This window comes from Neovison vison, chromosome 6, assembly GCF_020171115.1.
Source record: "Neovison vison isolate M4711 chromosome 6, ASM_NN_V1, whole genome shotgun sequence".
In the NCBI taxonomy this organism is placed as follows: Eukaryota; Metazoa; Chordata; class Mammalia; order Carnivora; family Mustelidae; genus Neogale; species Neogale vison.
The window spans coordinates 26,133,382-26,205,470 of record NC_058096.1 but is presented as its reverse complement, the minus strand read 5'-3'; the positions used below and the strand labels follow the sequence as shown (position 1 = coordinate 26,205,470).

Sequence of the window (72,089 nt, the reverse complement as noted above, 5' to 3'; positions counted from 1 at the left end):
TTATTTCTTCAAATAAATTTTTAGCCTCCTTTTCTCTTTCTTCTTCTTCTAGGACTCCTATAATAAAAATGTTATAACTTTTGATGGAGTCACTGAGTTCCCTTAATCTATTCTCATTTTGGATAATTCTATTTTCTCTCCTTGTTCAGTTTCATTGCTTGCCATTTCTTCATATTCTAGGTCATTAAATTCATTCTGCTTCTTCCAGTATGTTGTTCATTATATCAAGTGTGTTTCTAATCTCATTTATTGTACTCTTCATCTCTAATTCTTTTTTAGATCTTTTATCTCTGTGATAAGGATCTCACTGATGTCCTCTATTCTTTTCTCAAACCCAGTGACTATTCTTATGATCACTGCTTTAAATTCTCCAGCAGCCATGTTACTTATATCTGTTTCACTTAAATCTCTGGCTGTGCCCTTGTCTTATTCTTTCATTTGGCATAAATTCCTCTGCCTTGGCTTTTTGTCTAAGTCTGTGCCTTCTTCTGTGTGTTAGAAAAGCTAGTTATAGGTTGGGGGAACCAGGTGGTGGGTATTAGGGAGGGCACGGATTGCATGGAGCACTGGGCATGGTGCAAAAACAATGAATACTGTTACGCTGAAAAGAAATAAAAAATTAAAAAAAAAAAGAAGAAGAAGAAGAAGAAGAAAAGCTAGTTATGTCTCCCACTCCTGAAAGTAGTGACCTTATGAAGAAGAGGTCATGAAGTGCCCAGGGCCCGATGCTTCAGGGAGTATCTCCTGTGCATGCCATGTGTGCTATGCTATTGTGTTCTGGCTGCTTGTCCTTCAGGCCAGTCATCTGCAGAGGCTCTCCTTGACTGCTGGGGGCAGTGTTTGATCCATGGCCCAAATGTGGAGTGTTTTAACTAGGTGTGTTTTGGTCTGCTTGTGAAATGAGACCAGTCACCACCTGTCTTACTTTAGCATGGTAAGAGTAACAAACATAAACTGAGTGTGGGAGAAAAAAGGAAGCTGGGATTGAAAATTGAAAGAGCTGTTTGTGAGATCAGGAGAGATTCCCACAGACTTCCAAAATAACCATGTGAGGTACAATGGGTAAGGAAGAAAATCAAATTTAAGGGCATCTATTAAATTATCTGCCCAGCATTGTTATCTGGGAGTTTTCCACCAACATCCCAGCTTCCCTAAACACACACACACACACACATCCCAACTTGAGTGTGGCTACAGTAAGTTCTAGAGTTTGGCTTCATTACTCTTAAACATAGTTGGCTGGTTCAAGGTGGATATCTGAGCCAAGATGATTTCATCAGAATCTTCAAGAACTTTTTTATTTTATCTTATTTTTCCCAGGGACTATTTAAACAAACTTTTTATTTAAGAAAATTTTCTATTCGCAGAAAAGTTGTGAAGATAGTGTACCTCACATGCACACCCTGTTTCCCCTATTGTTACCACCTTACATTAGTATGGTATATTTTTTATAAACAATGAACCAATATGGATATGTTACAATAAGACCTATTTTATTTTTTAGCCTTTTGATTTTTTTATTACTCAAAAAAGCTTCATTTTTTTTATTTAGCTTTCTGACTCTATGCTTGTGCCTTCAACATTTTCGCAACGATTTTCTGCTCCTCGATAAGGAAAGTATGCTTGATCCTGTCATGAACACACTTAGCACACATAGAACCACTAGAAACCCTGCTGACATGTTTTTTCATTTTAGACAACCTCATAAGCACTTTAGGTCTCACAGCACGAACTCCTCAAAGTCAGCCTGGGCACATGCCACATGCAGATTTTGGTGCTTTCTCAACCTTCTTGGTATAAAGGTAAATAATTCTATTACCTGGGGTCCAGGACAGCCTCGTTTTGTTAGAGGCTGCTGTATTGTAGGACAGACTATGACAGTAGGTCAAACACTGGACCATTCTGAATGCCTACGGACACCGTCCCCCAAGACTTATTTTATTTTTGATGACCTTAACAGTTTTAAGGAGTTGTTAAACTGTTAAACTGTTTTTCTCCTGATAAGATTTAGGTTATAGGTTTTGAGGAAAAAGACCATAGGGATAAACTGTCATTCCTATCACATCATGTCAAGAGTGCTTACTATCAACATGACTCATCAGCACCACTGATGTTAATTGTGATCACTGAAAACTGATTTGTCTGTTTTCTCCACTGCTAAGTTACTCTTTCCCTATTCGCATTCTGTAGAATTTAAAACGAAGTTGCTATGCAAAATTCACACTTCAGGAATAAAGAGTTATGTTTTACCTACATAAGTATCTACATAAATTATTTGAAATTTTTCTACAGGAGATCTTTCTTTCATCATTTATTTATATTAGTGTCCTTACCCTCTAAATTGAATTTGGATACCTTGGAGTCTGAATAAGCCCGTGACAGGAGCTTCCCAAGTGACGCTGAAAACCAGCACTACCCAAAGGACTTAAATCATGAGTCCCTCTCCTCTAGCTCTCTCAGGAAATTTGATGCTAGTCTGGTGAACTTGAGATTCCCTTTTTATTTTGATCTTAGTCCCCTGACCCTCCAGCACGTCTTCTGCTGCTCTGGTCAGTTTTCTAATTCTGTGAGAAACATACCTACTACCTCTACCATGCTTCCCTGACTCCACCCAACTTTTTTTTTTTTCTCTATTTTTGGTATCATTTTCTCCAGTCCCCGGTAGTAAGTCCCAAAATATCACATTGGTACTCATATATATGTTTGCATATAATACTATGTATTATGATGACAGTTTAAGAGTTAAAGAGAAATTTCATTGTATTTCAAGAACAAACTTTTGGGGTGCCTGGGTGGCTCAGTGGGTTAAAGCCTCTGCCTTCGGCTCAGGTCATGATCTCAGGCTCCTGGGATCGAGTCCCGCATCGGGCTCTCTGTTCCAAGGGGAGCCTGCTTTCTCCTCTCTCTCTGTCTGCTTGTGATCTCTGTCTGTCAAATAAATAAATAAAATCTTTAAACAAACAAACAAACAAACAGACTTTTAAGATAGATACTATTCCCATATCACAAATTAGAAAACTGTCATTCAGAGAGATTCACTGACTTGTCTGTCACAATATAGGGTGAAGGTGGGATTCAACCAATGACTTCTGATTGCAAGAGCCATGCTCCTGGGGTACCATACAGCAAACATTAAAATTATTGAGTTGGGCGCCTGGGTGGCTCAGTGGGTTAAGCCGCTGGTTTGGCTCAGGTCATGATCTCAGGGTCCTGGGATCGAGTCCCGCATCGGGCTCTCTGCTCAGCAGGGAGCCTGCTTCCTCCTCCTCTCTCTCTCTCTGCCTGCCTCTCTGCCTACTTGTGTTCTTTCTCTGTCAAATAAATAAATAAAATCTTTAAAAAAAAATTATTGAGTTAAGCTGAATCCCTATTCTCTGGTTGAAGGGAACATATAGTGATCTTATGTGTCAGCCTTCTTGATATGGCCAAGAAAACTATCAGATATGCATATATAACCAACATAGTGCCCATCTATATCATCATTTTACAGAAATTCTTACAGAGTGGATTTTCCCTTTCACAAATATATTGTAGAAGGTATGAGAAATTTAGAGAATAAAACTGATTTGTAATTATTAGTAATTTGTTATAATAACTAAAAACAGGATTTCAGCATTATCTTATTTAGTTAATATATAATTCAAAACAATGACAGACATTTTAGGAGTTGGATTATATTTTGTTTTAATTGGAAGCTAAAAGTCAGCTCCACTAAAAGGTATATAGAGGACTTTAGTACAAACTTGTTTAGACTGGGAAATTTACTGACGGCCATTTGTTTGATAGTTGTGCATATTTCCAATAAAGTTTTTGTCTTAGTTTTCTATTGTTGCTCTAACAAATTACAATATATTTACTGGCTTAAAAGAGCACAAATGTACTCTCTTACCGTTCTATAGGTGAGAAGTCTGGCAAGGTTCTCACTGGCCTAAATTCAAATGCTATGTTCCTTTCTGGATCTTGAGGGCAGGATTCATGTCTTTGCTCATTCAGGTTGTTAGCAGAATTCAGTTCCCTGTAGTTGTAGGAATGAAGTCTCCATGTCCGCTGAGGGCTATTTTCAGCTTCTAGAGACCACTGTATTTCTTGGCCCTTGGTCCCCTTCCTCCGTCTTCAAACCCAGCAATGGTGGTTGGGGCAGGGGGAGCTCAAATCTCTCCTCTTTCTTCTTTGTCTTCTCTTTGACCCAGCCTGGAAAATCTCTCTACTTTTATGGACTCTTCTCTTTAGATTAAGTCCACACAATCCAGGATAATCTCCCCATTTGAAGGTCTGTTCCTTTAGTCACAACCACAAAGCCCCTTTTGCCAAGTAAGGTAATATATTCACAGGTTCCCCACATTAGTGCATGGGCATATTTGGGGGGAGCTATTATTCCACCTACTGCAGCTGCCATATCATTGTAACTTTTAACCTCATAGACCTTTACAGTAATTTAAACTCACATTCATTTGCTTCACTAGAATAAACAAAAGCATTTCAATCATTTATCTTCATTTTGTTTTATTTTTGTTTTTAAAGATTTTCTTTATTTATTTGACAGAGAGAAAGAGAGATCACAAGTAGGCAGAGAGGCAGACAGAGATGGGGGGAAGCAGGCTCCCCGCTGAGCAGAGAGCCTGATGAAGGGCTCAATCCCAGGACCCTGAGATCATGACCTGAGCTGAAAGCAGAGGCTTAACCCACTGAGCCACCCAGGCGCCCCCTTCATTTTGTTTTTTTCTTAATTTTTCTTCCACCAATAACCTTGTCCTCTGCCCACAAAATTTATAAAATGAATTTAGGTTTTTGTGGGGGTTTTTTAGATTTTATTTATTTATTTGGAGAAAGAGAGAGCACACAAGTGCGGGAAGGGGCAGAGGGAGAGGAAAAGAAAGAATCTCAAGCAGACTCCACGCAGAGCATGGAGCCCAAAACTCTATTACATGATCCTGAGATTATCACCTCAGCTGAAAAAGAATTGGAGGCACCTGGGTGGCTCAGTGGGTTAAAGCCTCTGCTCAGGTCATGATCCCAGGGTCCTGGGATCGAGCCCCGTATCAGGCTCTCTGCTTAGCAGGAAGCCTGTTTCCTCCCCTCTCTCTGCCTGCCTCTCTGCCTACTTGTGATCTCTGTCTGTCAAATAAATAAATAAAAATCTTTAAAAAAAAAAAAAAAGAATTGGATGGTTAACCAACAGAGCTATCCAGGTGCCCCTCAAATGAATTTATACAAAAATTTCATTTATATTAATTTTTCTAAATGATTTTCATGAACAACACATTTGACAAGTTCTGTTTGCCTTTTCATTTCATCGTACAACCCATTCACTGACTTAATCTAATCTGAAAGGGATTTAGACTGCTTTGTCTCTTCTTGAATGTTGAAATGGTGCTTTCACAGCAGACAGGTTTCCTGAGGAATAGGAATCACTCGTGCTTTTTTCTATAAGGAAATTAAAATTTTCAGTTTTACCAGAGTTAATTCCATCTATGAACAATGACTGGTTAGCTTTTAAATAATTCAATCTAACTCCTACTCACCCTTAATAAAACATTCATAATACTGCTTAATTAACATAAACTGACTTTTTTCCAATGACCAATTGCCCAGCAAATACATTATACAAATCTCTAGTTCTCATTTTCTCTGTCAATACTTAGCAACTTAGCTTCTGTATTAGAAAGGTAAGAAGAAATAAGAAGTACAATTGAAAATCAATTGCAATTATTGTAATTCTTTTTTAGTAGCTCTGGTAAAGGACAGATACTCAGTTATAATTATAATGAAATGAAACTTACCTACTTTTCTTAGCTTTTTCTTCAACTCCCTGAAAAGGTATACTAAGTCTAATTCTCTGTGCCTCTTTTCCTTTCCATCCTTCTTCCTCATGATCTTATAGACAACCAGCTCCAAATACCACATCTATGCAGATTAATCTCAAGTCCAATGGCCCATTTTCTCATTCCTAACAAAGCTGTATTTGAATACCACTTATTTTTTTTCTAAAGATTTATTTATTTGAGAGAGAGAGAGAGAAAGTATGGGAGAGAAGGGCAAAGGAAGAGGGAGAGAGAGCATCCCAAGCAGACTCCGTACTCAGCACAGAGCCCAGCATGGGGCTAGATCTCACAACCCTGAGATCACGACCTGAGCAGAAACCAAGAGTTTAATGCTTGATGGACTGTACTACCTAGATGCCCCAAACAGTCCTTATTAATGCAAAATATCAAAAACATTAGTCATTAGTTTTACTATCATTACAATTACTGTACTTAAAGAGTTGAAGATGGAGAACACAAAGAAGGCAGGACAAGAAAATGCTGGTGGAATGTCTTGGAAATCAAAAGAGATGAGGAATTTGATCATGTGATATTGGAGAGTAAACCAACTCATTTACCAATACTGAATTCTACACACAACTCAAGGTGAAAGAGAACTGAGACAAGGTCGTTGGTCAATTGGCTAATGGCTCTTCTAAATGTAATGACAATTTAAGCTGCCAAAACAGTATATGAGGGAATCTGTTTTCTGGACTATTTGGCAAAAGATATCAAGAAATGGTATGTGAGGAACAGAAAATGTATCTATCAATGGATTTTTCAAGGCATAAATATGATGATACCTCAGCACTCCACCTCCTGAGATAGGGCTTAGTTCACAAGGGAGTCTGCTGCCATTGAGTCTTCCATGTCCTGGGCAAATAAATGCTCAATACCCTTAGCTTTACAAAAACATGAAACAACGCCTTTGTTTTGTTTTGTTTTGTTTTGTTTTGTTTTTAGAGAGAGAGTGTACAAGCAAATGGGAGGGGCAAGGGGAGAGAGGGAATCTTAAGCAGACTCCACATTCAGCATGAAGCCTGACATGGGGCTCCATCTCATGATCCTGAGATCATGACCTGAGCTGAAGAGTCAGACACTTAACTGACTGAGCCATCCAGGTACCCCCAACACCTTTGCTCTTGATAGTGTTTGATGAGTTCCTTGTATACCATTAGCTCTATAGGCCTCCAGGCATGTAGTAGTGCCTGAGGGCCCAGCATATTCAATGTCAGAGTAGACTGCCTTGCTAGAGTACAGCATGCACAGCTACTCTGCCTGTGAGTTCCCTAGGGAAGCATATACATACATCCAACCTCATGGATTCTGCTTCCCTGTTGCTGGCATTGAATCTAGGCAGCAGAAAGGAGATATACATAAGTAGTAAATCAGGAACCACATGAACTTGGGAATTCAGCTACTCTATCAGTCTTTTGAACAATGGCTCCTTAATTATCCCAGAATTTCTCATTTCATTATATCTGCTTATATTTGTTATCTATTCCTGTAAAACAGATTACCTGAAAATTTAATTTCTTAAACCAACAAGCATTCAAAATCTCAGTGTCTGTGGGTCAGGAATTTGGAAGCAGCTTAATCGATGATTTTGGAATAGGATCATTCATATGATTGATAATCAAGATGTTGGCCAGACCTGCGGTCATTTGAAGGCTTGACTGGGGCTGGTGTAATCACATCCAAGCTCATTCATCACTCATATCTGTTAGCCAAAAGCCTCAATTCTATGCCATGTGGTTCTTTCTATACAATAACATGGCAGTTGGCCCAGTGTAAGTGATCTGAGAAACAGCAACTACCAAAAAAAAGTGTAAAAATATATTATGTGGCTCCCATAATCTCTAGGAGGACCAGATGGTCAGTCTGGAGGGTTCTGCAGGCAAAAGCAGCACCCAAACTTGTAGGACTGTCTCCAGGGGCAGTATCTCAGATGACATTATTGGGAACACACACTGTGGTTCAAACCACTGATACTAAACATTAAAAAACACAATCTGCACCACTGATTCCCCTAAAAGCCATATTTTCCTTGCCAGAAAAGAATGGATTCTGTTTGGCACATGGTCCTCAAGTTGACTCTTCCATATCAAAATCTTAAGCACTTCACTGGTAAAACCAATGTCTGTGCCCTAAATATAAAAGGAAACTGACAAAATTAATTTCTTGATTTCTATCCTGGGGAGGATAACTTCTAAATATGGAAAATTTCCCAAACTAAAGTACGGTATTCCAAAGATGCTGGACAATAACAAAGACTAAAATGGTCTACTCCACAAAAATCACAAAATCGAAAAATACCCCCTTCTGTATGAAAATTTGCGAATAACAGTACTGTAACAAACCATGATCTACAATGTAACATATTTATATTGTAACTTATTATAATATTATATAATAATATAAACCATGATATCCATAATATCTATAAACCATGGATATCTATAATATCCATGACCTATAGATATTACCCTTAGATCTATATCATGAAAGTGTTGCTCTCATGACATTTTATAATCTGTGAACTAAATTGTAAAGTTAAACACTACTAGCACACTCTATATATAAGGACAGAGTATTTTTTAAAATAAATAATTGAGAGAGCAAGGGTGAAAACAGAAATAGATAATACAGGGGGTTCTGGGTGGCTCAGTCAGTTAAGGCGTCTTCCTTTGGCTCAGGTCATGATCTCAGGGTCCTGGGATTGAGCCCCACATCCATCGGGCTCCTTGCTCAGCAGGGAGCCTGCTTCTCCCTCTCCCTCTGCCACTCCTCCTGCTTGTGCTCACTCTTTCTCTTTCTCTCTGACAAATAAATAAAATCTTTTTTTAAAAAATAGATAATACAGTTCTGCAAGTGGCCATAAGACTAGGGTTGACAAGACTTACTTTTTCCACCACACCTTCCATGTTCCTTTGTTCTAAGTCAGCAGCCCAGCTCTTCGGGGCTATTTACCTAGTGAAATTGCTAACGGATAGGAAGGCTTAGTGCCCGAGCATATGGAATTACAGCAGTCTACCATTAATTTTTACCAATGTCAGTGATGATATGAGAAAGGAGAATTTGTTGAAGCTGCACATAATCTCAGTGTTGGTTATAGTCACTATGCTACCTTGTTTATGAACCCATTAAGCAAGTACTACACAAACTAGAAAAAAAAAAAAAACATCTAGAATGACATGTCCTCTTGTCTACTTGATCTTTGAGATCCTCTCTGCAGTGGGTCACCTCTCATGGACGTATACATAAGGCATATATATTCTCATATCCCAAAAGATGCATCTACCTACCACTTCCTCAAGTGTCCCTACCAGTCCTCCCATATTATTTCACACAATTCGGTGAAAATATTCTGTATATTGATCCATTTCCTCAGGCCATCTCTCTTTCCAGGCCAATTAGGTAATGAAATATTCTAGTCCAAGCTTTGCCAACGAAGAGGATTTCTCTTCCCCACATTCCTTCAAGACCACCTCTAAGACTATTTTTTTTTTAAGATTTTTATTTATTTATTTGAAAGAGACAGTGAGAGAGAGAACGCAAGCAGCGGGTTGTGGGAAAGGAAGAAACATTCTTCCCTCTGAAGAGGGAGCCCGATGTGGGGCTTGAATCCGAGGACCCTGGGATCATGACCCAAGCAAAAGGCAGATGCTTAATGACTGAGCCACCCAGGCGCCCTAAAATAAATCTTAAAAAAAAAAAAATGTACCTTACCTGAAACCTAAAACTTTTACCTAGTATTAATCTCTGGAAGAGAGAAATAAGTAAAAATACTGTAATATAAAAAAATGGAACTTACTAATACCTCTTCTGAAAGGTATTTTATCTTACTTATCAATTATTTAAGCATATTAATCTTTAATCTCCTGAACTTTTGAAAATTACAGAAATTAATAAAACACCTACACAAACACGACTCCAACACATAAAGCATTTCATATTTTTCCAGCATCTACCACAGGCACTCTATGTCTCTTCTTATAATCTCAGTAAATGTTTCTTTGAATAACTGATGGGATCATCACTAATGTGGTAGAACAGAAACAGTGTAAACTTTGGTGCCTAAAAACATCTAGATTAAATTCTAATCTCTAATATTTACCAATTCTGTGACCTGGGGGAAATTAGTTAGGCTAAATCGTGGTCCTTCCAAAGATATCCACGTCGTAGTCACTGGGACCAATGAATATGTCACCTTACATGCAAAAGGGACAGATGTGACTAAATTGAGGATCTTGAGATGGACAGATTATCTAGGATTATCCTGGTGGGCCCAATGTAATTACAAAGGTCCTTATAAGAAGAAGGCAGGAAGGTCAGAATCAGAGCTGTGAGGATAGAAGCAGAGACTGGAGGAACCCAGACCTGCTACAACCTGATTTTTGAACTTCTGACCTCCAGAATCGTAACTATACTTTTGTGTTGTTTTTTGTGACTAAAATTGTGGGGATCTATACAATGGAAAACCAATCCAGGCTCTCTGGGCCTTACTTTCCTTGTGGGAAAATTGAACTAATATATTTATACCATGAGGATTAAAAATAATTTTAAAGCACTCAGCACATAGTAAGTACTCAGTGAGCGGCAACTATATGACAGGTTCTATATTTAGAGGTGAAGCTTAATGTATTGATTAAAAGCTTATGCTAAAGTCAGACTGAAGGGTATTTCTTTCCAGGCTCCACTACTGGCCAACTCTAGGTTCATTTGTAAAATGAAATTAAGAATAGGTCATCTCGTAAGACTATTGTGAGGTTACCAGACAGAATGGCTAAAATTAACAAGTCTGGAAATAACAGATGTTGGTGAGGATGTGGAGAAAGGGAAACCCTCCTACACTGTTGGTGGGAATGCAAGATGGTGCAGCCACTCTGGAAAACAGCATGGAGGTTCCTCAATAAGTTGAAACCAGAGCTACCCTACAACCCAGCAATTGCATATTTACCTCAAAGATACAAACATAGTGATCTGAAGGGGCACGTGCACCCCAATGTTTATAGCAGCAATGTCCACAATAGGCAAACTATGGAAAGAGCCTAGATGTCCATCAACGGATGAGTAGATAAAGAAGATGTGGTATATATATGTGTACATACACACATACACACACACACACACACACACACACATATGATGGGATGATATGCAGCCATCAAAAAATGAAATCTTGCCATTTCCAATGATATGGATGGAACCAGAGGGTATTAGGCCAAGTGAAACAAGTCAGTCGGGAGAAAGACAATCATATATGATCTCACTGATATGTGGAATTTGAGAAACAAGGCAGAGGATCATAGCGGAAGAGGGGGAAAAAATGAAACAAGAAACAAGAGAGGGAAAAAATGAAACCCGAGAGGGAGACAGATCTTAAGAGACTCTTAAGAGAAACAAACTGAGAGTTGCTGGAGGGAAGGACTGGGGTGGAAGGGATGGGGTGACGGGGTGATGGGTATGGACTATGGTGAGTGCTGTGAATTGTGTAAGACTGATGAATAACAGACCTGTACCCCTGAAACAAATAATACATTATATGGTAATTTTTAAATTAATTAATTAATTAATTAACAGTAGGTGGGAAAGATTGTTGTGAGGATTAATTGAAATATTTCACATAAAATCTGGTCCCAGTCTGACACAAGGTTAGTGCGTAATAAGTACTGGCTCCAACTACCACTGCTATTCCAACTCCTGCTGTTTGATTTTGCAGTTCACCATCGAAGCATCCCAAAACTATCTCTGTCATTTAAAAAGATGTCCCTTTAATTTCCTGCCACCAGACGACTGCATTTTACCATGGCCACTCACTCTGAACTTCAAAGAATGAGGTTGGCCTGGGGCTGACTCTATCCTGGGCTCACCCAGATTTAACCTTAACTATTAATTCCCCCCAATTCCATTCCAAAGAGAAGGGAAAAAACCTTATTAAAATAACTAAACAAGGCTTCAGTATACTATCATAAATACTAAAACCAATGTTTTTGCTTTACTAAACTAAATTCTTGAGATACAATTACATTCCTAAGCATGTCTTTAACAGCTTATTGTCAGCTGGTCTTTAGACACAGGCTTTCTTCCTGACCACTGCATAATTTAAAGTATAGAGTCTAGTACTCACATTTTAATAAATCACGAGGGGTGTTTTAAACAGTCCCTGTTTCAGTACCTTTCTTACACTTATGAATTGTGTAATAAATTAGAGATAAAATATAACAAGAAATATAAATCAAAATGTTGAACATGCATAGATATGACTTATTACTAGTCAAAAAGCACTTAGAGGGGCACCCGGCTGACTCATTCCATGTAGCATGCAACTCTCAATCTCAGGGTCATGAGTTCAAGCCCCACATTGGGCAAGGAGCCTACTTTAAAAAAAAAAAAAAGGACAAGGGGAGTTAGACAGGAGAAGGGAGTTGAGGGAAATTGGAAGGGGAGGTGAACCATGAGAGACTATGGACTCTGAAAAACAATCTGAGGGGTTTGAAGGGGCGGGTGGGGAGGGGAACAACCAAGTGGTGGGTATTAGAGAAGGCACGGATTGCATGGAGCACTGGGTGTGGAGCAAAAACAATGAATACTGTTACGCTGAAAATAAATTTAAAAAAATTTTTTTAAAAAGGCACTTAGAAAGTGAGAAACTGAGAAAAATAGAGGGAATAATTTCTGATTTTCATGAGGTTTTCTTCTGATAGTATGTTCATGAACATCACCATCGTTGCCACCATGAAAAACCACAAAGAGAAAAAGAACATTGACCTTACACGGAAACAACTCACTTTCTGTTTTAGGTGGGAGGTCATGGCATGCGCATTTGCAATATTTGTATTTGCCCTCATTCACGCCAGATGAGTCAGTCAACCTAACAAGTTTCTGGTCAGTGGACTAAATTTGAATTAGAGTGCATATATAATTTGTCCCCTAAACTAAGACACTTTTAAGAGTAAAAGGGGGGCACACTTAGTAATTATGCCAGAAAATAGGTGCAACCTGGTGCTGTCCTGGACAACCTGGGCACATGGTCAATGTGGTCATCATTGTTTGAACGGGTGTGACATGACCTTGGGGGGAGACAACCAGAGGGGAAAGCAGGAAGGTACTAGCACTACACCACCATTTATTTTTAAGATTTATTTTATCTCTTTTAAAGAGAAAGAGAGAGAGAGAGAGTGCGTGCAGGAGAAGGGGCAGAGGGAGAAAAAGAAAATCTCCCCCAGACTTCCCACTGGGCAAGGAGCCCCACATGGGTTTCAATTCCACAACCCTGAGATGGTGACCTGAGCCAAAATCAAGAGTCAAAGGTTTAACCGACTGAGCGACCCCAGTGCCCTAGTACTACACCATCTTAAAGCTGACTCCACCCCTATGTTCACGGCACCCCTTGGCTTTCAGAGCATCCTTCGTGTCGCTGAAAGAAAACCAGCCTCAATGCTTTATTTGTTGTCTGGGAACTACAGCCCAGGAAACTATTTCAGGTTGCTCTGAAGAACTCCAAAGCTTATCAGCTCCAGGAGATTGTATACACCAAAAGGGGAGGGAGTATAAGTGGTTCTAAGCAATTCTCCAAATTTTTGCCTGTCACAAGGTCTCATTTGTTACAGCTGTTCAAATTAAGGATTACTGATTTCCACAGAGACATGAGAAAGACCCTTAGGTCATCTTAGTACATTATGTATCTATCATTTCTGATTGTTTAAAAATACCGCTTGCATGCCTCTGCTGAACTGGTTTTCCAGTTCTTGTTTTTGATTCCTCCTCGAAGTCACTTGAGACAGTCACTGAAGACTTACATCGTTCACCTAATGTAGATTTAGTGTACATTTACAGGGCTGCTTGGCTCCCTGAGTCTCAAGCTTAGAACAGTGAACCAAAGAAGAAACCAGCAGCTCTGGATATTCACTGTCCCCCAGTCCCATAATTATCTTCTTTCATGCTGTTCTCTGATGTAACTCCATGCCCATTTATTATTCAAAATATGTTAGTATCCTTATGTGCGAGGTACCTTTAGAGATGAATAAGAATTTCTTCCGGAGCAGCAAATCCTATAGAAAGACAGATTAGGGTGCCTGGGTGGCTCAGTGGGTTAAGCCGCTGCCTTCGGCTCAGGTCATGATCTCAGGGTCCTGGGATCGAGTCCCGCATCGGGCTCTCTGCTCAGCCAGGAGCCTGCTTCCTCCTCTCTCTCTCTGCCTGCCTCTCTGCCTACTTGTGATCTCTCTCTGTCAAATAAATAAATAAAATCCTATTAAAAAAAAAAAAAAGAAAGACAGATTAGCACACGAGGGTGCTCTCATCAGCGTTGACCTTGCTGTGCAATGCAAGCAGAGGATTGGAAATGTTCATACAAAGATGTGATAGTGTGAGGGGAGGCGTGCCTAAGAAATCTGAGGGAATAAGAGATGCACTTATAGAAGGTGTGACTCCTAAAACAAGAACCAACACTCTGGACATTCCAGGCAGAGGAAACAAAATAAAAAGGGCCAGAAACTTGAAACCCTGGTGCTGAGGAAAACAAGAGCATTTTGATGTAAAAGTATACTGGGCTACGGATGGAATGGTGAGGCTGGAAACAGACAAAGGGCTTTGATAGCATCATGAAGCATTTTGTTTGCCAACCTAAGGAGTCTGGAATTTAGCTCATCTGCTGGGGTGAGCCCGGAAATCTTTACATATTCTTAGGTAAAGGAAGATTCTGATGCCCTTATGAAGTTGAGAGCCACAGAGACAGGAAAGTCTGTAGACTGGAATTAGGAGAAGGGGGTAGGTGTTTCAGACGAGAGGTAAAAACGACGCGGAGATGGGACGGATGATAAAGAGTCGGTGTTCAGGGAGGCCTGTAGGTTGTAGACATGCTCCCGCTCTGTGACTTGGGCTACTGGATCAGTTTTGATCACATTAAACTGTACCAGACCAGACGATGTTCCAGAAGACTTCACCGAGGGAACAAGATGTTTCTCAAAGAAATAAAATTAAATAAATAAATAAGTACGACTTTCACAACGTTATCTGCTGCATCGGAACTTTATTTGCTGGTGGAACAGGGATTTGGAAGATGCTGGCATTTTCAAGTGTTGATGCTAAACATTCATTACCTTCATAGTCTCTTTTTTTTTTTTTTTAAAGATTTTATTTATTTATTTGAGAGAGAGACAGTGAGAAAGAGCATGGGCGAGGAGAAGGTCAGAGGGAGAAGCAGACTCCCCATGGAGCTGGGAGCCTGATGCGGGACTCGATCCCGGGACTCCAGGATCACGACCTGAGCCGAAGGCAGTCGTCCAACCAACTGAGCCACCCAGGCGTCCCCATAGTCTCTTTTTTTGGGCGGGCAAGAGGGCAGAGATACCCCCTCAGTGATACACAGATAAAGCCATTCCCAAACACCCCTCTGAAGATGCTACAGACTGATAGGTTAAGCCTTTCCTTAACAGAATGTTTTGGTTTTCACTTAGTAATAACTTGCAAGAGGAGGATGCAGGAGGTTAAGTGCTATTATTCCTGTTTCCCAGAGTTGACAACGCAAGACCACAGCTGAACAAAGCAGGTCACTCACACCCGTCTTTTCCGCTTACTCCCAAATGTCCAATCCTGTCTTTGACAAGAACAGTATTCTTTTTTTTTTTTTTTAAGATTTTATTTATTTATTTGACAGAGAGAAATCACAAGTAGTAGGAGAGGCAGGCAGAGAGAGAGAGAGAGGGAAGCAGGCTCCCTGCTGAGCAAAGAGCCCGATGCGGGCCTCGATCCCAGGACCCTGAGATCATGACCTGAGCCGAAGGCAGCGGCTCAACCCACTGAGCCACCCAGGCGCCCGTTTACCCCCACATATCATTACTCTTCCCTCGCGGGAAGGAAGAGGCAAGAACACACGCTCATAAAACATATCTTCTTAGGTTCGGGAGGAGGAACCAGGGAAGAGAGAAAGGCCGAAGGTCTAGGGGAGAATTAGAATTGCCGGGACGGGTTCTGGAGAAGGTGGGACAGGATGGGGCCTCCACGGCCAAGAGGACGACCTTTCACCAGGAGAAAGGACGAGTAAGGACGCAGGGGCGTTTTTTGCAACGGGTTGGAAACGGAGGCGAGCCAGACCTGAGGAAGCAGGAAGAAAACCGGTGCTGGGCGTGAGGAGTCGGGAGTGTCTGGGGAGCTGACCATGGCGAGTTGGCACCGAGAGGCGGCAAGACGGCTTTGGCAGCATCAGACGCAGGACTCGCCCTGCAGCTCGTGGCTACGTGGGGCAGGGCCCCGTCTGAAATGAAAAGCAGTGTTCCTTGTCCAAAAATCGTTAAATACTTCAAGACAACAATAGCACAGCGCTGTAACAAGCCCAGGCACGAGGTTAGGAGACTCAGAGGTCCCACGCCCCGGTCATCGGTTGAGGGAGAAACGAGTCTATAGATCTGTGCCGCCAGCAGCCTGACTGCCCACAAACCGGATTTGGGCTTCACTCCGCTGCTTCTACCCAGAATCTCTCTCCATGGGGAAGAAGAGAATCGGGTGGTGAGTCAGTTCCCTCTGATCACAGGCAGTTTTTGACCTCTTGATTCTGTAGCTGAGTGAGACCATTACTCTCTTTCTGTAATGGAAGGTGTTGATATTTATTTGTGGGCAAGTCTTGCTTAACATCCCCAAGTCTTTGGCCAGATTGCTCCATAGGAAAAGCAGATAAATTTGAGCTTAAGAAGTGACTGCAGGGGCGCCTGGGTGGCTCAGTGGGTTAAGCCGCTGCCTTCGGCTCAGGTCATGATCTCAGGGTCCTGGGATCGAGTCCCGCATCGGGCTCTCTGCTCAGCAGGGAGCCTGCTTCCCTCTCTCTCTGCCTGCCTCTCTGCCTACTTGTAACCCCTGTCAAATAAATAAATGAAATCTTTTTTAAAAAATTTAAAAAAAAAGAAGTGACTGCATTTCTAAAAACAGAAATCACATCTTTAACAACACAAAATTATTTCATTTCAAACGATTGGAGAACATCTTTGTGGGGCTTCGGGGAGGGGGGAATGTGTTTCTGTGAAACAGCTCTGAGACTAGCCAATTCCCTATATCCATGTAGAGGTTAAATGAGTTACAAGTCCTACTCTATAAACATTACAAGGCAGCTTTCAAATTATATTTAATTTCAGAAAATTGACATTTTATCAGGGTGTTTTCTTCCAACATAAATCCCACTTTCTTACAAAAAAAAAGTGTGTTTTTTCCAAATAGAAAATTTTTTCAATTATTAGTTGGAAATATTTGCTTTAGAGCTAATGATATAATCAAATATTGGTTTAAATACTTGAAAACCTGGCTTGTGTATATAACTCCTATAATTATTTTTGTTGCCATGAACTCTCAAAGATACTGAGCATTCCTGGTGGTTATGTTTTCAAAAATATTTATATTATCAGATTAGATGAAACTATTTTAACTATGTTTGTAGAGATTTTGTAGCAGCCAAAATGCACATGAAGAAACATTTTCAAAATAAATAAAATGATAAAGATGAAATGAAGCAGGTAGTATCTTCTAGTCCTCTCTCCTGTCTTAAGGACATTTGTTAGTGTAAATGTGTCATTTTTGAAAATCTGTAGGAATGTAAATGACAACCATTTGATTATATAATTTTTCCCCCTTTTTCCTACCATTACAGACAATTTCATGGAGTCAGGCTCACATCAAACTTTGAACCTGCTAATTATCGTGTCTGTACTTTGAGCAGTCTGTCAAAATCTCTGTTTTGTCATCTGTGTAATGGAAGTTTTCATTACTAAAATGATTATGGAAGCACCTTAGAAAATGCAATGCATATAGAGAGAGGAATTATTCACATCACCCCTGCGTTTCAATCCTGACATTATTGTAGTTGAAGACTTGGACATATATGATGCCTCTGAACCACAGCCCTTCAGCAATAAAGTTTTAACAACCACCACCACAATGATAATAATAAACAGCAGCAGCAAAAGCGGCAAAACTTATAGACTTAGATGAGGACTGAGACTATATGATTAAAAACATCTTTCTCGGGGCGCCTGGGTGGCTCAGTGGGTTAAGCCGCTGCCTTCAGCTCAGGTCATGATCTCGGGGTCCTGGGATCGAGTCCCGCATCGGGCTCCCTGCTTGGCAGGGAGCCTGCTTCCTCCTCTCTCTCTCTGCCTGCCTCTCTGCCTACTTGTGATCTCTGTCTGTCAAATAAATGAATAAAATCTTTAAAAAAAAAATCTTTCTCCATTATAAATAGGTAGATACATAGATAGATGATTGATAGATCGTTAAGAACATACATAGATAATAGAGAAGGAGATCACGCTATAGGAACACGGCTTGTACTTCAGAAATTCTCAACACAATAGAGGACATAAGATAGATTAATAAATACAGCACATGGGAAGATTATAACGGCCCCAAAATTAGAACACGGGAACAATGCTGACTGATATCTCTCCTTCTAGAAGACCAGTTAGTCAGATCAAGATGCCTACACTGGCGAAGAAGATATTAGGAACCGAGCGAAGGCATCCTGATCGGGCTAACTTGGTTTTAGAAAAGGCAGCATTATCAGTCAGCATTTATTAGGTCCAAGCGGGACCAGCCACATAATTTGTGAGGCCCATGACAAAAGAAAAACGCAGGTCTCTTTGGTAAACTTTTCCTGGGAATTTCAGAATAGGGTTGGCTGACCATTAAGCTGAGGGCAGGACAGTTCAAAGCTCAGAATTGCCTGAGTGGCTGCCCTGGCCTCGCCCTCGAACAGGGAAGGCGACCACTGCCTCCTAGAAGGTTACATAAAATAGGCAACTCCCAAAACATAAGAAGGGGTCATGTGCTAGGCAGCTGATAAAGATGACAAAAGCTCATTATAGAAATAAAATATTTTTTCTCAGGCAGATAATCAAAGTTATGGAGTTTGATCTACTTGTTTTACTCCAAAACTCCTAAGTTTATCTCATAAAGAAGACCCTGACGGTAACACGCATGTACAGCATAGGAAGACATACACAGCCCCTCTCTCCTCCCCAGCTTCTTTCCGTCAGAAATCATCTTAGAGGTCCCCAAAATATTTTCAAAGACGTCTCCAACATTTTTTTCAAAGTTAAGATTAATCCTAAACCATTCTCTTCTTCTGACCCAAATCATTTCTTTTCTGTTGCACTGATAACGCGTTGTTTTTCACTGTCCATTCATACACTTCGGAATTACATTCTCTCAGCCCAGTCACGTGACTCTGCCGGTGCTGAGCTGCCCTCCCATATCCCTATTCCTCTTTTTCTTTTCTTTTCTTTTTTTTTCTTTTTTTTTTAAGAGTGAGAAAGAGAGAGAAGAGCGCAGGAGAGAGCAGCAGTGGGGGGGCAAGGCAGGGGAAGTTGGGGAGGGTGATCCTCATAACCTGAGCTGACACCAAGAGGACACTTCACCGACTGAACCAACCAGACACCCAACCCCTATTCCTTTTAATGCTAATAAGGCCCAGGCCCTACCAGGTTTAAAACCCCCTTTTTTCTAGCCACACTCTCAAACATGAATATGCACTCCAAACAACTAGGGATCTTTTAATATGCAGATTATTATTCAGCAGGACAAGGGCCCGAGAGTCTGCATTTCTAAGAAGCTCACAGAGGAAGCCTCTGCTGTGATCTGTGGACAACACTGGGAGTGGTAGGACCTAGATGGTTCCACAGGGTCTAGGGTTGTGCCCACTAACTAAAGCAAGTCACTTAACACATAGAAAGCCCAGAGATGGCCGAGCAGAGATGGAAAGAGAAGGTTAGACCTTTTTGTTTCTTCTTCCAGCGAGTTGTACCTCACCCCAGTTCCTCCTCACTCTAGTAATACAGGCCAATAAATCTACTTCTTGTTTAAAGAAGGCTGAATAGGACTTCTTCACTTGCAACCAAAAGAATACCTAGACTATAAACTTTCTTGAGATCTGACAGCGCCCAGGCTGTCCTGAACACAAGGCTGTTCCTTATTTGCTACCTTTGTAACCCACCTACCTTATAGAATTTTGAATTCTGACTCATGATTAAGAGAAATAACTAGGAACAAATATATCATTGCCAAATTACTTGTTACATGTTTGAAATTCACTTACTTTTCTGTTATATTAAATAAGTAAAGTTAACAATACTTACAAGGCTTCTCTTTGATCCACTGAGTAAAAATAAAGGTAGTCCTTAAAAAAATTTATTTCTAATCTGCTAGCTTCCTGTGTTTCCTGTTAACTTCTCTGTGGGTAACTATAACTTCTGGAACCAGGACAAGGGGTACAATACAGCCCCAGTCTGTTGCAGGAAACAGACATTTGTAGAACTAAACTGGTATTCTAAATAGCATGCTGTTGGGTCCTAAAATTCATGTGTCTACAAACTATACTTACCCATGAAAGTGTAAACTAATTGTTATTCGTTCTTGTTAAAAACAAACTGAGATCACTTTGCATTTTTAAAATTGGGCTCTCTGTTAAAGGCACTGTGGACTCAATTAATCATCCTCTAGCCACATGGCATAAATGATTAATCACCCTTGGAGAACAGATAGGTGGCAGTTCTGAAGATGAGGTTAAGTAAACACTTGAAGGAGTCTTCCTGGTAAAAAAATGACTCATGGTTCTGAGAGATGATAACGTCATTGTTCTCCGAAACAAACAGAACAGATATTCCCATTACAAGTACAAATAGTAGAGGAATTAGCAAATTCACAAAGCATGGTTGTTAGCCTTTTGTTGGACAAATTTATACTGAGTCCAAGCCACGGCTGATCAACACTGTCGTTTTGTAAAGCTAGGATAGATCAAGAGAGCAAAACAACTTGACCAGGTCAGCTCTTGCTCACAGCCTTTCTTTCTTCCTTTGGAGGCCTTGTCTTGTCTATTTCCTTGGACCAGGTGAGGTGCCCTGCGTGGACTCCTGTGGTAAGGGCAGAACCTTATCACCTGCAGAACCACACTGCACCTGTTTGCCTTTCTGAATCTCTCGCCGCCTCTTCCCACAACCCTCTGCATAGTTAAGCATTTAGCACAAAGTTAGTGTTTTAAATATCTGTTTACTACCTGGACAGGAAAGTTGGCGATGTTATATTACAACAAATTCAATTCAAATGGGAAGGGCACCTTTCGCTTGTAAGTTGCTTGCATAATGCTGATGTAACCTGCTTTGAAAAGAAATTCATACAGCATCAAGTTTGAATGTTTTTTACAATGTATTAACATGAAAAGCTTTGGTTTGCTGTTGAGTTTGGCTAAAAAAATAAATAAATAAAATAAAAAATTTTAAAAAACTATGGGTGCTGTCCTTGCCTTTAAAAACATTCAACTCCAAAGTCATCATAATCAAGGGTTAAATACTATCGATGAAATAAAATTTTAAAAAACAGGTAAGTAAAGGTACACTTTCCCAAGGTTAAAGGAACTTGTGTTTTTTCCTGCCATGAATTATATCAACAACTACCACTAGAGGGAGCGTCATCTCTTCTTATTCACAGTAAACAGCCCACTGCACCGAAGGCATGTATTGCTATACCCATAAACTAGTATTTACATGCTTCATTGTATGTCGTTAACTTAACCCTAAATTTTATATAAGCCCAAATACAGATATATTGATATCTATAAAACAATAATTTCATTTATATTTATTGAATAATCATCAATGTGCTCTCAAATGATCACTTTTCTTGAGGAACCTTACCTCTACACGGAATTTTTTCTCCATTTTCACGGCTCTATGGACATGACAAATAAAAACGTGTTCAGAATCAAAAGTAATAAGCCTTTCCATTGCAAAAATAGGTAACAATTATATATATGCCTAAATAAATTAAAGGGAAAAAAGATTTAGCAGCCATATTTAATTTAGTGATGAGTTTCCTCGAACTCTATCAGTGAATAGCACACTTAGTGTCTCAGAAATTTTTTCATGATGTTCCAGGCCAAAGTAAATACCCAAAGTTCTGTTTATTAAGTAGTTAGAGTTATCAACTTAAGACATATTTAGGTTCTAAAAATATACATATTTATTTTTTAACAACTTCACAGCTGTTTGAAAAAAAAATACACAGAAACAGAAAGAAAAAATATTTTATTTCATCATTCCACACTTACATATTATCAACTGTTTAACAAATTACTCCCAAAATTTAATGGCTTAAAAAACAAATAGAATTGACCCTTGAAAAACAAGGCGTTAGGGGTACTACATATTAACTTTTGGTTCCCCCAAAACTTAACTACTAATAGCCTACTGCTGACCAGAAGCCTTATAGATAACATAGTTTATTAACACATATTTTGTATTTTATATGTAATATATACTGTATTTTTACAATAAAGTAAGCTAGAGAAAAGAAAATGTTATTAAGAAATTCATAAGTAGGGGCACCTGCGTGGCTCAGTGGGTTAAGGCTCTGCCTTTGGCTCAGGTCATGATCTCAGGGTCTTGGGGTCAAGCTCCGAATCTGGCTCTCTGCTCAGCAGGGAGCTTAATTCCCTCTCTCTCTCTCTCTCTCTGCCTGCCTCTCTGCCTACCTGTGATCTCTCTGTCAAATAAATAAATAAAATCTTTTTTAAAAAAACAATAGAAATTCATAGTCGGGGCACTTGGGTGGCTCAGTTGGTTAACTGTCTACCTTTGGCTCAGGTCATGATCCCAGGGTCCTCGGATTAAGCCCCATATCAGGCTCCTTGCTCAGCAGGGAGTCTGTTCCTCCTTCTGCCTCTGCCCCTTCCCCTGCTTTCACTCTCTTTCTCTCTCTCACTCTAAGAAATGAATAAAATCTTAAAAAAAAGAAAGAAAGAAAGAAAGTCGTAAGTGGAGGTGCCTGGGGTGGCTCAATCAGTTAAGTGTCTGACTCTTGATCTCAGTTCAGGTCTCGATCTCAAGGTTTTGAGTTCAAGCCCTGCACTGGGCTTCATGCTGGGCTGGCACTTACTTTTTTTTTTTTTTTAAATTTTATTTATTTATTTGTCAGAGAGAGAGGGTAAGAGAGCGAGCACAGGCAGACAGAGAGGCAGGCAGAGGCAGAGGGAGAAGCAGGCTCCCCGCCAAGCAAGGAGCCCGATGTGGGACTCGATCCCAGGACGCTGGGATCATGACCTGAGCCGAAGGCAGCTGCTTAACCAACTGAGCCACCCAGGCGTCCCGCACTTACTTTTTAAAAAAAAGAAAAGAAAAGAAGAGAAAATAAATTTACAGTGTTGTACTCTATGGAAAAAATCCCATGTACAAGTGGACCCACGCTCTTCAAACCTGAGTTGCTCAAGAATCAACTGTATTTATCATCTCATCTTTTCTGTGGATCAGGAATTTAGGATGGGCTTGACTGGGTGTCTGTGCCTCGGAATCTCTCCTGAGGTTGTAGTCAGGACATCAAGTAGGGCTGGAAGGCCCACTCCCAAGATGGCTCATTCACGTGACTATGGGCAGAAAGCTTCAGTTTCCTGTCGGCTGATGGAAAACAGGTTCAGTTCCTTGTCATATGGGCACCTCCACAGGGCTGCTTGATTGTCTTTACAACATGGCAGCTGGCTTCCTCAGAAATGAACATTCCAAGGGAGAAAGCAAGGAAGAACTTGCAATGTCTTTTATGAAATAGACTTGGAAGCCACACAGTCGCTTCTGCCATATTGACTTTTTAGAAGCTAGTTACTGAGTTCAGCTCATACTCAAGATGAGAAAAAATTAGGCTCCAAGTCTTTAGAAGAAACATTACCAAATAATTTTGGACACATTTTATCATCACTACACACTCACCAGTGAGGCCCATGCACCTGTTGGGCACTGTATTGATTAACTTCTGTGTCAGCTTGCCAGAGCTAAGGGATGCCCAGAGAGCTGGTAACACATTGTTTCTGGATGTGTCTCTGACAGTATTTCCAGAAGAGATCAGCATTTGAATCTGTAGACTGAATAAAGGAGATTGCCCTCCCGAACTCAGGTGGGCATCATGCAATCTGTTGAGGGCCTAAGTAGAACAAAAAGGCACAGGAAGGGCAAATTTGCTCTCTGTTCTCTACCTGAACTGAGATATCTCTCTTCTCTCGTCTTCAAACATCAGCACTTCCGGTTCTTGGGACTTCAGATTCAAAGTGTGATTTACACCATCAGCTCCCCTCATTCTCAGGCCTTTGGGTTTGTTTTCAACCTACAACACTAGCTTTGCTGGGCTTCCAGTTAACAGACAGGTAGATCACGGAGCTTCTCAGCCTCCATAATCACATGAGCCAACCCCTCGTAATATATCTCTTTCTCTATATCCATGTATCTGTGTGTCTGTGTGTGGGTATTTTTGTATCCTACTGGTTCTGTTTCTCTGGAGAACCCTGACTAATATAGGCCCTGTACACTCAAACTTTGGAATCAGATTAGGAACGGTGCCCTCATTTCCTGTTCCACATTGATTTTCATGTGCTATCTACTTTTTACCATAGTAACCACTGAGCACTCAGCCTCACAAAGATCTGTCTGCTATAAAAGCAATATAGCACAATCCAAGCCTGAAGTTGTAGGCTAGTAGTTCATTAAGTGACTGATAAATGCATTTCCTTTGAAAGTTTTAAATATGTCATATAGCCCCTGTGAGTTGACAGTGGTCCCACCGGACTCTCCTAGTGCACAATTAGACTTAGTGACTTTTTTCTCAAAGATGAAAATTAAGGTTGAACCTATGTTTTAAAAAGCCCTTCTAAACATGTCAATAGTTTCTCTATTTGTATTTCAAACAAATTACAAGAGAAAACGGGGGAGGCTATTTCTCCTTCTACCCATGGTCTTGAAATAGAATAAAAGTTTTATCTTGTTAGGAATGCATGTGGAATGTAAAAGTATTCTATGAGCAGAATATTTTTCCTCTGCCCATTTTACCCAAACGTCAGCTGGATATGAAGAAAAAGCAGTACAAGAATGAGAAACACAACATTAAAAAAGCTCACTTATAGAAAAAAGTCAATATCTAAGAAAAAATTTCATCCTTTTTATTAAGCAAACAAACAAAATAAACAAACAAAAAAACCCATCTTTTAAAAATTCTCCTTTCCTAATATAAAGGTGTTTTAGTGTTGGTCGGGAGTCTGTGCCAAATGATTACACAGAGCACCTATTTCCTCACTCATAGGAAGTTAGTCTTCAATAGAAAGAAAGCTCAGGTAATGACAGGTCTTCCTGTTAATTATAACAGATAGAAAAACAAAACAAAACAAAAAACATATTTCTCTTTGCTCCTTCCTGAAATTCCACTAAAATAACAAAAAAAAATTTGTGCGCTTAAGCCCACAAAAGGAAGAGGTGATGACAGCAGACAATTATGGTCTACAAAACAGTGGAAGATGGAAAGCTGATAACCTAGCTGTAAATGAGGTTTTAGCTTTCTCTGTTCTCTGTTCTGTTCTGCTAATGACCTGAAGAAGAAAAATCCCAACAATACGCAAGTTGAGTCATGCCACAGAGACTCAGAACATATCCATCAGTAAAGGAAGCATGGGCTTCTGAAGGTACTGGGTTTGCAAGTGCCTTTGCTGAAAACAGGAGAATTTGTTAAAAGTCCTAATAAGGAGACTGGCATAGCTCTTTAGTCCATGCAGGCACGTAACTATGTATCACAGAAGACGGTTGATTCTGGGGCACCTGGGTGGCGCAGTCAGTTAAGTGTCAGACTCAGTTTCAGCTCTGGTCCTGATCCCAGGGTCGTGAGATTGAGCCTGGCATCAGGCTCCTTCCTCAGTGCAGAGTCTGCTTGAGTCTCTCTCTCTCTCCCTCTCCCTTTTCCTCTGCCCTTCCTGCTTGCGCTCTCTCTCTCTCTCCCTCTAAAATAAACAAATCTTTAAAAAATAAAGGGAAGATAATATATTCCTACTGATAATTGAGATGTTCAATGAGTCTGTTCTCAGAGAACTCTCTAGTCCCCTTCGACTCTGGGCTTTGAGAGGCGGTGAGGATTATGCTTCATCATGTGAAATAGTAGAGAAAGTCTTCTCTGCCCATTCAATACGGACAGCCAGGAGTCCCACAGCAAGACTGCCAGCTCCTTCCTGATTGTTCTATAATGAAACCTGACACTTGATAAGCTTTCTGTGAACATAGGGCTTGCAAACAGCATTTTAATGCTCCTACTCTTTTATTTTGAAGTTACTTATATAAAAATATCAAAACAAAGATCTTCTTGGGTGCCTGCCTGGCTCCGTCGTGGCGCATGTGACTCTAAATCTCAACATTAATATGCTCTATACCCATGGGGGGTATAGAGGTTACTTAAAATTTAAAAAAAGAACAAAGATCGCCTAAAAAAAAAACCAAAGAACAAAGATTTTTTGTTCAGATATTCCAAACATTAGCACTTCCTGAATATACATGATCACCAACGTTCTCTTTCTCTTTCTCCCCTGCCCCGCGTGTGTGCCTGTGTGCACACGTGCCTCTGTGTGTGTGCTCATATACCTATTATCATTAGCTATATTTTGAACCTTTGAAAAGCAGTCTTTAGGGGCACCTGGGTGGCTCTGTCCGTTAAGCCTCTGCCTTAACTCGGGTCATGATCCTGTAATGCTGGGATCAAGGCCCACATTGGGCTCCCTGCTCTGTGGGAAACCTGCTTCTCCTCTCTCCCTCTGCCTGCTTCTCCCTCTGCTTGGGTTCTCTCTCTCTCTGCCAAATAAATAAATAAAATCTTAAAAAAAAAAAAAAAAAGAAAAAGAAAGAAAAGAAAAGAAAATCAAGCATTAAGCATGATGTCTCATCGCCCCTTAAAAATCTAGTGTATATTTCCCCCAAACAAAGACACACTTTTACCCAAATTTTGCCAACCATCTAAAGAGCCTGCTTTTCCTTTCTGGTCTAGGGTTGTGCCAAGGAATGCGTTACTTTTGGTTCTCATGTCTCTTCAGATCCTTTCAACCTACAGGAGTATTTCTGTCTTTGATTGACTTTCTTAGTTTTAAAGCTTAGGGGGACCTAGGTGGCTCAGTCAGTTAAGTGTCTGCCTTCGGCTGAGGTCATAATCCCAGGATCTTGGGATTGAGTGCCTCATTGGGCTCCCTGCTCTGTGGGGTGGGAAGTCTGCTTCTCCCTCTCCCTCTCATTTGTGCGCTTTCTCTCTCTCTCAAATAAATAAACTACAAGTTTCACATTCTATTAGATGACCCTCACACCGTGTGTATGGGCCAGATGCACACTATGCATCCTTGGCAGGAATACTGTGGAGATCATGGCATGCTTTTCTCAGTGCATCTCATCAGGGGTTTCAAACTTAGCAAAGAAAAAAAAAATACTACATATGAGAAATTTCTAAAAAGTGCAGGAAAGGCAAGAAGCCAGAGTTTCCTATTGTAAAGAATTAGGAGTCCAAGAATTTACCCTACTTCCAAGCCAACAAATTAACCTGCCAGAGTTCCAGGGATGCTGGGAAATGACTGGAGACTCCTGGACCAGAAGCAAAGAATTTTATTACTCACAGAATAGCAAGCAGCATGAACCTCACGGTTGCTCTGACTCCCCTTACCCTCCATGTCCCGTGGGGGTGACAATGAATGGCCCAAGTGGACACTTCACATGTTGTGGAACTGTATCACAGCTGAGGACCCCTGAGCTTAGGGAACCCCAGTCTTTTAAAATGGGCTGAAATCAATCCTGAATGACCTTCGCCCCAGATGGGTACATCATGGTTAACATTCTGAGCTGTAAACAAACCTGTGCCCTGCCCTTGAGGGAGACACTATCACTGTCTTCCAAAGCTGCTGACTGACTATACATACCTTCTTGAAATGCTAGTCTGGAACAAAGCTGTTAGTGTCCCTAGCCATAAAATGTGCAGAAATGGAAAAAAATAAAAATAAAAAAGGACATGGAGAATTGTCTCCCAACCACCATGGGACTTACTTCTGAAAATAATTGCATAGCCATAATAGAGTAAACTCTAGATATTGACTGAGCCAAAACTTATGACTTAAATATACTGGGAGTGTGGAAGAATGGGAAGAGTGAGTCGGGAAAGGTGGTGTTATGGAACCTGGACTGGATTCTGACGGAAGAACCAAGCGGCACTCGGAGACTTTGGAGGATTGGAGGTTTATTTAACGCCAGTGGGCTCGGAGGAAGCTGTTCTCAAAGGTCTGAGCCCCAGCATAAGCAGGGAGGGGGATTTATACCCTTCTACTTCTGCATACTTGGTACTTCTGGTGGGCGTGGGAAATGGGGTAGAAAAGAAGAACCCAGAAGGGCTTTGAGACAGGAAGTGGAATTCCCTTGCTGGTTTGGTCGGCCATCTTAAAGTACAGTGTTTCCCTTATCAGTGGGACCACATAAAAGACAGTAAATCCTTACATTCTTCTTTTTTTTTTTTTTTTAAGATTTTATTTATTTGACAGACAGAGATCACAAGTAGGCAGAGAGGCAGGCAGAGAGAGAGGAGGAAGCAGGCTCCTGGCCAAGCAGGGAGCCTGATGAGGGGCTTGATCCCAGGACCTGGGATCATGACCTGAGCCAAAGGCAGAGGCTTTAACCCACTGAGCCACCCAGGCGCCCCAATCCTAACATTCTATAGTAGTAAGTGATTAGATAAAATCTAAACTAGCAAATCAATAAAGAGAAATAAAAGTGTATTTTTTTTAAAGGAGAATAATTAAAGTGTTGAATGTAGTATTGCCTCTAAGACAGTTCTTCTGTTAACTATCAGGAGACCATCTATCTATGACAGAAAATATGGTGGGAGCAGGGGTGGACAAAGGTAGAAAAAAGATAGCGTTGGGATTTTATAAAAAGCCAAGTGTTATCTCATTTAATCTCTTCCTCTGACATATAGGTTTATTGCACTTTAAAAAACAAAATCAGGGACACCTGTGTGGCTCAGTTGATTGAGCATGGGACTCTTTAATTTTAGCTCAGGTCATGCTTTCGAGGTCTTGACATCCAGCCCCCCCTGTCAGGCTCTGCGCTGGGCATGAAGACTGCTTAAGATTCTCTCTCTGCTTCTTCTGCCCTGCCCCACAGATTACTCTCTTTCTCTCTCTCTCAAAAATAAATAAAAAGGAGAAGGAAGTTCCTATTTTTAAAAAAAGGTATGAAAATATATATAGCAGAAAGTAGAAGCTCCAATGCCCATTAATAGGAGGTAATGAACCAAGAAAGAGTAAGGCAGGGCACCTGAGCAGCTCAGTTGGCTGAGCATCCAATCTTGATTTTGGCTCAGGTCATGATCTCATGGTTGTGAGATTGAGCCCCACATCCATGTCTTCGCTCAGGAGGAAATGTGCTTCTTTCCTCTCCCTCCCTCTTCTCCTCTGTTCGGTCCATGGTCAAAGGAGCGAGAGTGATACAAAGCAAAGGTCAAGCAAAGCTTTATTTTGCGCCAAGCATCGAGAATCAAACTGACCAGCTGGGGATGTCTCTTGCAAAGAGGCGACCACTCCCTGCCTTACAGACTAACTTTTATAGAGCAAAGGCCATGTGGTTGGGCCTGGCCACACACAGGTAGCCAATGAGATTGTTACACACAGAGAAAGCTGCACAGTCATGCGAGGTCCCACATGGGTGGCCAATTGAATTACAATTCACCCCATAGTAGCTATTTGAACTAGCCTATCACCTTGGTCAGAATTGGCGCCCAAAAGGCAGGGCCCACACTCTTTCGTAACTAGGGAGACAGTATGTGCGCTTTACTGACTAGATGTCTCCATCTGACCCACTCACCCCTGCATTTGGGGCGTTATCTCGACCTGACCTGACCCACCCTTGTATTTGGGCTTTGTTACCTGGGGCTGGTTTCCCGGACTTGCTTTTAAGTAAGTTCCCCTGGGGGGTGGGGGGGTAGGGTCAATTTAAGTTTTACTGCATAAACAACAAAATGGCTGTTCAACCAGGGTGGGGCCGCTCTGGCTGAATAGGTCCTTACATTCTCCCCCTACTTGCATGCACATTCTTGCTAATAAATAAATAAATCTTAAAAAAGGGAAAAAGAAAAAGGAAGGCATAAAGCAGGGAAAGGAGATCAATACAAAAAGGGCTGAGGGACTCCACCAGATGACATAAATAGGAATCCCTTAGAATGACAGCTGTGCAATGGGCATAGACGACAACTTGAATGGTCGAAAGGACTGGGAAGAAATTTCCCTAGGTACAATAAAATGGCTAGAAAATGCCCTAACAGCTGGCAAAGACTTCGTGTTGGATCCAGTGCTTCTGAGCTGGGGCATGCCCATAGGGAGAGCAGGTATGATTACCACCACAGACCAGCAGACATAAAGGAGGTGATGGTCATGTAGTATGAACAAAAGAATATGCATGAAGGAAAAAGTAATTGTAATTTACTGCTCTGCAAACCTTTGGATATTCTTTATAATAATGTGAACATTGAGTACTAACCCAAACAAAGTGATAAAATAACCAGAGTGGAAAGATGGGTGTGTGGAGGAGGGTACACAGGTGTGGTGGGAATAGGGGAGAAAGAGAACTAAATCCTTCCTTTCTACAGTGAGTACCTGATGGATAATGCTTAAAACTGAAAAATCAAGAAGTAGCCAAATAAACGTGTCATCTAGAGCTCTAAAGGTAAACAAAGTCCAGCAGGTAAATAACTGGTGAATGTAGTTTCCGTGGGAAAAAGAAGATGGGCAGAAATTACAAAGACGTGGTGTTTTTCATTATTATTTCCCTCCTGAAGTTTTAGACATTTATGTCTTTGATGTAAATAAAAGTTATTTGTTTTTTAAGAAATAAGGGACAGTTTGAAGAGAGGAAGGAAAGAAGGCAAAAAGCAATATGTCTACTTTTCATCTGGTATAACTGAAAATATTAATAGAAATATCAGGGGCGCCTGCGTGCCTCAGTGGGTTAAAGCCTCTGCCTTCGGCTCAGGTTATGATCCCAGGATCCTGGGATCAAGCCCCGCATGGAGCCCTGCATCGAGCCCTGCGTTGAACCCCACATTGAGTACCACACTGAGCCTGCATTGGGCTCTCTGCTCAGCAGGGAGCCTGCTTCCCTTCCTCTCTGTCTGCCTGGCAAATAAATAAATAAATAAATAAAATATTTTAAAAAATAGAAATGTCAAATCCAAACTGATAGGATTTCCCAAAGTATACTTTTTTTTTTTTTTTAAGATTTTATTTCTTTATTTGACAGATGGAGATCACAGAGAAGCAGGCAGAGAGAGAGCAGGAAGCAGGCTCCCCACTGAGCAGAGAGCTTGATGCGGGGCTCAATCCCAGGACCCTGAGATCATGACCTGAACCGAAGGCAGCAGCTTTAACCCACTGAGCCACCCAGGTGCCCCAAAGTATACTTATTTTGTGTTGGTAGGTTGCAGGTAAAGGGACAGACCTATAAAAGAAAGAATACTCCTTAATATTTACAGGAATAGGGAAATGAGGGCAAACCGAGAGGATGTTCTGACATGCCTTGGAAATACATGTTCAGGAAGGAGTGATTCACTGTACGTTTCCAAACCCACGACCAGTGGGTTTTTATTTTCTTAGCTGAATTTTCAGTTACCAGCAGATGTTACTGAGCAATCTGGAAACAGAAATTGTGAAAAAAAAAAAAAAAAGAGGGGAGAAAAAAAAGGTCTACCACACCTTTTCTTCCATTACTATGTTCTTGTGGTTGCTACTATTTCACTTTAACAAATATTGGCTTTTATGAAGACAACTGCCCGATTATAATTTTTCAGGAATATTAACCAACACGCTCTGATTAGAACCAAAGGACATGTGTAGAAGATACCTTGTCATCACTGACTAGCGCCCTCAGGAGTTCAGGGAAAGGCCATGTTTTCATTCCTACCAATGACGCATTTTATGCCCTGTATGGAGGCTATTATTAGAGGCAGCTTCCTGGTGGATGCATGTTCCTGGGCCCCAAAACCTTCTTGTTATAGAACACACATTCTCAACTTCTCCGAGTGCATCTAAGTTATAAAGCCATGAAAAATTGACGGGTACAATGAAACTCCACTGGCAATAATTCCTAATAAGGATGTCCACGGCACTCTTTTTTTAGCACTATTTTTAACAGGATTTCATTATAAAATACCTACTAACTCAACTCAAATCCTGGAACTGGAAACTAGGAAAACAACCTAACTTAATGTCAACAATCCCTATAGGCTGTGAGCCCCTCACAGAGCCTACCCCTTCTGTATCAGCACAGTGGAACCAACACAGTAGGACAGGAAAAGGATTTACTAGTACTGAAGTATCTAGTTATTTTTGAGATCTTTAATCACTTTGAACCTAATCTCTTTATCAGGAAAATAAAGAAGGTAAGGCCTTCTTTACATATGCTCTTCCATACTAAGTAACTTTCTTAAGGAAGACACACATCAAATACAAGTGTTCCCTTTCCTCTAATTTCTCTTCTTCAAGAATGGGAAAAGAGTATGCTGGCTTCATGCCTACTTTTCCTTTTACAGGAGAAGGTTCCACACTCCCTCCTTTTATTTGGTATACAAGAAGGAAATGAAGAAATTAGCCTATGAAAGACCTCCTTGTGAGCTTGTATTCAATTCTTGTTAGAGGATTTGGAAAATCAGATCAACCCCCTGGGTTCTGCTCTTTCACTCTTGGGTCTGGACTTCCTTAAATCACTGACAGATTTTTTTTTTTCCCCCTTAGTTTAATTTTTTTTTTTTTTTAAGATTTTATTTATTTATTTGACAGACAGAGATCACAAGCAGGCAGAGGCAGGCAGAGGCAGGCAGAGACCCTGAGATCATGACCTGAGCTGAAGGCAGCGGCTTAACCCACTGAGCCACCCAGGCGCCCCTTTTTTCCCCCTTAGTGACAATGTCAAATCAAAGGCTAGCCAGGGCCAGCAAAATTGCCCTCTTGAGAAAGGGTCTCTTAATAGAGATGGCTTGATATTGGTAACTCACTGTCATCCCTTTTCAGGAAGTTAGAAGGAAAGGCCGTGAAGAAAAAGCCCAAACCATAAGAAACACAGACAGAGGTGGGGATAGAAAATTTTTCATAAGTTAGCAGTTTTTAATGACGAATTCCTCATCTTTTCTTCTTGGGTGTCATCTATAATATGATCTTATGTTTGTGTAGAATATACAAAAATATTAGGACCTGGAAAAATATTAGATCCTTAAAATGGATAACCCCAATGTGCAGATGGAGAAGTTGTTCAGGGCAGAGCCTTGACCATTAATTAGTAATGGATCCCATTTCTATCCCTGCACTTTTAGTTCGTGTATACAAGTGCATATAAAAACACATTTTTGTGTGCTGTACAGTTATGTCACTGCGTTGTTCTGCTATTTAGGGAATTAGCTAGTAGGCTTTAGATTTATTTCAAAGAACTCTCAGCAAAAATCATGCTTTCTATCTAGGTGGGACAATTTAGAGGGCATGAGTATAAAAGGAGAGGCTAGGCATTTTGAGAATCCAAATTGCAAATAAGGAAATTGTCTGCCACCTTGTTGCTAACTCTAGAAATAAAAACGAGACTGTTTTGTCCCTCCTTTGTATTGTTCTTGGGTTCTTCTCTGAGTGCAAAAATGTCAAAAATGCTTTGCTAAAACCCAGGAAGTTGCTATACAACCTACATATGAAATTATTTCTCTCTACCATTAATCCTCAGGATCTGCAATTCTGCTATTTAAGAAACAAACTTGCTGTGTCAGAAGGAAGGGGAATATAAGAGTAGACATCCGGATCAATCGTCAACTAGCTTTCCAGCTTGTCATTGCTCCTTAGACACCATGTGAAGAACTCTCACACTGATTTACCATAAAATGTGCCTATTTTCCATTAAATCTTGCTTGTGGCTTCACTAAAGCACTGAACTTACCAACATTTCAGGGGCTGACCCTGCAGGGCCACCTCTTAGACTTGTTAGTCCAGAAAATGAACCGTGCATAAGAGAGGCCTTGGGGGAAGAGATTTTATTCGCACCAGTTACTTTGCACATTGCTTAAGCTAGAGATGTTAGCAGTTCCTTGAAGAGAGCAGCATTAGTCAGACCCTTGGGGGCAACAGTGGGACATGGAACTTACCCCGTCACATGCTTGACAGAAACATGTAGGTTGAGACAGGCATAGGGCCGGACATAAGGAATGTGTTTTCGGAGCTTTAGGGAATCGGTGAAAGTATTATGTTCTTTCATGTCCTATTTAAAATTCCAGAGCCGCTATGTACCCACTGTATGACTTCGATGGAGTCGTTTAACCTTCAAAATTCACTTTTCTTGGGGTGCCTGGGTGACATAGTTAAGCTACTGACCCTTGTTTCAGCTCAGATCGTGATCTCAGGTTCCTGAGGTGGAGGCCCACGTTGGGCCCCGCGCTGATAACAGTTCTGCTTGAGACTCTCTCCCTCTGTCCTCCCTCACTCTCTCCCTCTCTCTCAAATAAATAATTTTTTTCAACTCACTTTCTTCATGTATAGGATGGGCGTGATATGACTAACTCAAGGAGTTATCACTGGAACAAATAACATGGGAGGTGCTCATCCCAGATGTGATCATCAGGATGTACACATAAATGCCAGCAGCCTGAGTGATTATGATCCTGATGATTAGTATTTTAATCCAGGCACTGCCGTTTATCTGCTGCATATCCCAGTTTCAGTTTTTCCCACCGGAAAATAAGGAGAACAAGATTTACCTTGCCAGGCTGTTCTGAGGACCAAAAATGATGCATGGAAAGCACCTAGTCACAGTGTCTAGATCAGCACAAGTAGATGCTTGATAATTTGTTCTTCTCATTGTTTTCACTGCCACCTAGTATTTACATAACTATCTGTTTATGCTTGGAAGAAGTCATGTTTGATATTAAGGTTGGCTCTTCCTGGTAGGATAAATGTATACACCAGTCTATCTGATAAATGTTTACTTAAGAGATAGACACGATTTCTGTTTTATAAGTGCCAGTTCGACCACCCTTAGGCATAACTCCTCAAAAGCTTGTGGCTGAAAGTCAAACCAGTATCCTCTGCTATGAGTAGGGCTTGTCAGAGCCACTGTGAAACAGACACACACAAAACTCCCCAGCCTATGGAGATACGCACTTTCAGCAATTTTGTCAAGGCAGAGAACACAACCCGGATTAAAGTGTGTAGGGAACGTGGTATTCCTTCTGGCCTCGACTTCCTGAGTGTCTACTGTCACATGCTGGTTTATCTGCCGAATAAAATGGGCTTTATTGAAGTAGCATTCTGGACTTATTAGTCATCTACTCTGCACACCAGATAGCAGAACTTTGAGTCAATTATTAACTGGATCCACATAGTTATAGCATATCTTTTAAACCATGCCAAAATGGTTTTCGATTGAAAAAAAAAGAAGAAGAAGAGGGCAGTTGAGAATACAGAGCCCAAAATATGGGAGGATAACATGTAGCTCCTTCTGAAGTCCTAAGTTCCACTTTCTTTTTGGCTCTGTGGTGCCAGTCCGCTTCCCCACCTCTTCCTACCAATTTCGTCCTCCTTGGCAACTGCTGCCTAATGTTTCCTCCACAAGAAATGGAGTTGTCCTTCTGGAGACCTCTCCAAGGAGCCTAAATCCCCTACCCCTGAATTGAGCAAATATTTTCCTCACAGACATATGTTTCTAAGTAAGATTTGTGAATTAGTTGATAACTTTCAGGAAAGTTGGGCCTCTTTTACCAATTTTTCTAAGACATGTTTAGTTGTCTTAACCTGTGTTTCCTCCCAAAAAAAGAAGAGCCTGTGACAAGGTGAAAGTAATTTGGGGGCAGTCATCCTAAGGAATAAGAATGAGGGTCTTGGTAGAGTACAATAAGGAAGAGAAAGATAAACCAAGGACCTATTATGTGACGGGTGGTTACTGGGCAAGTGGACCTTGATCCTACGGGAGACTGTTGTGTAGAGTATGAGTCAGAGTAGTTCACCTGGGGATGAGACAGTAGATGATTTGTCTAGTCGCCCATCCTCCACTGGTCAAGGGTTGCCCATTGAGATGATAGCATTTTCTCCCTTTTGGTTTCGTCCATGCAGCAGAATGGCTGCACAGGTTCCTACAGGCATCTCTGCAGAGCTGTGACAAAGAGGCCAGGACAGAAAGCAACAGCTTCACGGTGCAGCTAAGGCAAGGTACAGACTAATCTCACCTGCCACTACTGGTGGCCATAGCAGTGACTGAAGTGAAAAGATCTACTTGGCGGTGATATAAATCAGGGCACAGAGGTGACCTAATTGCTTATGTGACTGCAATGGCGTGATTCACATTAGTAAGGTTCTCTTCAATATTTTATCAGCTCTCACAAACTATAAACAAAACTTCGACCCTCCCATTCCAAAGCCGGAACCCTGTTTTGATGAGAGATACTGTTCTTTCAGTAGTTAATGTATATTTTTAAAACTTCCCATAGTGTTGGTGTGCCTGGGTGACTTAGTGGGTTAAAGCATCTGCCTTCAGCTCAGGTCATGATCCCAGGGTTCTGGGATCGAGCCCCACACCAGGCTCTCTGCTCAGCGGGGAGCCTGCTTCCTCCTCTCTCTCTCCCTCTCTGCCTACTGGCAATCTCTGTCTGTCAAATAAATAAATAAGTGAATCTTAAAAAAAAAAAAAATTACCATAGCATCACCTTATTTTCAAATTATGCATGTTTTAAAAGTTAATATTTAAAAACACTCATTGGACAGTTTTAAAACTAGATCTTTTTGAAGACAGGCAGAATACAAAAAGAACAAAACAAAGTATCTTTCCCCAAGGAGTTTATAAACCGAAGGGGTTTATAAACTGAAGGGGTTTATAAACTACTCAGGGGAGACAGGGTAAGACAGATAATTTAAAAGGCTGAGTGAAGCTAACAGACAAAGTAGAAGCAATATTGAATATATGCTAAATTTGTAGCAATTAGTCAGCAGATACTAATCAATGCTACAGATTTCTACCCAGACATTTAGAAACACGATAGACTAATCTGACATGGAAGGAAACAAATGTGGATACAAACAAACAGAAATGATGGTTAGGGTGCTTGGGTGGCTCAGTTGGTCATGTGTTTTTAGCTCAAGTCATGATCTCATGGGTGGTAAGATTGAGGCCCAGGTCAGACTCCACATTCAGCAGGGAGTCTGCTTAAGATTCTCTCTTTCCAGGCGCCTGGATGGCTCAGTGGGTTGGGCCGCCGCCTTCAGCTCAGGTCATGATCTCAGGGTCCTGGGATCGAGTCCTGCATCGGGCTCTCTGCTCAGCAGGGAGCCTGCTTCCTCCTCTCTCTCTCTGCCTGCCTCTCTGCCTACTTGTGATCTCTCTCTGTCAAATAAATGAATAAAATCTTTAAAAAAAAAAAAAAAAGATTCTCTCTTTCCCTCTCCCCTTGCCCCTCCTCCCACTTGTGCTCACACTCCCTCAAATAAATAAATAAATCTTAAAAAAAAAAAAAAGATGGACAAAATGAAATTAGTTTGTGTTAAATAGTTCTGTTCCAAAGAAGAAAAGAGCTATTTCCAGAAGCTAAAATTAAAAACTGCCCTTGGGGTCCAAAGTTGAGGTTTTAATACCCATGAGGTAACAGAGACTCTGTCTTCATGGGGGTAGGGGTGGAGGAGTTGGAAGGGAGTCTCAAAATAATAAAATAATAATAAAATAATAAAATCACAAAGAGCTTCCTGGCTTATGAAAAAAATGAATCTAGAAAAATTATCCAACTAACCAAAGTCACAGGAAAAATTGTGTCATACAGATACAAATTTAAACCACTTGCATTGTGTAAAATTTACAGCCAAGAAATTAATATTATACCTTGTGCAGACCATTGCAATAGCTAGGGTTCTTTCAGTGGAAAACTCAAAACATTTATAAGCTAGGAATCACAGAGGCCCTCAACAAAATTCTTTGCTGCAAATTGGTCTCCATAAAAAAGTACAATATTCATGAAGAAATGAACTACCATGATGAAAATTAGCAGATGCAGTAAACAGAAAAACTGGTCAGTTTGAAAAATATAAGTGATTAAAAACAATTTAAAAGCAACTCTAGGGGTGCCTGGGTGGCTCAGTGAGTTAAAGCCTCTGCCATTGGCCCAGGTCATGATCCTGGGGTGCTAGGATTGATCCCCACATCGGGCTCTCTACTCAGCAGGGAGCCTGCTCCCCCTCTCCCCGCCTGCCTCTCTGTCTACTTGTGATCTCTCTGTCAAAAAAATAAATAAAATCTTCAAAAAAAAAAAAAGAAAAGAAAAGAATAAGAAAAGAAAGCAACTCTAAAATAAGTTTGTTTGTATCTGTGAGCTTTTGCTGCATAACAAAGTTCCCAACTTAAATGGCTGAAAACAACAACCATCTCAATTTTTTGAGAGAGATTAATTTTTATTCAATTTATTTAAACTATTAAAAAAATAACTAAAACAGTTCACCCATTTCTCCCACCCCATCCCCACTCCCTCACCTTTGGCAACCACCAATCTGTTTGATGTATCTATGAACTTAATTAATTAATTTTATTTATTTCTTATTTTTTGATTCCACAAATAAGAGAACTTACACAGCCATTTGTCTTTCTTTGCCTAATTTTTCTAAGCATAATATCCTCAAGGTCCATATTGATACAAATGGCAAGATTTCATTCCTTTTTATGAATTAATAATGTTCTACTGTATATATATACCAATTTCCTCATCCATTTATTCACTTATAGATACTTAGTTTTTTTTCCATATCTTGGCTATTGTAAATAATGCTGCAATGAACATAGGGGTACATATATCTTTTCAGGTTAGTGTTTTGATTTTCTTTGGATGAATGCCCAGAAGTAGAATTGCTGGATCATATGTTAGTTCTGCCTCTGATTTTCTTGGAAACTCCATACTGTTTTCCATCATGGCTGTACCAGTTCACATTATTGCCAGTAGTGCACAAGAGCTTCCTTTTCTCCACATCCTTGCCAACACTTGTTATTTCTAGCCTTTTTGAAAATAGCCATTCTAACAGGTGTGAGGAGTTTTGATTTGTATTTCACAGATGATTAATGATATACAATACTTTTCCTGTGCCTGTTGGCCATCTGTATGTTTTCTGTAGGGAAAAAAAAATGTCTATTCAGATCATCTGCCAATATTTTGCTTGGATTATTTTTTGTTTCTTTTGCTATTGAGTTGCATGAGTTCCTAATATATTTTAGCATTAACTCTTTGTTGGATAGAGATAATTTACAAATACTCTCATTCAGTAGGTTGCCTTTTCATTTTGCTGATTGATTCTTTGCTTAGTTTGATGTAGTCCCACTTGTTTATTTTCCATTTTTGCTGCTAATTTTGGTGTCAGATTTTTAAAAAACTTTGCCATAGGTAACACCTATACAAAGAAGGTTACCACTTATGTTTCTTTCTAGGAATTCTATGATACCAGGTCTCACACGTAATTCTTTAATCCATTTTGAGTTAATTTTTGTGTACACTGTAGAATAGTGGTCCAGTTTCACTATTTTGTACATGGCTGTCCAATGTTCCTAACACTATTGAAAAGACTGTCTTTTCCCCATTGCATGTTCTTGCCCTGCTGAGTTTATTTCTGGGCTCTCTGGTCTGTTCCACTGATCTATTTGGCTGGTTTTATGTCAATACAATATTGTCTTAATTACTATAGCTTTGCATTTTAATTTGAAATCAGGAAGCATGATGCCTCCAGCTTTGTTCTTCATTCTCCAAATTGCTTTGGTTATTCAGGATCTTTTATGATTTCAAATAAATTTTACATTGTTTGTTCTATTTTTATGAAAAATTCCATTGGAATTTTGATGGAGAGTGCATTGAATATGTAGATTTCTTTGGGTAGTGTGGACATTTTAACAGTATTAATTTTTCCAATTCATGAACAAGAAGTATCTTTTCATTTATTTGTGCCTCCTTTGATATCCTTCCTTAATGTCTTATAGTTTTCAAGATACAGGTCTTTCACCTCCTTGGTTAAATTTATTCCTAGTGATTTTATTATTTTTGATGCAACTGTAAATTGAACTATTTCTTTTATTTGCCTTACTAATAGTTTGTTATTAACGCATAGAAACACAACAGATTTTTGTGTAATGATTTTGTATTCTGCAACTTTACTGGATTCATTTCTTAGTTCTAACTTTTTTTAATGGAGTCTTTAGGGTTTTCTATTTATATGACATCATGTCATCTGCAAATAGTGGTAGTTTTAATTCTTCCTTTCCAATATGTATAGCTTTCATTTCTTTTTCTTATTTAATTGCTCTGTCTAGGAACTCCAATACTACATTAAATAAAAGTGGCAAGAATAGGTATCCTTGTCTTATCCCCGACATTAGAGAAAAGCTTTCAGCTTTTCACCATTGAGTATGATGTTAGCTGTGAGCTCGTTATAAATGGCTTTTACTCTGTTGAGGTATGTTCCCTCTATACTCACTTTGCTGAGAGTCTTTAACATAACTGGATGTTGAATATTGTCACATGCTTTTTCTGCATCTAGTGAGATGATCACATGATTGTTATCCTTCCGTTTGGTAATGCGGTATGTCACATTGATGATTTGTAGATCTTGAACCATCCTTTCATCCCTGGAATAAATCCCACTGATTGTGGCCTATGATCCTTTTAATGTATTGTTCAATTTGTTTGGTAATATTGTGTTGAGAATCTTTGCATCTATGCTCATTAGGGATATTGGCCTGCAATTTTCTTTTTTTCTTTTCTTTTTTTTTTTTTTAAGATTTTTATTTATTTATTTGAGAGAGAGAAAGCATGCAACACGGGAAGGGAAGAGGGAGAGAGAAACTTAAGCAGACTCCACACTGAGTGCAGAGCCCCACATGGGGCTCAGTCTCATGACCTTGAAAGCACAACCTGAGCCAAAACCAAGAGTCAGATACTTAACCAACTGCACCACCCAGGCATCCCATTGGCCTTTAATTTTATTTTCTTGTGGCACCCTTGTCTGCTCTTGGTATCAGGATAATGCAGGTCACATAAAATAAGTTGGGAGGAATTCTCTCCTCTTCTATGAGAGTCTGAGAAAAATTGACACTTATTCTTCTTTAAATGTTTGGTAGAATTCACCATTGGTAGAATTCACAATTCTGGTACTGTACTTTTGTTTGTTGAGAGGTTTTGGATTATAGATTCAATCTCCTTACTAGTAATTGGTCTGTTCAGATTTTCTATTTCATCATGATTCTTTTTTTGGAAGGTTTTATGTGTCTAGGAATTGTCCAATTTGTAGGTGTATAACTGTTTTCAGTAGTGTCTTATGATTCTTTGTATTTCTGTGGTATCAGTAGTAACAACTCCTTTTTCTTTAATGATTTTATTTATTTGAGTTCTCTCTCTTTTTTTCTTGGTAAAGTTGTAGAGCAATACTCATGCAGTGATAGTGGGGGTATAAATATGTATAACCACTTTGGAAACTAACTCAACATTCTCCTTAAAGTGAAGGTAAATATTCCCTATGAATAGAAATTCAAATACTGGATTATACCAAACAAACGTATGCCACATACACAAAGAAACAAATCTAAGCATGTCCACAGCATTATTTTTAATAACCCCAATCCTGAAATAATTCATATTTCAATCAATGGAGAAAGAATAAATAAATTCATATATCATAAGGTGGAGTACCATATAGCAATAAAAGTTTTTAAACTACAAATACAATAATAGAGCTTAGATGAATGTCAGGAACATAATGAGTAGAAGATGACAGACATGAAATACATAGAAAAATTCCATTTATACAGAGCTAAAAAGAAGTCAAAGTTAAAGTACATTATTTGGGGATGCATGTATGCACGCTGCTTTGGTGGGAAAAATATAAATAAACATAAGGAAAATGTTATCATAAGCTAGTAGATGAGTTTCCTTCATTGAAAGAGGAAGTACTGTTTAGGAGGAAACATTAGTAGACCTTCTAGGTTCTAGAAATGTCTTATTTCATGACCTTGCTGGTGGTTTCATAAGCATTTACTTAATGATAATTCACGACACGGTACAATTTTACTTTCTGCATATCCCCATATGCATGTTACAACTCACAATAAAAACATTTTTTAAAAAATAACAAAGAGATTTCATTATCTCATATGACTAGAAAACCAAAGGCAAGCAGTGTGCCACTCAACATTATGATACCACTGCCTTCTTGGATCAGTGTTATGTGTGTTAGTTCAGGCCGTCCAAAAGGAGACACCAAGATGGGATGGAACATGCAAGAGATGTATCTGAGACATCTGTCAGAGAAGAAATGGTGAGGAGATAAAGGAGTAGCTCTCAGGTCTGTGTGAAAGAGAGAAGAAATGAAGAATTGGATAAGTAGAATCTCAGGAGTGCAAGACCATTCTGAGAAGCTTTGGCTGGCAAAAAAAAATAAAAACTCCAACATAGCAATGTAAATAAATAAGACCTAAAATAATTTGAATTGCAAAAATTGTTAACTTATGATGTTCATATAAATAATTAATATACTAATGAAGTTTTATAATCACTCTAATCAGTAAATCCTTGAGTATTTATGAAATACTATAGAGTGCTATTATTCTACATTAAAGACTAGGGAAATAAGATTTCATATCCACTGAGGTCTACTTGGGAGTAACAACTAATAAACCAGGCAATTTCAATTCCTAAAGCTCGAAGAAGCCTGTTGAGCACTTCTGATAAAGTATTTGGCCTTATGAAATTAATATTACACTATATGTTAACTAACTGGAATTTAGACCTTTTTTTTTTTTTAGATTTTATTTATTTATTTGACAGAGAGCGAGGTGACAAGTAGGCAAAGAGGCAGGCAGAGAGAGAGAGGGGGAAGCAGGCTCCCTGCTGAGCAGAGAGTCCAATGTGGGGACCTTGAGACCTGAGGACCCTGAGATCATGACCTGAGCTGAACACCATCACTTAACTGACTGAGCCACCCAGGACCCCAATTAAGTGGAATTTAAATAAAAACTGAAAAAAAAAAAAAAAAACCCAAAAACCAAAAAACTAAAAACAAACAAAAAGTACCTGGCTTTATCTTTTTAACACTGATTACCAAGATGACAGAGAAAATTCTAGCAAGTGGGGATGTGTTAGTCTTTATTGGTGTCCTGGCCTAGAGTCTCAATGGTCTAAAGAAATATATTAATTGAGAGCATTTATTTTGAGTTTGCCAGACTGTAATAGAAGGTAAACAAGCTATTGACCCAATCCCATAAGACTTAATGGTGATGATAGAGAATGTGAAGAAAATAAGGAGTTCTAACAATGCTTCCAGGGGTTCCTGTCCCCTTTATTAGAAGCAAAGGATTAAAAGGCAGGCATTTGTGTTTACCATTTAGAAGACTTCTCTGAAATATTTTGTCCTCTCATGGTGTTTTTAATACCATAATTGTGCATTTTAGGATTCACATTTAAGAGTAGATTAAAAAGTGTCAACACTCAAAGGAAGTCAGTAGTGGAGGAGATTGGGAGAACTGGTATGTGTTTGCTGGTGGTCTCGTGCTTCCCTATTTATATTCACAGAAATTTACTAATCCTTGGGTTATTGTATGGTTTAACAGAGGAAATGTTCTTCCCTCAACATTGAACTCCCCAAAAGTGTTGTGAGATAAAAAGATGAAGATTAGTTGGAAATTAGGTCAGAGGTACTTAATCATATTTTTAAGTAAAAGTGCTGTTGTTGCTTATTTACCGTAATGGTTTTCCGAGGTAATGGAGGGGTTACCATTTTAAGATGTAAAATGTTACCTGTGTTATAAGTAAAATGGTAGCACATCCCTTTCCAAGTAAATGAGGTGAAAAATCAAACCACTGAATTTATAATCAAATGAAGCAAGTCAGGATTCTTTTTTTTTTTTAAGGTTTTATTTATTCATTTATTTGAGAGAGATTGAGCACAAGCAAGCAGAGAGAGAGAGAGAGGAGGAAGTAGGCTCCCCGCTGAGCAGAGAGCCTGATGCGGGGCTCGATCCCAGGACCCTGAGATCATGACCTGAGCCAAAGGCAGAGGCTTTAACCCACTGAGCCACTGCCCCAAGGATTCTTGTTGCATTAGGGAAAGGATGAGTTCATTTTCAGGTATGTTATTGGCAGGAACTGCTTTTTCATAACTCTAGTTATGGGAAGAAGGATGTGCATGGTTGCTGGAAATCTGAAAGGGCAGCTATGGACAGGAGGAAGCATCCCACCTCCTGCTGCGGGACATGAAGGAAACTGGATCGATCCATCTCTCCCTGCCACTGTCTACACTCCTACCCAAGTAGTCATGACGCGGGCAAGAGACTCCGTCAGGTTCTGGCAATCTGATACTTTTGCTCGAGGCAGAATTTTGAATAACAATGAAAACAGGGTAGTAGGAATCTGTCCACAGTTCTGGTAGTTGTGACAGTGTTTATGGCAAAGCCACAGCTTCCTAACCTGGTGTCTGTTGTGCTGCTTTCCTCTAACCCTGAGGAACGGCCCTGCTTCTGGTCCTGTTCCCCAACTTTTCCTGCAGTTTCTCAGGGATTGTTGGAGCCCTCAACATCCTTCTAACAAGATTTCTTTTTGCTCAGCATTACTAAAAAAGGAGTTAGGCAGTAAAAGGCAACCTAACTGATAACACCAGCCAAGCAGGCACAATTCTGCAAAAAATCTAATCCTAGCAGGGATCAGGGAGCTCAGGAATGTGGGGCAAAAGTTCAGTCACCCAGAGGTAAGGGAAAATAGAGGCCAGTGGGCAAACTGCTGGGGGTTCTCTTCAGGCAACTAAAGACCAACCCTTCAACAGCTCGGCTCAGTCCCCTGCCAAAACTGGTGAGAATGGGGACCTTTGTGTACCCCTTGCTCTGGTAAAGTGTGTCTCAGGAGATGACTGCTACTGAATCTGCCGGCACAAACCTGGCATGTGCCAGTCTCCATGAGAACAGAACGAGAGAAAGCAGAGCCTGAGAGGTTGTAAACCCAAATGACATGCATGGATCTGATTCATCAGTAGTTAAAACTCTAGAGAAGGCAAAACTTAGGAAGATCAAGGGTATCCGTGGAAGGGTCCTTCTCCATTAAGTGGGGCAGTGCTCCTTCCTGAGTGACAGAGGCAGAACTTGGAAAGATAAAGGGAAAGGGAAACAAAGGTTGGAGATAAGAAGGTGAGGCAAGTTATATTGGTAGCTTTTATTTTCTATTTTCTATGTGAAACAGGAAGCTAGGATATCTGCGGAGAATGAGGGAAAGAATGGATAGAGGTTTGAAGAGTAGGTAAAAGTTTTGAATGGTCAATATCAGGGAAAACTAGGAATAAAAGAACATTGAATGGTACTTGGGTCCAAATGAAGTGAAAATAACACACTTAAATGGGTTCAGGTTAATGATGTGCTTTTTCTCTAGTAACACCTGACCCAGAAGCACTAGCTTAAAAAATAAAGGTCAAATCATCAAGAGCTAAGGGCTATTGAAAGTTAGTAAAAGGCCAAAGGGGAAGAGAAGGGAGAGAGAGTGTTGATAAGATGCTAATAGGGATGTGGTAACATAGGTTCTGGGCGAGTTCAGGGAGGGAAGGGAAACTAGGAAGGCACTGACCAATTGCTAGACAAGAAAGCAATCCAGAGCTAGAAGGGTGTGATGACGATCAACCAACAAAGAAGCAAGAAAACAAACAAACAGGTTTAGTTGGGAGGAGAGTAGCAGATTTTAAGATAATGTGTCTTTGGAAAGGAGGGCTGAGGAGAAATAGAGGTAAAGGTCATTAAGGTAGGAGCTCACCATCCGTGACATGCGGACTGAACACAACATTCCAAAGATATTGAAGTTACCAACAAAAATGGTGGGAGTAAAGAAGACACGTATCAGTTAGGTATCAATCTTCTAAGTGGGTATGACCTAAGACCCAAGGGAATGACTGAGGAGAAAGCAGCGAGCTGACATGCATGATTCTAAAGAGGACATTTTCCACATGAAGTAGAAAAGAAGCATATATATATTTAAACCCTTCTAGTTTAAAGGAATGTTTTAATGATCTTAACTGGAAAGCGAGAGTTTGAATGGGTTGGAAGGTCAAATGGATTTCAAAGGCTCACTCATGACATCCAGACCTTGGTTCTTTCTGTTCTTATTCTCAGCTCAGAGCTTTAAACTGATTTAGCTTTGAAGTCTGAAGATGGTTTCCAGTACCAGTCAGAGCTAAGTGCTTTCTGTTCACATTCAGGAGAGAGACTGGTGACTCATCAGCACTTTCAAAAAGAGGACAGAACTTTCCAAAATGCCTCCAGGAAATCTCTTCTTGTATCTCATTGACTCGATTTGGGTCACATACCAATTTTTAAACCAACCACCAGCAAGAGAAGAAAGAACTTCCTTTAGACAAGTCATGCCCAGGTCCCCTTACTGTACTGTCACCTCTCGGTAGAGTAAGAGCAGTTCTTTTTGTTTGTTTGTTTGTTTTACGGTTTTATTTGTCATTTGAGACAGAAAGAGAGAGAAAGAGAACACGAGCAGGGGGAGAGGCAGACTCCTGGTTGCGCCAGGAGCCTGACCTGGGACTTGATCCCAGAACCCAGAGATCATGCCCTGAGCCAAAGGTGCCCAAGTAAGAGCAGATCTTGAAGAGTCCTCCCTAATCTCCATTACTCACATACATCTGTGATGACAAGATTTCCTCAGTTTCTTCCCTTGATATGATAGGTCTAGAAGGGGTAACCAATAACTTCAATTCTCTGAATAAACTAAACTCCGACTTTCTATGAAATAACTGAGGTTACAATGGTATGAGTGGATACACTGCTCAGTTCATTACATTTGCACGGGCACACACTTCCCACAATTGCACGTGAGGAAAAACGTTGTGCTCAGACAGTTGCACGCAGCCACGAGCCACAGCACAGTGCGGCCACCTCGTGGTCTCCTGCTGAGGCGTCAGGACCCCACCCAGACGCTCTCTCCACTAGGACCGCAGAGATTCTCCCCCCTGCTCTGCATCCTAAAGCTCATGTCGCTCCAGAGTTAGCCCTCTACGTCCCACTTGCTGACCCTGGACACCAGGAGTGGTGGAAATGGTGGACATGGCAGAAAGTCCTACAGACACGTGCCACAGGCACCGAGGCCCTGAAGGGGTTCAGACTGGGGGAGTGGGCCGCACCATGCCAGCCCCCAGGCAAGACTCGGAGCATCCTGCCTGCAAACCCAGAGCGGCTCCCGCACAGAGCACCGTCCCACCTTTCACAACGGCACCAAGGCTTTGCCTGCAGACACCGCCAATGGTCCGGCTTCGCTGCCCATCTTGACATCGCTGAACACTCCCTTTCATCTCTGTGCCTTTGAAGATGCTTTCTCCTCTACGCTATACTCTTCCTCTACTTTGATAGTTAAATGCCCGTCATTTGTTATTGATGTAGTTCCCTATATGAACATCCTTAGCTAAACTCCACAACAGCCAAATAGCTGATGCTTGAAAAGAAAAATCCAGCCAGTGTTTTCTGACTTTCTTGGTATTTTATTTTTTTTTTTAAAGATTTTATTTATTTCTTTAAGAAAGGTGGGGAGGGGGGAAAAGGAGAGGGAAAGGATCTCAGGCAGATTCCCCGCTGAATGCAGAGCCTCACAGAGATTTGGGGCTCGATCTCACGATCCCGAGATCACTACTTGAGCCCGAATCGAGACTCAGTGGCTTAACAGACTTGAGCCACCCAGGCGCCCCTCTTATCCTGGTAATTAAAAAATTGTTGTCAAGCACATCTTTGTGAATAACCTGTTGGATTGTTCCCTTCCCGCCAGGGGTGTGGTGTTCCACAGCCAGAGTTGCAGCTCTACGCAGATGCCTGGCACAGAGACCTGATGCTAAACGAGGCGAAGGGAGGCAAACCAGTACGGCAGGATGGAAGTGTCCAGACTGATGGCCAGTGTGCATTCTGAAAACGTGCAGGCAGTTTTCCTGGAGACCAAACCCACTGGGTGGCTTGTTTTGAAAACAACAGCATACCCTTCTTACGCAATTGTTTTGTCTTATGTAACACATACGTTAAACCGCTGCATTAGAAAAAATAGTCCCTGTTGTTTATTCGGTTCTGCTGATTAAACAGAAATGATTTTTTCCTTTATAAGATAAGGAAATCTTAAATGCTGTTCTCAGGCTGAAAGAACATTGGACTAGTTACTCCCACAACATACTTCTGAGAGCACACAGCTCCCATCTGATCTTGACTGGTCTCTTCTGGCCTTGTTGCAAAATTCTGTCATTCGCTTTCCTACTAAAGAATGACATGAGCTTTAACTTTAGCTCTCAAAGTAGGGTTGGTCTCTGGATGTAAATATCATTGGTGAAATAAACATAAAAATGTAATGTTGTCTCCCCCATTCCACTCCAAATTCCAGTACTGATAACTGATAGGCCAGGGAGAGAAAACAAGAAGGAAATGACTTCATATTATGTACCAGGCAAGGCTTCTAGATTGTAACTTCCCACTGAACAGACGGGATCCCGGGACCAGCACAATTCATGGCACGTAGGCACATACTCAGTGAACTGTGTGTTTGCTGAACCAATCTAAATCCATTCCAGGGGTGCCTGGGTGGCTCAGTAGTTTAAGCATCTGCCTTCAGCTCAGGTCATGACCTCAGCGTTCAGGGCTCAAGCCCCACATCAGGCTGCCTGCTCAGGGGAGAATCTGCTTGCCCCTGCCTCTGCCTGCCACTGCCCTTGCTTATTCTTTTTCCCTCTCTTTCTCTGTCAAATAAATAAGTAAAATCTTAAAAAAAAAAAAAAAATCCACTCCAAATGTTGTCTCATTGAATCCTCACAATCACCACATGAATCTGGGAGTGTTTTCTTCATTTAATGAAGAGATTAAGTAACCCGAGGTCACACTGAAAGGCCTGCATTACAAATTTAGGATGTAAGACACATTTGGGATATAAGATGTAAGGCAGCTTAGAAGTCACCTAGAAAAATGCAACTTTTAATAAACAAGACAAAACATCCAGCAAATTTAAGTGACTATCTCACACAACACATAGCTACAGAAGTGAAAACCAGGACAAACATCTGTATTCAAGCTTAAAACATTCTAGATAATGAGTTTGAGCATACACACGCACAAATGTATAGAATGCGAATGGACATTTTGAGAGCATTTTGCATTTTTCTGCAATGTGGCAAGAACAAAGATGACTAAACAATAGTCCCCTGCACTTAAGAATCTCAGCAAGTGGGGCACCTGGCTGGCTCAGTGGGTTAAAGCCTCTGCCTTCGGCACGGGTCATGATCTCAGGGTCCTGGGATCGAGTCCCCGCATTGGGCTCTCTGCTCAACAGGGAGCCTGTTTCCCTCCTCTCTGCCTACCTGTGATCTCTGTCAAATAAAAAAATATAAATAAATAAATAAATAAATAAAAAAGAAAGAATCTCAGCAAGTAGTGAAAGTAAAGACAGGAACAGAAATAGTGTAATAAAACAGACCTTACGCTTACAGAGCCATATATGAACCAAGTGCCATGGGGGGACACATGACAGAAGAAAGAACTCTGAACTTAAGAGGAAGAGGACTAAGGATATTTAAGGAAACAAAGCAGGAGCAAAGGACAAAGTCATGAAAGTTCCACTGCGGAAAGAGAATCGAAGGGGTGGGGGTTGTTTAGAGTCTGTGGAAAACAGGGTAGGATATCATACTGGAAATGCAAGCTGTTATCAGACATGAAGGGTTCCACTCACATCCATTTGCAAAAGGGATAAGGATGATTCTCTTAAACATTTTATGCCAAGCAGCTGGAGGAAGACTCATGTGTATTGGCTGACCCACGGAATCAGTATGCATCTCCTATGAGGTAACTTCTTTTAACTTCTAGGAGCTCTTTTCCAAACTTCCGGTTTCCTTCTCTTTGACCATTATGGAAGGAAAAACAAGTCTAATAATTGAATCTTGATCCAAACTCACAGGCAATAATTTCAACAGTATTATTTCCTCTTAGTACTATAAGAAGGTAAGACTTTTCTCTTCTGCTTGTTGAAACTATTTTCTTCCCATCATAGAAAGAGTTAGTGCACAAGAACTTGATTTAAAAAACACAGGTGCCTGGGTGGCTCAGAGAGTTAAACCTCTGCCTTTGGCTCAGGTCATTATCTCAGAGTCCTGGGATCGAGCCCCGTATCGGGCTCTCTGCTTGGCAGGAAACCTGCTTCCTCCCTTCTCGGCCTGCCTCTATGCCTGCTTGTGATCTCTCTGTTGAATGAATAAAAATAAAATCTTTAAAAAAAAAACAAAAACGAAAAACACGCCCAGGACAGTTGATCTAGAGCAAATAGGTCAACAAGATGGGTGGATAGGTTAGAACACTAAAGCATAATTAAAACAACTTAGGCAATTGTCTTTAAATTGAGTTTTGAGAAATGATATGAGATTTCACATTAACAATATTCACGTGCCTTTAAGAATACTGCTATAATCAGCAATTACTTTTGAATAAGTCATACAAATTATAGTGTTGCCTAATATTTGAGAGGCTCTTCTGCCAACTACTCCCACAACATAGCTTTCCTAAGAGCATGGAAGTCCATTGAGTCTGTACCTAACATTGGCAAGTGTACGCGACATCATGATTTCACTCACCAAGAGATAAAATGAGTCACACTTGAAATTGCTTCATCTCATGAAAGTCAAACAACCTGTCAATTAAAAGAATAATAATAATGAATTCAATTTATTTTACAGAGTTCACAGGCTAAAAATGCATATCCTAGTCTGTTCTACCAAGGCAAGAAAAGTCTTCTGCTTGCTGTATCTCCAAAGCTGTTTTTTTTGTTTTTGTTTTTGTTTTTGTTTTTGTTTTTGTTTTTTACCTTAAAGAACTTGTGTTACTTCAAAACAGCAGAACAATTCTTCCTGCTACAACTTTTTCTTCAGGATATGCTTCTAAGATTCTAATTTCTGATGTTATTTCTTTCCTCTTTCAGGCAGACACACCTGAATTTTAAACATCTCATGCAGGTAGACTGCTTTCCTTTCCCTTTGCTTTCTGAGCCAGATATTTGGCTTCCTAACACACACCTCTAGATTTGACTTTATGGAATGTCTGCCAGTGTGAAATATACATTTAATGACTTTTGGGTTTGCCAAAAGCATTCATCATCAACCAAGTAAATCTTGCCCATCCTGCTTAGATAATTCTACCTAAAATTCAGCCTCTCATCAGCCCAACATGTATCACAGAGTTGATTGCTATTTATTGTTGCCCTGGCTAGCTCCCAGTTGTGTGTACCATCCTACCTTTTCTGGGCATAATGTCTAATGACGTGAACTTCACAAACCCTCTTACCACAAGTGGGTCACTTTAAAACACACCTAATAGGGGGGCCTGGGTGGCTCAGTGGATTAAGTGTCTACTTGCAGCTCAGGTCATGATCCCAGGGTCCTGGGATCCGGCCCCACATAAGGCTTTCTGCTCAGCAGGGAGCCTGCTTCCCCCTCTCTGCCTGCTGCTCTGCCTACTTGTGATCTCTGTCAGTCAAATTTAAAAAAAAAAAAAATCTAAAAAAAAATATGTATATATATACACATATGTGTGTGTATGTGTATATATATATAAAATAAAACTCACCTAATAGAAAGACAAAACAAAAAACTCACCTAATAGGGCCTGATGCATTCTGGGCTAAGTTTCCAAGTCTTTCCCTCTCTCAGATCTGTCCAAGTTACCTGTGCCTTCCATGTATATAGCTTTCTAGCCATTGAGGGATAAAGGCTAAATAGTAACCAACAGTTATTAGTTACTCTCTAGAGCCTCCAGAAGACGTACCTCAATAGTTTCTTAGATCTTTGCTCCAACTGGTGAAGTCAATGCAATATGCCTTCTACAATTTTGCCTCTCCTCTGGTCATGGACATTTTTCATCACATTCTTTTATTTATGGTAGTTGGTATGATTTAAACAGAGAAAGAAAGTTATTGAAAGGATATCTGGTTTGTCCATATCTTCGGGAAGTCTAGAGAACTACGTTCAGAATAGGCAAATAAAAAGGAAGGTTCCTGCACCAAAGCCATAGCCAGAATCATGCCGCAGAACCAGTCCGGCGAGAACACACCCATATTTCAGAGCCCCTGGCGAGAACATCCACACCGCCAGTACCAACATTGGCCCCACCCCTGCGTCCATTCCCAGCGTGCACGCTAACAGCACACAGCCAGAAAGATTTCCCTGACGTTCCTGACCCTTTGTCTGCATCAGTAGCTTCTGACTCAAAATCCAAGATACACAGTTCTGATTGTTGGGCCTAAGAACCAAGGTCTTCACTCAGGGAGGGTGGAAAGGAGGTTTCAGGTCTACTCAGATTCGGTAGAGGAAGATGAGCTCTGCCACCCAAGAATCGTACAGTAGAGGTTTTGTTTGTTTGTTTGTTGTAATGTGGGAAGGGGATTCACATACTACACAGACAAAAAAACACGTGCATCTTCATTGCAGTATTCTGTCTCAGGGAATAAACTGACCACATTATTGATATGCTCTACCATACTTGGGTTCCTGACATGGAATATGTGTTTTTTGTCTTCCTTCACTTAGCACTGCATGGCCCAAACTGTACCCTAAGGCACCCCAGGTCCCACAAAGAAGTCAGAGAGTTTTAAGCAAAATTTCAACGACAGCACAGAAACATTTCTTGAACACCATGACTACCTCGGGGTGATTCACAGTTTCATTAGATCACACTACACTCTTTGAGGTGACATTTCTTTTTGGGGAAAGACGGTTTTTAGCAGTTGCTGTAATAAAAAGCAAAAACCACATGAAAATCAATGAAGAACAGGAAATGAGAGTGGCAGTGTCCAGACTGATTCCAAGGCGGGTGAAGGGAAGCAGTGCCTAACACGCCTACACATTGATAATCTTCGTAGTTCAAGAATGAAACTAAGTATTCTTCAGGGATATGCACTGGATTTACAAATAGCTACTTGGTTGTTAAAACACAAATATTGGGACACCTGGGTGGCTCAGTGGGGTAAAGCCTCTGCCTTCGACTTGGGTCATGATCCCATGGTCCTGGGATCGAGACCCACATCAGGGCTCTCTGCTCGGCAGGGAGCCTGCTTCCCCCTCTCTCTCTGCCTGACTCTCTGCCTACTTGTCATCTCTGTCTGTCAAATAAATAAATAAAATCTTCTAAAAAACCACAAGTATTTATTAAGGTGTTTGAATCTGATAACTTAATAAATGGAACTATTAGGTATTTTTTTAAAAGATTTTATTTATCTATTTGACAGAGGGAAAGAGCACAACTAGGGGGAGTGGCAGGCAAAGGGAGAGGCAGAAGCAGGCTCCCTGCTGAGCAGGGAGCCCCATGTGGGGCTCCTGGGATTCTGACCTGAGGTGAAGCGCTTAACCAGCTGAGTCACCCAGGCACCCCTTAGGTATTTCTTTTGGCCCAGGGGTGTTATAGAAAAGTTGTCAAGACACTAATATAAACTGAAACAGTTTAGGAAACTCTGAACTAGCACAATGTCTACTGATTTTTTTTTTAAGATTTTATTTATTTATTTGACAGAGAGAGAGAGATCATAAGTAGGCAGAGAGGCAGAGAGAGAGAGAGAGGGGAAAGCAGCCTCCTTGCTGAACAGGGAGCCCGATGCGGGGCTCGATCCCAGGACCCTGAGATCTCGACCTGAGCCGAAGGCAGAGGCTTAACCCACTGAGCCACCCAGGCGCCCAATGTCTACTGATTTAAAACATAAATATTTTGTCTTTCAAAGTCCTGCATTGTTCATGAGAAGCCAGAACTATCCTCCCTCAAAGAGGAATAACTTAGGAGCAAAGTCAAGGGTTAATGAAAGACCATAGCATCTCACTCATATCATAGGGATCAAGTAGGTTGCCTAGGATTTCCATAAGCAAATGACACAGCTGGGAGAGAGCAGGAGATGAAGGCACAGAGCAACTACCCACAAATGCCAAAAGCCCTAAGGGACAAGGACAGATTTCAGGAGCCTCCCTGTCTTCTAGAAGAGGCACTCCTGCGTCTATTACCTAGCATGACTGCACAGAATTACCTAGCATGATTGCACGTATTGCTGCTAGCAAACGTAAGGATGCATGTATCTGTATATATAGGAGTGTGATTCAGAAAACTTCCAAGTTTGGAAGAATATTACTTGGTCTATTTTAATTATCTTGCTTATTGACATTTCCAAAGACAGTATCATGTTTATGGATGAATTTCAAAGCAGAGTGCATATAATAACAGAAAAACTACACAGTCATTAAGCTGGGCTTTCTCTTCTACAGACTGAATATATTCACCTAGCAACTAGTCTTCCAGAACTCTACCTCTGTTGATTTCAGGCTTTCAGTATCCTCAAGAGTGATTTTCATACACTAAAAAAAAAAAAAAAAAAAAAAAAATCACTGTTTACTGAAATTATTTCAACCTATTAAAGCCATACATTCAAAAAATACCCTTCTTATTAGGCTTTTAGTTTCAGCTTGCAAACAGTTTTCTCATTTATAAGTGTAGTACATTTTAACAGAAACTTTTAAGAGTTCTTTGAATTATGTTTGATATCACATATACTCTTGACAAATAAATAGCTTCAAACATGTTAAACTACATTAATTAATATATAGAGAATATATTAATTAATGCTCTATGCTTTAATATGCATGCTTCTCTATGCTTTTGGCGGCATATGCTTTTTGGCTGGCTCAGTCAGAGAAACATGAGACTCTTGATCTTGGCGTTATGAGTTCGAGTCCCATGTTGGATGTAGAGATTACTTAAATAAAAATTACTTAAATAAAAATTCTAAAAAATTTAAATATATATATGTATATATTCTCTATGCTTTTTAAATACATCAGTAGTCTGACTTACACAAAATCTTCCTAAAATTGGTATACTTATTCACCTAATAAGCTTATTAATAGTGTGATTTTCAAATTCTCTTAAATGTTACAAATACACAATCAAAAAAAATAACAAATGTTAGATTCCTTTTTAATACAAAATAATAATACAATTGTTTCCGATCCCTTAAATGTTTCCATAATTCATTTCAAGGGTTCCCAAGACTAAAGCTTCCCAGCTAACTGAAGTTTCCTGCCCACTAGGGAAGAATTTACTAACCCAATTAAGCAAGGTTACTTGTGATTACAAGATTACAGCAATCTCAGCTCAGCAGTAGACTTGAAGCCGCAGGCAAACAGAGCATTTCTTGTGACCACATCAGTGACATGCCAAATATCTTTTCATACCACAATGTCATGGGCTTCAGAACTTGAAGGATTAGTCTTAAATAACCAGTGCAAATAAATGTCTGTTATAACTTCCATATAGCTGTCATGAAGGTATAACAATTAACAATTTTACCACAAAGCCCTCAGGTATATGATTGTAGCATAACTATTTTTTTTCTAATCTAGTAAAATCTAATCCCTTATCTTATGTTCAAAAGTTTCTATTATCCTTTGGATTCTATAAAAATCCTAAGCATCTCGTGTATACCAGGACATTCAGAAAACATTTTTCCCATCTTTAGATTTCTGTAGTCACAGTTGATGTGGCTATTGTCTAAGTCCACCCAGTCCCTTGGAGGTGAGCAGCCCCATAGTAAACCTGAGAGCCTCACATAAGGGCCAGCCTCCCTGAAGCACCAGCCCACCATTGCTATCAGTGGTTTTGCTATCACCTAGGAGCACCAAAAGGGAGCTCACAGAATCATGGAATCAGAATCACTCAAATTTCCAAACACCTCCCTAGATCAGCTCATCTTCACCTCTCTTAACAGCACTGGCACAATCCAGCCCCAAACTTAATTTTCAACAAACAAACCTCAAACCCAGTTGGGTTACCATCTTAGAAAGCTGAGGGATAAAATACCTATAGCAACAAGAACAAATCATAAATTAGTATATTTCAATAAACTGTCTTGCCACAGAAGCTATATATTTATCCTAATGAGCTTCCTTAAAACATTTCCTAAGATTACTTCTATATGTAATTTAGTAGGTACACAAGAGAAAAGGCTTTTTTTCTGTAAATCACACCCAAATATGTGTGTGTACAACTACAGAATTGGTTGTGACCCTTTTAGAATAATATCGTAGAAACTAAATAGTTTGTGGTTTATAAATCATATATGATGTAATCAATATTTAGTAAATGCTACTCTGAAAACAGTAATTCATAATTACTATTGCCTAAGACCATTTTAGTGAGTATATACCATAAAAAAATAGATAGACCACATGATTCTCTTACTATATATTATGTTATCTTACTGTTCAATATTAAGATTACCAACTCTCAGAATATACTTTTTTCTAAAGATTTTACTTAATTATTTAATTTTATTTATTTATTTAATTGGGGGGGAGCGTGGTGGGGGAGGGGCAGAAGGAGAGAGAGAGAGAGGGAGAAGCAGACTCTGCACTGAGTGTGGAGCCCGATATAGGTTCCCATCCCAGGATCCTGAGATCATGACCCAAGCAGAAGTCAGACACAACTGACTGAGCCACCCAGGCACCCCTCAGAACAAATTCTTAATTCAAAAACATGACTGTTACAGATAAAATTTGCTTAGTAACATCATGAGTCAATGGAAAAGTCATGAGAATTTATTTTTAAATTAATTATTTAATTTAAATTATTAATTACAAATTAATTAACTTATTTACTTAATTTAATTTAATAATTAAATTACATTATTAAAAATCATTTAAGAGAGCTTACAAAACTGAATTCAATAAGGATGTCAAAATTACAGAATAAGATAGCTTAATGAACAAAATCACTCAACACACTGCACACTGATAATAAACACAAATAAATAAATGGGGAGTGAAGCTTCAGGAAGTCCTTCCTTAACCTGAATGATAACAAATAATATACTGAAAGAGATAACAGTATATAAAATATACTGAAGAGATAACAAAGATAGAAAAATCACTCTTTTGTGATCGTCACAATAACTGATTTACACAAGAATTATCAATGGAGACTTAGAGATCATCAATGGGTAAGAATTTGAGTAGAATTTGAAGAGAAAGAGATTATTTACATCATTTCAAATTACCTCCCCACAGATGGTGTTTCTGGCCTGTAGATACAGGAATAAAGGCTCGGTAACTAGCCCTCAGAAAGTGAGTGGAAATTCACAGAAGGGGGAGATCCTTGGATGTAGCAACCTGATTCTATTAATAAATATCGTTATTCTGGTGCCTGGGTGGTTCAGTGGATTAAGCTGCTGCCTTCAGCTCAGGTCATGATCTCAGGGTCCTGGAATCAAGACCCGCATCGGACTCTCTGCTCAGCAGGAAACCTGCTTCTCTCTCTCTCTTCTGCCTACTTGTGATCTCTCTCTAATAAATAAAATCTTTAGTAAATAAATAAATATCCTTATTCAAATTTACGGCTGACCTCAAAACCAACTATACATGGCTCAGACTCCAAAAAGATTGCAATTCAAGTTAAAAATAAAATAATAATAGCAACAACAACAAGAAAAAAATGTTTACTGTCAAGATTTTAACTTTCAATCTCCACAAGTGAGGCAGAATTTGCCCTTTAAGCCTAATCAAATTAATATTCTATAAAATAAAAAGATCAACACTCTTCAAATGGATAAAACCAGATCTAGAATCTTTACAACATAATCATCACAATGACAACATGTACTTCAAAATTACTTGACATATGAAAAACCAGGAAAATCTAACAAGGGAAAAATCTCAAGGGGAAAAAAATCAACAGCCTTAATGGTAAAATGACCCACATGTGAGAATTATCTGTCAAAGACTTTAAGGAGCTATTAGAAATACATTTAATAAAGTAAAGAAGACTTTAAAGAGTTATTTTAACTATGCTCAGTGATATAAACAAAAGGAAATCTCAGCAGAGAAATAGAAAGTATTTTTTAAATCCAAATGAGAATTATAGAACTGAAAAACACAGTATCTGAAATTATACAGAAACAAAATGGTAAACTTGCCATTGAGATACTTGATGTCCACCAACTGAATCAAGTAATCAGATTTTACATCACCAATAATGGGACAAACTGGTATCACGTGACTTCTGATAAGATGACCAGAGAAGGACACACAGTAATTTCATAATATTTCTGCCAAACATGTATAACTTAAATTTAAATTGTGAGGAAACACAAGCCAAACCCATATCAGTATTCTGTAAAATAGCTGACCTGTACTCTCCAATGTGATGAATGAGAAAGAAAAATTGCTCCAGATTAAAGATGACCATGATAGATAGTCTCTAAAATGGCCTCAAATGATCCCTGCCTCTTGATACTCATACCCTTTTATAATCCCTCCACCCTGGAGGTGGGCTAGACCTACTGACCTACTGACTCAATTCTACTGAACTGAATACAGCAAACGTGATAGATGCCACTTTCAATATTAGTTTACAAGAAGACTACTCGTGTCTCGCTCAGTCTCTTACTCTCTCAATTGCTCTAGTGGAAGCCAACAGCCAGGATCCAGCTGCTCACAACACAACCTACACTATGAAGATGTCCATAGGGCAAGGAACAGAAAGAGACCTTCAGCCCAGAGCCAATATGAAACTGAGACCTCCAGTCCAACAACCCAGGAGCAATGGCATGCTACAAAAGATCATGTGAGTGATCTTGGAAGTCCTTGGATCTTGTACTTCTTTCCTAGTCAGGCCTTCAGATGAGACTGTAGCCCTGCCTGACACCTCTCTGTTAAAGTAGAGATAGTATCCTTAAGGAAGATAAGATTTTGGGCAAACCATACAGCTTTGGAACAAGGGATTCAACAGATTAAGCTGTTAGTAAGCCATTCATTAGTCGTGGATGTGTGACATCCCTCCTTTGTGTTCAGAAAATGAAAAGGCTGAGCAATATTGCATTATCTATGATGCCTTACAGAGAGAAGACATGTCTTCCTTTTTCCCATGAGGGAGGAAAAGACTGGTTTTAAGTTTCATCAAAATACAAATGAAATGAGAAGTCATGAAGCTAAAGAGAAAACCTGAATTTTTTGAGGTCATTTTTGTCTTTTTTTGTAAGGCCCAAGGAAGAGTTGTTAACCATTGTTATGGACTGTACTGTGTTTCCCAAAGTTCCTGTTAAAGCCCAAACTCCCAGTGTCTCAGAATGTGACAGTGTCTGGAGATAAGATCTTTAAAGAGATGACTAAGTTATAATGAAGCCATTAGTTTGGGCCCTAATCCAATCTGATCGGTGTTCTCATAAGGAGACCAAATCTGGACACACAAAGAGACACCAGAGAGGTGAACTCACAGAGAAAAAAAAAACACAGGAAAAGGCAGCAAGGGGACAGCCATCCGCAAGACAAGGAGAGAGGCCTCAGAGGAAACTAAACCTTTACCTTGATCCAAGACACCTGATCTTGGACTGGAAACCTCCACAACTATAAGAAATAAATTTCTGGTTTTTTTAGCTACCCCATCTGTGGTACTTTGTTAGTACAGCTCTAGAAAATTAACACAATAATTTATCTTCAAAATCACGGAAGAATCTAGCATCTATTTCCACCAGAGAAGTAATTAAGTAAATGAATAAATGGACGGTGATGGTATGACAGAGAAATATTAAGAATATCTTTCCTATAACAAGCCATTCACTGAATAAATACATTGACATTCTCTATAACAAGCCATTCACTAAAAAATGACTAATGAATTCTCTATAACAAGCCATTCACTAAATAATACACTGACAATGGCAGAGAAATATTAAGAATATTTTTCTCTATAACAAGCCATTCACTAAATAAATACATAAATACATTCTCCCTCAGCCTGACTGAGGGAGAAGAGTGGTAGCGTGACCTAGCTGTGACATGTGTGCAATCAGGGAGGACACAAGAATCTCTGTGAACTATTCCAACTTTGGTAAATATAAAATGACATTGGTCTGAATGCATCTGTAGCCAAGTCAAGAAATTTGAAATGATGAAGCAGCAGAATTCTGAACCACAGGCTGAGCAGCTGTGTGAGTTTACAAGAGTGAAGAGTTTCTTAAATGAACCAGTCAAATTTTATCAAAAGCAGTCCAGAGGAGGTTGGAGAAAAATGAGGTTACAGAACTCTAAAATAATATATTGTTCATGTTCAATTTCTGATGAACCAATTATTTCCATTTTTAGAAGAAGCTTCTTATATTTTGATTTTAAAAAAATTCTTAAGCACAAAATGTCAAAAAGTGAACTCATTTTTTTTTTTCCCTGAAAATTACCCTCTGGTATATTCAGTTTTAATTGCTGATATCATATCCTCACAGTGACCCAAACTAGAATTTCAGTTTTGTGTAGACCTAAGAACCAAAATTTTTCTTCCATTTCTTTATATAGAACAGGGAATGAATACACACACACACACACACTCATATATGAGTGTGTGTGTGTGTGTGTGTATATATATGTGTGTATGTGTGTATATATATATATAAAATATATATATATATAATATATATAGAACAGGGAATATATGTATGTGTCTGTATATACACACATATATAGAGAGAGAATATATAGAACTAGGAATCCTGAGATTCCCAGATAACATTTTAAAACTGTGACCACTTGCAACTATTTATCTCTGGGAATCAAAATTATCTTGCTACTGTATAACAAACAAAACTCCGACATCAAAGAATTGCAAAGCTGAGGCTGATATAAGACATAACTGTCATCTATAATCTCCATCAATTTTGTATTCAAACAAATGCCCTTATCTTCATTGTTCTAATTTGTAAAATAAATGAATACAAATGACATGTCTTTTTAACCTAATTTTTATATTGGCTTACTATACACAACTTAACTAAAAAAATTCTGCTGTTAAAATCACTAGAAAAAAAATTTTTTTTTTAAAAATCACTGATCTGTAGAAAAAAAGGAAAGTCCCTAACAAGGGACACAATATGACCCCACTTACCCCTTCAGCCCTATCTCTTGCTACTCAATCACACATGGATCCCTGAAAACCCATCCTGTTTTTCATCCAATTCTGTCTACAATGCCCTTGCTCCTTCACTTGGAGCAAAACTCCAAAAAGTCCTTTCTGGACCACCAAGGCCCTTTTGAAAGGACCTCTTTCATAAATCCCTTATAATTACATATATTTTCAAATTTTATATTTACTTATCTACCTTGCTCACTAAACTCTGAGTTTCTGGAGGAAGAATTGTGCTTCTAGAGCCTGCCTAGCACATGGAAGACACTCAGATATAATCTGATGAAGGGGAGAGGCAGAGGTAGGACACCAGGCTAATATACAAAACCCAACAGGATACAAATGGAATTTGAAATGAAAAACACAATACCATTTACATTAGCACCCCAAATTGAAATGCTAAGTATCACTAACAAATATGTATAAGATCTATATGAGGAAAACTGCACTCTAAGAAACAAAATCAAAGGACTAAATAAAGGGAGAGCTATACCATGTTCATAAACAGAAGACTTAACATTGTTGTCCTTTCTTCCCAACTTCATCTGTAGATTCAGTGCAATCCAAATCAAAATCCCAGCAAGTTATTTTATAGATAATGACAAACTGATTCTAAAGTTTATGCGCAGAGGCAAAGGACCAGAATAAGCAACACCATATTTAAGGAGAACAAAGTTGGAGGATTGACAAAACCTGCTACCAAGATTTATTGTAAAGCTATAGGAATCATTACAGTGTATTATTGGTGAAAGACTATACAAATAGATCAACTGAACAGAATACAGAACCCAATAGTACAACCTCATAAATACAGTCGACTGATCTTTGACAAGTGTGCAAAGGAAATACAATGGAGCAAAGATCACCTTTTCAACAAATGGTGCTGGAATGACTGGACATCCACATGCAAAAAAATCAAGAAATCAATCTAGACGCAGACTTTACACTTTCTACAAAAATTAACTCAAAATAGATAATAGACCTAGATGTCAAGCACAAAACTTCAAAATTTCTGGAATGTAACATAGGAGGAAACCTAAATGACCTTCACTATGGTGATGACTTTAAATTTAACACCAAAGATATAAACCATAAAAGAAGTACTTGATTAACTGAACCTCATTAGAAACTTCTGCTGCTCTGCAAAAGACAATATCAAGAGAATTAAAAGACAAATCACAGACTGGGAGATAATATTTGCAAAAGACATACAGGCATACATCATTTTACGGGGCCTTGTTTTATTGTGTTTCACAGATAATGCATTTATTGTAAACCTTGCACTAAGCAAGTAAATTGGTGCCATTTTTCCAACAGCATTTGCTGACTTCTTATCTCTGCAACCCATTTTGGTAATTCTTTTTATTATTATTATTATTATTATTATTTTGTAATGGTGATCTGGGATCAGTATCTTTCATGTTACTATTGCAACTGTTTGGGGGTGCAACAAACCGTACCTCTATAAAATGACAAACTTCATTTAGAAACGTGTGTGTTCTGACTGCTCTACTGACCACCCGTTCCCCCATCTCTGTCCCTCTTCTCAGGCCTTCCTATTCCCTGAGACACAATAATAATAAAATTGGGCCAATTAGTAACTTATAATGGCCTCTAAGTGTTCAAATGAAAGGAAGAGCACACATCTCTCATTTTAAATAAAAAACTAGAAATGATTAAGCTAGGGAGGAAGTCAAGCCGAAAGTTGAGATAAGCCAAAAGCTAAGCCCCTTGTGCCAAACAGTTAGCCAAGTGGGGAATGCAAAGGAGAAGTTCTTGAAGGAAATTAAAAGTGCTGCTTCATTGAACACACAAATGATAAGAAAGTGAAACAGCCTTATTGCTGATGTGGAGAAAGTCTGAGTGGTCTGTGTAGATCAGTCCAGCCACAACATCCCTTAAGCCAAAGCCTAATCCAGAGCAAGGCCCTCCCGCTCTTCAATTCTGTGAGGTCTGTAAGAGATACAGACGCTGCAGAATAAAAGCTGGAAGCTAGCAGAGGTTGGTTCATGAGGTGTAAGGAAAACTGTCTCCATAACATCAAAGTGCCAGGTGAGGCAGCAGGTGCTGAAGTAGAAGCTGCAGCAAGTCATCCAGAACATCTAGCTAAGAAAACTCATGAAGGTGGCTACAGTAAACAATGGTTTCAATGTAGACAAAACAACCTTCCATTGGAAGAAGATCCCATCTAGGATTTTCATAGCTAGAAAGTCAATCCCTGGCTTCATAGCTTCAAAGGACGGGATGACTCTTATCAGGGGCTAAGACAGCTGGTGACTTTAAATTGAAGCCACTTACAATTACAAAAATCCTGCCATAAGAATTGTACTAAATCTACTCTGCCTGTGCTCTATGGAACAATAAAGTCTGAATGACAGCACATCTGTTTACTGAGTATTTTAGGCCCACTGTTGAGAACAAAGAAATTTCTTTCAAAATGTTATGGCTCGGGGCGCCTGGGTGGCTCAGTTGGTTAAGTCTTTGCCTTCGGCCCAGGTCATGATCTCAGGGTCCTGGGATCAAGCCCCACATCGGGCTCTCTGATCAGCAGGGAGCCTGCTTCCTCCTCTCTCTTTGCCTGCCACTCTGCCTACTTGTGATCTTTCTCTCTCTCTCTGTGTCAAATAAATAAATAAAATCTTAAAAACAAAAACAAACAAACAAAAAACATTATGGCTCATTGACAATGTATCTGGTCACCCAAGGGTTCTGAGGGAGATGTACAATGAAATGAATGTTGTTGTATGCCTGCTAACACAATATCCATTCTGTAGCCCATGGGTTGAGGAGCAATTTCAACTTTTAAGTCTTTTAATTGAAGAAATAAATTTCATTAGGTGATATCTGCCATAGATAGTGATTTCTTCTGATGGATCTGGGCAAAGTGAATTGAAAACTTTCTGGAAAGGATTTACCATTTCAGATGCCACTAAGAATACTCATGATTCATGGGAAGACATTTTAAAAAATCATTCTTGACAGGAGTTTAGAAGATGTTGATTCCGACCTTCACAGATGACTTTGAGGGGCTCATGACTTCACTGGAGGAAGTAACTACAGATGTGGTGGAAATAGCAAGAGAACCAGGATTAGAAGTGGAGCCTGAAGGTGAGACCGAATTGCTGTGATCTCATGATAAAACTTCAATGGATGAAGTGCTCATCCTGTGGATGAGCAAAGTGGTTTCTTGAGATGGAATCTACTCCTGGTGAAAATGCTGTAAAGATTGTTGAAAAGACAAAAAAGAATATTACATAGACTCAGTTGATAAAGCAGCAGCAGGATTTGAGAGGACTGACTCCAATTTTAAAAGAAGTTTGACTCTTGGTTAAGTATCACCTGTACAGAGAAATCACTTGTGAAAGGGAATCAATGGATGCAGTAAGCTTCAATTTTATCTTATTTAAATAAGTTGCCAAGGCCACCCCAACCTTCAGCAATCACCATCTGATCAGTCAGCAGCCATCTACATCTAAGCAAGACCCTCCATCAGCAAAAAGATTATGACTTGGTGTAAACTCAGTTGATAATTGCCTAGTTTTTAGCAATAAAGTATTTTTTAATTAAGGTATGCACATTTTTTAGACATAATGATATTGCAAACTTAGTGGGCTCTAGTATAGTCTAAACAAAGTTTATATGCACTGGAAAACCAAAAAACTCATCTGCCTTCTGACTTGCTTTATTGTGGTACTTTACTGCAGTGATCGCAAATGGAACCCACAATATCTCCAAGTATGCCTATATCTGAAAAAGACCATTATCCAAAATATACAAAGAACTCTTAAATCTCAGCAATGAGAATGTAAACCACCTGACTAAAAATGGATTGAAGACCTTAACGGTACCAGTAAAAATATACAGATGGCAAATAAGCATATGAAAAGATTCTTCAGGGGCTCCTGAGTGGCTCAGTTGGTTAAGCATCAGACTCTTGGCTTCAGCTCAGGTCATTATCTCAGGGTCATGAGATCAAGCCTGGTGTGGAACCTGCTTAGCTTTCTTAGCCCCGTCATTATCTCAGGGTCATGAGATCAAGCCTGGTGTGGAACCTGCTTAGCTTTCTTAGCCCCTTTCTTAGAAAGAAAGAAAGAGAGAAAGAGAGAGAGAAAAAAAAGAGAGATGTTCCACATCATATGTCATCAGGGAAATGCAAATTAAAACAAATACCATTACACATCTATTAGAATGGCTCAATTTCAGAATACTGACAGCACCAAATGCTGGCAAGAATATGGACCAACAGGAACTCCGATTTATTCCTGGTAGAAATGCAAAATGGTACAGCCACTTTGGAAGAGACAATAGTTATTTGTTTTTTGTTTTGGTTTTTGTTTTTTCTTTATAAAACTAAACATACTCTCACCATATGATCCAGCAATCATGGTCTTTGGTATTTATTCTAAGGAGTTGAAAACGTATGTCCACACAAAATCTACACATAAATGTTTAGAGCAGTTTTATTCATAATTGCCAAAACTTAGAATCAACCATGATGTCCTCAGTGGGTGAATAGATAAACTTTGGTACATCCAGACAATTGTATATTATTCAGTGCTAAAAAGAAATGAGCTATCAAGCCATGAAAAGAAATGCAGGAAACTTTAATATACATTACCAGGAGCTGGTTAAGCATCTGATTTTTTATTTTGGGTTGGGTCATGATCTCGGGGACCCCACGTGGGCTCCATGCTCAGCAGGGAGTCTGCCTGGGACTCTCTCTCTCTCTCTCTCTCTCCCTCTGCCCCTCCCTTCACTCACACTCTCCCTGTCTCTGTCTCTAACTCTCTCTCTCAAATAAATAAAATCTTGGAAGGAAAGAAGGTGGAAAGGAAGAAGCCAATCTGAAAAGGCTCCATACTGTACGATTCCAACTATACAACATTTGGGAAAGGGCAAAAATGGAGGCAATAAAAAGATCACAGTTGCCAGGTGTGGGGGAAGGAGAGAAATGAAGAGGTAGAGCACAGAGAATTTTTAGAGCCGGGAAAATATGTTGTATCATATTACAATGGCGGATGGATATCATTACACATTTGTCAAACTGCTAGAATATACACCACCAAGAGTGAACCCTAAGGTAACCTGTAGACTTTGGGTGACTATGATGTGTCAATGCAGGTTCATCCTTAGTAAAACACACACACATACACACACACACAAACCATTCTGGTGAGTGATACTGGTAATGGGGGAGGCTGTACATGTGTGGGGCAGGGGGCATTTGAGAAATTTCTGTACCCCCCCTTCTCAATTTTGTTGTAAGCCTGAAACTGCTCTAAACAATAGATTTGGTTTTGTTTTTTTAAAAGGAAGGAAGGAAGGAATGAAGGGAGAAAGAGAACGAAGGAAGAAGACAAGTGCTTATTAAGAGGCTCCTGAGTGAGGAAAACGTTGCTATTATGTTATGATTTCAAGGAACCACCGGCTGGGCTTTTTGCTCCAAATTATTTCTAATATTGGTCCTCAGCTAACTTGAAACTCACACCATGAGAGGTTCAGAATTAGGAGAAACTAATGATTTAACCAGAAATATTCCTCTGCATCTAAAATACGACAGCACAACCCTAAGGCTTCAGACTAGGTTAACTGAGAGGAGGGACGGGCCCAGGAAGAAAGGGCAGGAAAACAGAGAACGCGGCCCATTCTGTGCCAGTTTCCCACTGTGGGAGAGAGAGGCTGGACTGATCCAGACTCACCCACGGCCATTCAGCACCTAGTTATGGCATGTGCAAATACTGCCTTTTGGTGGTTTTTTCCAAACTCTGTGAGATGAGAGGGTGGCACATATCTCTTCACCTAGAGAAACTAGAAAAAAACTTCATTTGAGGCTCCAAAAAGGTTAGATAAGAATCAAAGTTGGCAATAATCATCTTCGCTCCCTGGCCTGCGCAAGAGAGAAGCTAGATTGCCATCCTAATAATAATGTGCTGATTCTGTTTGCTCAACTAAGGCTACACCAGATTAGCAGACCATAATTACAACTAAAATCCGTGTCTCTGATACAGTTGAGAGAATGTCTGTTTCACCGCGCTGAGCGCCAAGGAAAGGTTCCGCTGGAGGTTAAGCCAGGCAGCCTCCTGCTCTCTGAAAGTGATCTCTGTTTCACTGTCTCTTTGGGTCCTTTATCTGAGCAGCGCGATCTCCTAGAGCTTGGGTTTCAGATGGTTTACTTTGATTTCTTGGGGCGATAAAGAAGTTTGCCCATCTTTTAATGGTTTTTTTAGTGGCCACACCATTGTCAAACCTTTAGTACTTTCCTTTTGTGTCTGGGTGCAAAGACATCTGCCTTCTTACGGCTACACAACCTTACTCAGCTTCTTTTAGGGATTCTACACCCCCCCCCATTCTCTTGTTGTCTTTCATGCTTTGCAGAAAATACTGAAGTCTGTTGTTAATGGTCCTTCCTTCATTTAGTCGGCCTTGAATTTGATGCTTAGTTCCTGGAGAGTTAGAAATCGATCACTTCACTCAGTCACTGGCCGTTGTCTTGAGTGGATCGGGGAGCGCCTTCACATTTTACCAGAATCTTTTTAACAGTTTCTGCTCTCTTCTCTGTCTGGTCCTTTCTCTATTCATTCCGGTCTGCTTTTAAGTCATGAAGCAGATTGTAAACCAAATTTGACTAAAATTTCAAGAAGTCGAGGCGAGATAAGTAAGCTGAGAGCAGAATTGGACTAAAGAGAAACATTTGAGGGATTGTGATATTTTTCCCTCAAACCATCCCAGACCTTCCTTAAATAGAGCCCACAGTTTGTGGGCTCTCTAATGAATAGGAACCAAGCAGCAGCTTCACGTTTGAGACATGCTATTACCATTTTTTTTTTTCATCCCAGCTCCTTAATTAGGGGCTTTAAAGGAAGGTTGCCCACAGTTCCTGACAAACATCATTAGCTTCATCAGAATGAAATGCCTGATCCTGGAACTCTTATCTGAAGAACTTACTGTGTTTGTCGAAGGGCTACATTGAGTCTGTGACATTTTCTACATGTGTAGAATGCAGGAAGAATACATCGAGTGAGGATTAGTCTCGGAGTTTATGAAATCACGATTTCTGAAGATCTGATTTTCTAGAATTGATTTTTATATACCTCAATTAGGGGGTAGACCACATCAGTTTTCACTGAGGCTGACAGTTTGCTTGACTGAGACCCATAGGAAATACGTTTCATCTGTATAAAGACACACACACACACACACACACACCCAAAATTTCCACAAACAGTATTTATCCCTAGTATGTGCATATCCTCTACTTTCTATCTTATTTCATTTTTTAAATGCAAATCTTCCCTCAAGTAATTGATTTCCCACCCTAAAGAGTTGCAACCTTCGGTTGAAAAAACACTCAACAGGATGCCCTTTTATTTTTTTCTAACCCTGTAATTCAATATGGTGTGATTTTGAATTGAGGACAAGCCTGATGAGTTTGAGGTATGGAATAAAGGAATCAGATCAGCTCTGGGTTTGTTGTGTTTTTAAATCTCTCTGTGTGTTCATTCTCTTCACCCTGAGAGGATTCCATTATCTTTGCTCAAAGAGCAGACACCGCTCTGGCTGTTTTCCCTGCTTCTCTTTGATCCCTGCAGTCGGGCTGGGCCCTTCCCCCAAGCCCTCCCTTCCACACTTAGACCCTGGGGGTTTGCTGGGCTGGGAGCCTGCTGAGTATTCACTGTGCTGTTTGGCTGTTCCCACCTCCAACCTGCTCCATTCCCGGGCTGAGTTTTCATTCCAGATCTGCCAGGTTAATGGGATCATTGTTCTTCTCTTATTGTTTTATTCGTATTTCATACAGGGTTTATCAGTTTGTTGCTGAGATGACCAAAGTGGGTGGGGACCGCATTTTAGTAATGAATGTTTTCTCATTAGCCAGGACTTAATCTAGTAAGAATTTATCCACTCTCAAATAAACTACTTCTGTAGGTGATTTTTAAAAATCTGAATTTTTTTTTAACCGTTAAAAGGTAACACAATGTATCTTAAAGCACCACAAGCCACATTTTAAAAAAAAATGTATATATCATCAACACCAAATCAATTACATGGCATTTTAGGTTCAAATTTTAATTTTGACCAGAAAGATAAATTAATGAAATGATTATAGTATTTATTTTACCCATAATATTTTATGACATTTACTGAGCACCTGTTAGGTACAAAGCAAGGTATCTAAAATACATTTCCTGACTTCAAAGCATCTAGACCTTCAGAAGGGAGATAAAAAAATGCATGCAAATAATAAAATAATGCATGCATCTTACAGAATAAGATTATAATAAATGACTTGAACACAGACAATATAAAACTCAATCAGAGTATTTCTTCCTTTTCAGAACCCATAAGCGTGAAAAGAGAGAAATCACTTCTGTTTTGTCCCTTCAGGGTATGATACTGCTAAATGTCTCCATTCCTAGTCTCACTGAGTACATGAATGGATGAATGAAGAAAGGGATGAAACTGACTGCTTACTTTGTGCCATGTGCTGTAAGGGTGATGGAATGGCCTTCCTATTCATCTTTCTTTGGTTTCTTCATGTACGACTTCTCAAATGAACTGGCTGCCTGAGAACTGGACTGATAATGAAAGCAAGCCCTGTACTAGGGTGGATAGAGACTGAGAAATGCAAGAGGCATGTAAATAAGGCCATTAGGAAATACCTCTTTCCTTCCCTGGGATCGTCTAGAGTGATATTATACAATAGAAATACAAAAATGAGCCATATTTATAACTATATATTTTATAGTAGCCAGATTTTGTAATCAAAACAGATAAAATCTATGTTAACAACATATTTTATCCAACCCAATAATCTAAAATACTATTATTATACCATGTAATTAACATAAAAATATATAAATAAAATATTTTACTTTTTTGTCTTTTTGGACTACTGTCTTCAAATTCTGGCATGTATTTTCCTCTTACATATATCTCACACTTCATGTGTTCAAGTCACTAGTGACTATTGTGTTGGACAACACAGGGCTAAATAAAAAAGCAGAACAAAGGAAAAGCCTAAATGCTTGAAGAGTTTTTTCAGCATTTTGAGGGAAGGACTCTTGTTTCATTGGGGGGGGAGCCTGAAAATTATTTTCTCTGAATTTTAATGAAAAAATGGAGTTGTCAACTCAGGAGCCACTCCCTTCTCTTCTTCTAGCCTCTGAGTCCTAGAGAACTCAGGGATAGTCTCTGAGTCCTAGAGAACTAGGGATAGTCTCCTCGGCCTCCCCAGTAGTCAGGAGCAGCTTCTGTTGCAAGGACAACAAAGATGACCCCTATACCTTGCAGGTGATAACTGCTTTCGTGTATAATATCTCACTGAATCATTTTAATCACCCTGTGTAGTAGTCAGTGGAAACATTACTATCCTCATTTTACAAATGAATGAACTGAAGTTCAAGGAGATTAAATGACTCCACAGTTAGTATCCAAATGTTTTGACATTTAATCTAGTACGTGTCCCACTAAATCAGAGCTGCCTGATGAAAGAAAATTATATTTTATATATACATATAACAGAAATATGAATAATTTTTCTTCTTTAGCAACACCCCCCAAAAAATCCCCCCCAAAAACAAAACCAGTGATCACTTTACAAATGTAATACACAAATAACCTCTTGGCCAACTGAGTTTGTAGCTAAATTTTTATATATTTTTAAGTTGGATATTGTTGTTTACTTTAACAATTTTGAACATCTGAAGGTTGGGAGCAAGTTAATACATTACAAAGGCAAAGATTTTGCGTTGGCCCTGAAGTGTGTTGCAATCATTTTTGTCTGGGAAAATAAACACAAGTGGATCAGCAGCATGTTTGTTATATGAGATGTTGGCAGAGTCCCAGGCCCCAGGATGTTGGCTTACCTACCAACAATACCTCCCTTTCAGGCAATGCCAGCTGTTTTATGAGAACATCTGAGTACCTGGAAAGGCACTGCTCTAGTCAGTGCGACTGAACTTTACCACCACCATGTAGGGAACTATAGCACTTCTACCATCTTTTGATGCATCCTTCTTCTGACAGTGTGTAAAAAACACTGTGACAGAGGATAAAGACAGTTCACTCTTTGAGAATCAGAATTCTGTCTTTTGAAGAAAGGTCCCTAGAATAAACAACATTCAATATGTTTATTGCTCAATTTTAGAAACGTAATGGGCTCAAGAGCCATAGTCACATTGATCCGTTTTAACTGTGCATGTTTTTTCTGCTCTACCCAACTGTGTTCCTATTTTTATTCTTTTCATTCCACTCTGGAGCCGCTTTGCCTCCTACTTAGGCCACCAATTATACCCATTCAAAATATATGATTTTTTTTTCCCTCTTTCATTTTAGACCTACTCTCTTAGTCCCCAGCTACTCCTTCTCTTAGTTAACCCTTGACAAATCATAATGAAATAAATTTAGCTAGTTGTGGAGAACAAGAATCATTACAAAAACTGGGATGGCCCAGGAGCATCTTAAAAAATCATTTGGCTAGTCCTCAAAATGTGGACAAACTGGTAAAATCCAGCTAGGAGACAGCGCATCCAGCCCATCTCATTCATAATAAATCCTCTGGAGTTTCCTAACAGCCACAGCAGAGATGCCAGGAATGGTGATTCGCTGACTAAAGTGCTGAGTAATGAACCTGTGCCCTATTTATACACGGTGCACTGTGATTTCCTTAACGGTCGGCAAATGGGAACACAAAGGGAAGACACCATGGCCCACTAAACCACTCTCATTGTCTAGTTTATCACTCAGCTCTATTCCTTCCTTCCTCTTTAGGAAATGGGGGTACATAAATAAGTAATACAAAACTTGCAGAAAAATATTAAAATATCCAGACACTTTTGTAGCAATCAGCGTTTTTTCTCAGTGGTGGTAAAAAGCTTTCTTACCTCCCTAATAATCCTCTCTCTAGAATTCCTACGCTGAACCTAGTATCCAGTCAGTGTGGCAAATTATTTGATCTGCTGGGTATACTCAAGTAGTTTACTAGCTAACTTTCTTTAGAGATTTTTTAAAGATTAAAAAAAAAAAAACACTTTATTTATTTGAGAGAGAGAGACAGGCAGACAGAGCAGGGGGAGGGGCAGAGGGAGGGAAAGAGAGAGAGAGAATCTCAAGCAGACTTTCCATTGAGCAGGGTGCCCAGTGTGGGGCTTGATCTCACAACACTGAGGTCATGACCTGAGTCAAAACCAAGAGTCAGATGCTTTACCAAATGAGCCACCCAGCAGTTCCCTAGACTTTTTTAAAAAAATAATTTACTGACAAATTTGGAAAGTGGTGAGGCTCTTTAGCAGTTTAGGGTTAATGTTACCAAGAATAGTCTGCTTCAAAGGAACACATATTGGAGCAAACATATCCTTACTCACATCATCTGCACAAGTGTGCACCCATGGGAGAACAGAAATTTACCGGAATCGCATCCTTTGATAGTGTAAATTCTACTATACACTAATAGTTCCTCAAAAGACACAGATGCTACTAAGATATTCCACTGGTAAGATTCTTTCCTCTT

At 39.7% G+C, this 72,089-nt stretch overlaps 1 pseudogene; it reads right to left on the bottom strand.

Moving 5' to 3' along the window:
- Positions 1–1,544: 1,544 nt before the first annotated feature.
- Positions 1,545–1,901, bottom strand: LOC122908373 (annotated as a pseudogene).
- Between the last annotated feature and the right edge of the window lie 70,188 nt (positions 1,902–72,089).